Source organism: Notechis scutatus, chromosome 2 (assembly GCF_049901735.1).
Source record: "Notechis scutatus isolate UNSWTSFEM ecotype Mainland chromosome 2, rNotScu1.2, whole genome shotgun sequence".
NCBI lineage: Eukaryota > Metazoa > Chordata > Lepidosauria > Squamata > Elapidae > Notechis > Notechis scutatus.
The window spans coordinates 75124382-75196470 of record NC_142010.1 but is presented as its reverse complement, the minus strand read 5'-3'; the positions used below and the strand labels follow the sequence as shown (position 1 = coordinate 75196470).

At 40.4% G+C, this 72089-nt stretch overlaps 2 protein-coding genes and 1 long non-coding RNA gene across 13 annotated transcripts; 1 reads left to right on the top strand and 2 right to left on the bottom strand.

Annotated features, from left to right (window-relative positions):
• Window positions 1-5670: 5670 nt before the first annotated feature.
• On the bottom strand, window positions 5671-17718 carry ATOX1 (antioxidant 1 copper chaperone). Of its 2 annotated transcripts, XM_087955123.1 has the most exons (4): window positions 15084-17718; window positions 13858-13910; window positions 8611-8686; window positions 5671-5953 (listed from the first exon to the last, which is right to left on the bottom strand). In XM_087955123.1, exons 1-4 carry the CDS (start codon window positions 15421-15423, stop codon window positions 5829-5831), a joined length of 594 nt encoding a protein of 197 aa, XP_087811249.1. In that variant the 5' UTR covers window positions 15424-17718; the 3' UTR covers window positions 5671-5828. The 2 variants fall into 2 exon arrangements, with proteins under 2 accessions (XP_087811249.1, XP_026541742.1); XM_026685957.2 differs by lacking the exon at window positions 13858-13910 and having other exon boundaries at window positions 15084-15314.
• A 15264-nt stretch (window positions 17719-32982) lies between these two features.
• G3BP1 (G3BP stress granule assembly factor 1) lies at window positions 32983-60724 on the top strand. Of its 10 annotated transcripts, none has more exons than XM_026685939.2 (13): window positions 32983-33068; window positions 37139-37264; window positions 42825-42938; window positions 47176-47257; window positions 48559-48732; window positions 54134-54224; window positions 54842-54935; window positions 55468-55672; window positions 56493-56594; window positions 57974-58085; window positions 58487-58612; window positions 58736-58845; window positions 59663-60724. In XM_026685939.2, exons 2-13 carry the CDS (start codon window positions 37239-37241, stop codon window positions 59867-59869), a joined length of 1443 nt encoding a protein of 480 aa, XP_026541724.1. In that variant the 5' UTR covers window positions 32983-33068; window positions 37139-37238; the 3' UTR covers window positions 59870-60724. The 10 variants fall into 10 exon arrangements, with proteins under 10 accessions (XP_026541724.1, XP_026541707.1, XP_026541715.1 ...); XM_026685922.2 differs by having other exon boundaries at window positions 58715-58845; XM_026685930.2 differs by having other exon boundaries at window positions 55465-55672.
• On the bottom strand, window positions 59803-63028 carry LOC148132088 (uncharacterized). The gene is made up of 2 exons (XR_015747575.1): window positions 61649-63028; window positions 59803-61335 (listed from the first exon to the last, which is right to left on the bottom strand). It is a non-coding gene; the product is annotated as an uncharacterized LOC148132088 (long non-coding RNA).
• Between the last annotated feature and the right edge of the window lie 9061 nt (window positions 63029-72089).

Sequence of the window (72089 nt, the reverse complement as noted above, 5' to 3'; positions counted from 1 at the left end):
ATACAAATTGCCCTCTTAATCTTGCAATAATATCGGTAAGTTTCCAAGGAAAAAAAATGCAGCAGGAGCTTTGCTGGCCATAAGGAAAAAAACAACAAAAAAATCCATGGAGGTAATGTTAGGCTACCTGAAATTTTATAAAGTAGTATTAAATGTCCATGAATTCTTCATGTGTCAGAATGCTTTGAAGAGAGGAAGAGTAGTAGGAGAACTAAGTGGGGTACGGTATGTGGCAGATCATGACTGGATGGATATTCTCCTTTACTCCATTTCAGAATGTAACTTAGATGGAAGAACTGACTTCCTCGTACATACTTAATCTTTTCCTAAGACTGTTCAAGTAACTGATACACAAAAGATTCATCTGTAGCCAAACTGACCAGTATGGTCCTTACTAGTAGCAAGTGCTGCTTGAAGAATGGGTAACCTAGATCAGGAGTCTCCAACCTTGGCAACTTTAAGACTTGTGGGAGTTGAAGTCCACAAGTCTTAAAGTTGCCAAGGTTGGAGACCCCTGATCTAGATTATACCTTTTCTGTCTTTAGGAAAGCATTATGTGAAAATCTAAATGGTATCTAAAGCTCTGATGGGAGGTAGAGGTGAATGGACCCATCTCTTGATGACTAAGATGGAGCTCTTGGTGCTGATTGTTTGCCGACATTTCATTACCCAGGTTAGGTAATGTGATCAGCTGTTACATTACTTCATGATGTTACCTGAAATGTCTGCAAGGAAGCAAGTGCAGAGAGCACCACAGGCTCCACAGTTCAGCCCTGAGTTATATATATTCTCTTCTATGGACGACTATAATGTATGGGAGATTAAAGCTTGCAATACAACAATGGTAACTAGTGAAGGCCATGAATTGCTAAATGAATAAAAAAAAATAGATATGTTAGTTGTCTGTGAAAATAAGAGAAAGGGAAGGATGCTGCAGACCTGACAGAAGGTAGATGATCTCAGGGAGTTGATGAATATATTAATGGAAGCCAGGAGTTGTATTATTTAAATAGGGAACCTCTGGTTCTAATAAGAATTTATCCTGATTGCCTTTCAAAAGGAGAAATACTAAAATAATGAGGACATACCAAAGCATTTTTAAAAACAGTATTATTATTTCAACAGAGATTTTAGAGAAGCACAGCTAGTCATAACAACGATAAAAGAACAGGGTTTCTCACACATTGCAAGGTCACGAACTACTAATATTTCAAAGAGGATTAATCTTTCTCATAACCCTACAGTGATAAATTTAAGATTCTGCTCCAAAAAATACAAGTAAGATTAAATTAAAAACTGTCAGAAATGCAGTGAATTTGGAATGTAGTTGGAACTCCCAAGAAAAGCATTTCTTGATAATAAAGTTAGAAAATGTTATGCTTATGTTATTCTTTTGTTATGCTTCATTTGGTGAACTGATGATGGTTATCCTTCTGAGTATGGATGTTGAAAATATGAATGTTTATAGACTTCCCCCACTTCTTTAACTTAAGAAAGCCAGTTTTGTGACTTTGGGCCAGACACTCTCTCAAACTACCTCACCTCACCGGGCTGTTGTTGTAGGGAAAACAGGAGGAGGAAGGTGTTTTGGATATGTTCATTACCTTGAGTTATTTAATAAATTCCTCTCATCATTTTAACAATTGCAAAAGATTAAGAAGCATCAGCTACAACCCTGGCCACATTTCTGTGTATATCAAGGCTGGTGTTAAAATAATTTTGTGCTCAGAAAACAATTGGCTGGTTACTGAATAAAGTTAGCCTATATATAGGATACATACATACATACATACATACATACATACATTTTCTTAAATTTTCACGGGTACTTACATGTATGGTATTCAGCTTTGTTCGGGTATTTTCCCACGTCATTGTAGTTGTGCTTTTAAAGTTGTTGCAACGTTTTGGCAGAATCTCATCTGCCATCATCAGGCTTCTGTATAGTGTTCGTCTGTTCATCAGAAAATAAATATACACACACACACCCAGTTCCACACTCAGATTTTATTAAAAATGAATCAATAGAAGTTCAATTCTTCATTATGTCCTAGTATTTTCAATTCAATGAGACCTAAAAAACACAACATTTTTCATGGCTGCATCTGAAGAACCTGGTTATTCACAAAACCTTAAGCATAGTATTGTCAGGACTCCAGGTTTGCCTATATATGCAAGGGGTATTTTATAGATTTTTCTCCTCAGAAGTTCTATCCAGCTGTGGGGAAAAATCACTCAATTTTAATCTGCTATCAAACATTCATTTTCAAAAGAAAATGATTAGTATCTCTATAACTTGTTTATAAAACAGTACTTTACTGTCATCAGAGGCATAAATTCCCAATACCCAAGTCTTAGTCCCATGCAAATTAACTTCTGTTCCAGGAAATCTACCATGTCCATCAATTAGTACAAGTTCTGGTTTTAGTTGGGGATTAATATATAAAACCACTAAATTTATTTTTCTGCTGATAACTGTATATTGTTTGTAAGTCATCCAGAGGTGCTGTTGAGATGAGCAGATATATAATTTGCAGAAAAGGAGGGGAGGGAAAAACTATTTGTTATAGAAAGGGAAGTATAGTTAGAGTGAACGTAAAAACTACATGGGCTCAATTTGGCCCTGGTACATTCCTGTATATCCTTCTGCAATCAGATATTCTCCAGAATATTTGACCTTCTTCATCATCTCTAGCATCAAAGCCATTTGTTGGGCACAAGTTTGGAAAAGTCTGATTTAAAATATAGGCAAATATAAATCAAACCAACTTGCTTCTTTTAAAAGCTACTGGTTGCTCCTGAAGAAATATACGGAGTCAAGGCTATTACATGAGGAACAGCTCCTTAGTTTATTACAAGATCATAAAAGAAGAATGCATAAGCGTTGCATTTATGGAAGGAGACTTGGGCCATCTGGGGTCACATTTTCTCTTAGTCCTTTTCCCCAAGGAAAGTTGTTTTCTTCCCACCCTTTCTCTCTTTTCCAACATCTGGCCAGGCAACTGCAGTGAAAGGAACAGGATGGACGGAAGTAGAAGTAACTGCCGCCTTATTGAAGCCATGTTAAAAGCGTTGCTGGAAAACCAGAGGAAATAAAAGAATTAGACACGATCTCCACCTGCTGGTGGACTTACACAGCACATCTACTTTAAGCAAATTTGTGACACATTTATCAGAATTCAAAATACCCTAACATTCACAGTATAGGTAGTCCTTGTGACCATAACTGAGCCCAAAATTTCAGTTGCTAGGCAAGACAGTTGTTAAGTCAATTTTACCCCATTTTATGATCTTTCTTGCCACAGTTGTTAAGTGAACCATTGCAGTTGATTATGTCAGTACCACAGGTGATTATGTCAGTACCACAGTAGTTAAATAAATCTGGCTTCCCAGTTGATTTGGCTTGTCAGAAGGTTGCAAAAGGTGAGCACATGCCCCCAGTATATTGCAAATACATGAATGCATGCCAGTTGCCAAGGGTTCAAATTTTGATCACCTGACCACAGGGATGCTACAGTTGCCATGTGAAAAATGCTCATAACTCATATTTTTCGGTGCCAGTGTCACTTCAAATGGTCACTAAACAAATGGTTGTAAGTTGAGGACTACCTGTAAATAGATAAAAAATAAGCACAGTGGTTCCCCATAATAGCAGTAAGTGGTGTTAATACAATGCACTTGGATTGCCTAATATTAGCATCCTTTGGTGCTATTTGGTGGAACTACAAACTATTGTTTCTTTTACTATGTTTTGAATGTTCCTGTTTCTGACTTTACTTTTACAATTTCATCCTTTACTTTAAGCTACTCCAATATGTCCCAAAGGTGCTTTTTTTTTCAAGAGGCAATTGGACTTTCTGGTTTTTCTCTGAAGACATTTCGCTTCTCATTCAAGAAGCTTCTTCAAACCAAAGTCTAGTTGCCTCTTGGAAAAAAAAAAGCACCTTTGGGGAAACCATGACTTGGATGACTGAGAATCTCCATAGACATCTACTCCAATATGGTAGCTATCAAAACTCAGTGTAGATGGGAAGCATGTCTTACGACAAATACATTACTTCTGCCACGACCACATGCTGTCCATTTCCTGCAAAAATAAAAAATATGGCATGCTTCACAGCAGTGGATCCTACTGATCTCTCTGTAAAAAATAAACCCCACTAAGATAGAAATATAAAGCCCATTTGTTTGGACTACTAGAATGTGTTCTGCATGGGGCAGGCTTTGGAAATAACTTGGTGCAGAATGTAATAGCCAGTAGCTGGCAAGGCAACAGCACCATTACAGGGTAACATTGATTTTGAAGTTGCTGCACTGGCTACCTAAGCTTCCAGGTCCAATTCATAGTTAGTGCTAGTGATTTATCTACAAGGCCCATCATGCTGTTTTGTAATATTTGGGAACAAGCACTACTTTGTAAAAACTTACTTTGTCCATTTAGCCCAATCATTTCAAGAAGAGTTCTCCTTCCATGAAGGGGGTTCGTGGGATTTGGGCCATCTCTAGTCTAGAACATAATTTCCCAAGGAGTATGTATAGCCCCTTTCCTTCTTGCCTTCCATAAGACTGTTAAGACACTTTGTTCTATGATGCTTTTGACCCTATCTGACTGCGTGACTTCATCTTGGTTTGTATACAACCCACTGATTTCTTCTCCAATTCATGTATGGAAAAATGTTCAATCTGTAATTCTAACTTGAAGCTCAACTCATTTAAGATGAAAGTACAAGGGAGGGAGGGAGGGTGTGCTTCATTTAATTAAAAGAAGAAATTCAGTCCATGTAAGACAGGTTTGTATTTTGAAATACCAAAATTTTAGCTTTACACTTTGGCTGGATGTGGAAAGAGATCTGAGGTGGCCAGAAGAGCTGAGGTGCTACGAAAGTGTGTACAATCAGTTTTACCAAAGAGAAGGTAAGACTGAAAAAAAAGAGCTGTGCGTTAGCTGAATCTTATAGCAATGCTATCTCCAGTTCTCTGAAAGAGTACTTTTCTTTTTAGGAATAGGCTAAAAGTGTTTTAACAAATAAATTAAAATTAAATAAACAAAGGGCCTAAACACTTCTCCTTGTGGAGATGAATGGCTACTGCATACACACTTCTGCACAGAGGCTGAATTTGGATAGAAAACGGATCATGCTGTAAGATTTTAGGGGAAAGAGGACACCAGATTAAGTTGATACCTTGCTTCTTCATTTTACCAAACTGCTTGTTGGACAGATTTAACTCCTCCTAAAATGCAAGGTATGTGCAGCCCTGGCTACTTTGCTCAGCAATCTGCTGGATCAGGCTTAGTCTGGATACTTCCTGTGTATTCACAGCTCCAACACAAGTCCAGCTATAACTTATACAACTTTTTTGTCTTTTGTGTTAGGGATGGTGTGTTTATCTCTCTGGGCATGACAAGAATGTATCTGCTGAATAAAGCTCCGCACTGGCGACAGGAAGGGCATCCGGCCAGTAAACACTCAGCTCCATTCAGTTGCCCAGACTCCATCCCGCAAGAGATTATGAGGTCATTAAAAGAGGATGATGGTGTGGTAATGCAAAGTCTCTACTCTTGGGCAGAACCACATATATAAAAATGTGACATGAATTCTTTCACATCTAACATCTAATTTTATTTCTGCTAATCTGAAGCAGGAGACAGTAGAGTTAGTCTTCACAAAATTAGCATCTGATCATTATACTTTATTACCATCTGAGGCTGCTATTCCAGCACATTTCACATCATACTCAGTTCTGCTCAGAGAGTAGTTCTTAAATAATTCTGACAACTGACCTTTCTTAAAGCAAAAAAGCCCAATCAACAACATTTCTCTGAATGTTTATTTCTCTCCGAGATAGGAGGTATTTTTCCCAGTTTTCTTCAGAGTCTCCAACAATGTATCCACACTGTGCGTAGAATCAATGCTCACTTTCTTGTTGGGTAGGTCAATTTCAAACTGAACACCTGAGAAAGGAAAGAAATAACAGGCATGGTATTTCTCACTTGACAGTGAGAACAATAAACCAGTTTGCCTTCAGACGTTGTAGGTGCTTCATTATTGGAGGTTTTAAGAAGAGACCGGATAGCCACTTGTGCAAAATGATATAGGGCAATGTTGGCAAATCTTTTTGGCACCGAGTGTTGCAATGGAAACGCGGGTGCACCCACACGAGTGACAGAAACCAGAACAACTCCCCGGCAGGTGTGCCGGAAACCGGAACAGCAGCTTCCCGGTGTGCATGCGCCTGCTGGGAAACTGAACTTCCCGTTTCCAGCGCCAGCCAGCTGGTCTTCCTTTGTGCATGTGCCAGAAACCAGAAGACCAGCGCGAAACGGGAAGTTCACCTTCCTGGTGTGCTCATGTACGCCGGGGAACTGCTCTTCTGGTTTCTGGCGCTCCCATGCGCGCAAAGACCAGCTGGCTGGCACGCATGCATGCACCGTAACCTGGAAGAGCAATGGGAGACAGCTGGCTTGCCCGGAAAGATGGCTCTGTGTGCCACTTCCAACACGTGTGTCATAGGTTCGCCATCATGGGTATAGGATCTCCTCCTTGAGCCAGGGGGTTGGACCACAAAACCTCCAAGGTTCCTTCCAGCTCTGTTATTCTGTATGTATTAAGGTAGCAGTCCCAACCTTTCCAGCTCAGTGGACCAGTGGAGGCAGTGGTGACAGTGGGTGGGGTGGGGTAGAAGAGGAGATAATTTCGTGCAGCTTTCACAAATGCAGCTTCGCACCCACCACTTCCACGGCCCAATTCCCAATCCTGCAAAAAGGATTTAGAGAATGGCATGGCTTTCTTGAAATAAAACTGACCTCTAAGAATATGAATCTGTGACTGATCAAAATTATGCTTAATTTCTATGCCTTACTACAGAACAGTTTTATTTATCTACGTGGATATACGGGCATAATGTGCACAGTAATGTTGGATTATACTTAACAGGTATTGATTTATTTAAAGTTGCCCAACACTGCTTGCGAACAGAATATACTGACCTAAGAACACAGAGCTGATTTGTCAGATTACCAAAGTTACTTGGAGATCTTGCTTACTGCATGGTCAAAGTACAACCTTATCACTGGGCTTCTGCTGAAGTGTGCACATTCTCCAGTGTTTCTGGGAAAAAAACTATGCAGATTTTCCAGGGACTGTATAAAATGTTTCCAAAGGCATATATATTTTCCAAAATTTGATGGAAACCATGCATATTGCCTAGAAAAGATAAAGACAACATCTCTCTATCTAGACATAAGGTTTAAATTAATCATGTGGTCATTACGTGACTCCAGCTCCCCCACTGATTGTGTTTGTTGGAAGCCAGTTGGAAAAGTTGCAAATGGCAATCACGTGATCCCAGGATGCTACAACCATCAGAAATACATGCTGGTTTTCCTCAATCACATGACAGTGGGGATGCTCCAACTGTAGTCAGTGTGAGAACAGGTCATAAATCACTTTTTTCAATGTCGTTGCAACTTTGAAAGTCATTTAATGCAGTGGTCCCCAACCTTTTTTATGCCGCGGCCCGGTACCGGCATCAGCTGGGCGCTGCCATCTTGTTTTGATGAAAAAGTGCTTCCGGTGAGCTCACGGGCCTTTCATCAAACAGATGCAACGCTTCCGTGAGCTTTCTACTTTCTGGAAAAGCTCACCGGCTGGCGCGTCATCTTGTTTTGATGAAAAAGTGCTTCGGTGAGCTTTCTACGGCTCACGGAGCACTTTTTCATCAAAACAAGATGGCGGCCGGTAGGATTTGTTCCACGGACCGGTACCGGTCCGTGGACCGGTGGTTGGGGAGCCCTGATTTAATGAATAGTTGTAACTCAAGAACTATCTGCCCTAACTCATTCGATCCACCTTACTCATAGCATAAATATATTTACATATAAAACAGATAACACAAGGCTTCTTAGTGCATTTTACCAAACCATATTCATAAGGCCTTCATTTAGTTCTGAATATGGAAGGATATCCTGTATAGGGTATCTTTAGCAAAGGCCACATTATACCAGTTCTAATTTAGGATAGAAGGAGGATGGACCCCTATTAAGATCTGAAAGAGAGTAGTACATGTCTTCTGAAGACCAAAAGTTAGATAGAATAACTAATTTGTTAAACGAATATAGGATCAAGTCCTTGATGATGCAAAAAGAATAAAGTTTACAGGAAAGTCTGTTATAACCCAGCAGATGAAATCTGATTAAAAGAAGATGCACCTTCATTTTCTCATTAGAAATAATGAAATGCAAATTCAATGTGTCTTTCTCAACAGATATTATTTAGTTCAAGCAACTATTCCTATTAATAGAAAGGCACTCTTTCATAATAAATTCAACACATCAAAACATGAATTTACTGAGGTATACAGTGGGGAAAACATTCTTCTAGTGTGGTGGAATTATCAAAAATGTTTTAGGGGATATCATCTTATCTGTCCTTCTAGCAAAAGAGTTCTCTTCCTGTCATATGAACATGCATTTCAGAAGTCTCCACTGCTTAGATCCATGTCTCCAATGTCAGTTTTTCTACATAGGTTATAGGCAGAACTCTAGGTGTTCCAAGCAAGAACAGTTGGAAAGTCTGGTTTAAATATTAGAGTCTGCCAAGTTTCTCTCACCTCCCAATTTGTTGAGAACACGGCTAACAGCATTGAGGCATCCTTCACAGGTCATATCCACGAAGAACTCATGTTTCTGAAATCACAAGATTTAAAAGGATAAGATTACTGAAATGCATCATGGTCGAAACCAGGGGTCTCCAACCCCTGGTCCATAGCCTATCGGGCCTTGAGCTCTTCAGAAGCAGGCTGCGAAAGTGATGGGCAAGCATGTGCCAGAAAGGTTGGGGAACTCTGATCTAAACTGCAGGTACAACGCAGAGCACAATTAAATATGCTAACTATATTGTGTTAACTAATATTGTGTTAACTATATTGTGTTAACTAAGAATATTCACAAATCTTCCACCCTATAGAACAGGGCTGTCAAACTCCCAGCCCATTGGCTGGAGGCGTCACACGCTGGCCATGCCCACGCCTGGTTCAGCAAAGGGGAAGAAAGTCCAGATACATCACGTGACACCACCATGATGACATGTGACACCCCTGCTATAGAGCATAAACATGCAAACGTAATTTTATGCTCTAATTTTAAGTGTTATTTCAAATTATAAATGCATTACTTTTAAAAAATACAATGTTAAGCAAAATCACATTTCCTTTCATTCATTCTATCAATCAACCAGGATGGGTTACAAAAAAATAGAAACGAAGATGTATGCTAGTGCAGAGAAGGAAGTGTTTATATAGGGATTTACAGTGATTCTTTGTATGCTTCCTAAACAATATGCTTTGTGCTACTGGCTGATATCCAAAACTGGTCTTTACCTTCCCTATGATGAACGCAGTCTTTCTCCCTGAAAGATCCCTGAACAAACAGTGAATCCAGACAATCAAGTCTACTTTTAAAGCAACTCCAGGGTAGCCATCATGACATCTTGTATTCTAAAGTTCCAGAGAATGAAAAAGTATTTCCATTTTGTGTCTCCTTCAGTTATAGTGCCTGACCCTGAAAGTCCTCTTTATATCTGTTTTCTCCACACTATGCAACTTGTTATCCATGCTATCTCTAGGGGTCCCCAACCCCCGATCCGTGGACTGGCATCGGTCAATGGCATGCCAGAAACCAGGCAGAGCAAACAAGCCCCATCCGTAGGATGCAAACATCACATGAAACCACGCCCACTCCAGTCTGCAGAAAAACCTCTCTCCATGGAACTGGTCCCTGGTGCCTAAAAGGTTGGGGGCCACTGCTCTGTATGATTCTAAATATTTGGAGGATAGGATTTTTTATTCGTTATATATCCATTTTGTTTTTTTTGCAAATTATAGAGTTATAGGCTCTCACCCCAAGAACATTAAATCTTTACCTATACTATCTGGAATTCAAATCCAATTTATTTATACATGCATTTTCACTAGTACTTTGGTACTCAACTGCTTTGAAACCCATTGAATTTGATACTCAAAACTCATCGAATTTTGATATGAAAATTTTGTCCCAATACTCATTTGTTTTTTTTGGTATTCAAAGCATAAGCTAGAACTTGTCGGTATTGTGACTCATTATATTATTCCTCATGGGAAAAATTCATTTGGTACTCATCGCACCTTCCGGAACCAATTAAGGATGAGTACTGAGGTATCACTGTAATATACTATCACATAAAAAACTCTTGGAATCATAGAAGGATGACAATTTCAGAATATAATCTGGAAATATCCGGAAACAGACGAGTCTTTAAGTAATTTATTAGGAATAATCTTTGAGGACTGTCATAATCTGTTAATATTTTTGCCTGTGTGATATATCACAGTCCTGAAAACATGGATCTTAAATTGGCACCAGTACTACCTCCGTAGAAATGTATATTAGAAGAATGAATAAAGTGAAGCAAGAGGATCACACATTTTAATGTGTGAAGCACAGCTTGCATTCTTTGTAAACAACTCAGCCCTCGGAGAATTATCCAATTGTCTCTGGGCTTTTTGTGCACTCTTGCTAGAATTTGTTGCAGAGGGAGGTAGTCAAAGAGAGAAGTCAGAGTAATTCTGAGAAGGGCTAACCGGTTTTTTAAGTAACACTTCAAGTACATTTTGCAGAGATTGAAATTGGAGAAAAGTCTGGAATCCAAATGCGTAATCAGACCAATTTAAAGAATGTGCGGACAGAAGTGGATGCAAGTCTTAATGCCATAAGCAGGGCCAAATCTCTGAGTCTATCCTGTTTCCTCTAAGAGACAGACGAACACCAGAGATTTACTGATGTTAACACACGAAAGTTCCATTATTTTACTTTTCATTTTTTATGAGAATGAACTCTTAGTTTGCCTTTATTTATGCATTTGTACCATCTGCCAGCCTAGCAGTTTGAAAGCATGTAAGAAATGCAAGTAGAAAAATAGGGACCACTTAGGTGGGAAGGTAACAGCATTCCATGCGCCTTTGGCATTTAGTCATGCCGGCCACATGACCATGGAGACGTCTTCGGACAGTGCTGGCTGCTCGGCTTTGTAACAGAGATGAGCACTGCCCCCTAGAGCCGGAAACGACTAGCATGTATGTGCGAGGGGAACCTTTACCTTACCATCTGGCAAACCTTGCACTTCAATTTCTTTAGTTATGTTTAACCAATATTCGGCAATGTTCTTTATGGAACCCAAGGTGAATAAGAACTGTCAACATGACGTAGCTGCAAAGAGGCAAATGAAGTTAAAACTGTGGCTGAATTAGCAGGAGGATATAATTTCCAAATGACAGGCACCAACAGTCCATTCTCTTTTTTGTACTTGGCAGCTCTTTCTTGAATTGTTTCTTATAAGAGAACAAAGAGGATCTAAGATGTGGAAACTCAATCCTACACAAGAGACTAACTAAAAAGAAAGGAAAGAAATGTAAGGAAAGATTGAGCACTCTTTGTGGTTTTGAATGGCTAGCGTACAGAAGGCCATGACTCGTCATTTTTCATAACTCAATGCAAGACCCAAAGTAATGGTCTTAAATAAGGCAAATTGCTAATGGTCAAAGCAGATTGACCAAATCAGAAGATGGGCAGTCAACTGGTAGAGGTACTTTAACTGCACCCGATGGCTTCAATGGTCTCCTCCAACTCTACGAGCCTGATCAAGGAAAGTATCATATGGGAAAACTAAAAATTCTCATATTTATGGTAGTTCCATAAGTAGGATAAGCATTCATGGATATCAGCTCAATTAATCAGATGTATTTGGTTGATCTTTTCGGTGCCACAAGATTCTGTCAAGTTTCCTATTCTAGAATTTGAACTACAATGGACAGTGAGTGCTACATATGACACGTGTATAAAGCTATTTAGGGCCACATATCCCATTATTTAAAATGAGGCCCATGATGCAGCCAGTGCATCAGGAACAGCACAAGAAAGGTGCTTCTTTCACCTACCCTCTATCCAGAACAAAGAAAGCCACAGTGGTTAGCTTTTAAATTCTGATGGAGAAAAGAGTGAGAGAAAGCACATGGCGGTCCTATGCGCTCTTCCATGTCCTTTACAAAGCTGGGAAGTTGCCATAGTTGAGTAGCAGTGCAGTACGGATGAACATAGGCCTCAGTGATCCCATTCTTTTACATCCTTCTGTTGCCTCAGTACAATCTCAAACCTCAAACAAAAGCAACAAGATACTTGGATCACCCTGGATTAGCCAGAAGTGGCAGAAAGATTTGACTTGCAATTATTGGATGAACTTCCCTACCATCAATATTTTTTTCACTATTACTGCTCCTGCAACAATAAACTTCTCAGTGTGCTGATTATGGATCTGAATCAGACTTTGTGGCAGTGGGAAGATCAGAGGAAAGACTGGAAATTAGCTAGAACAGGCTCTGTTAATCTGTTGCATCAGTTAATCACCAGGATATTTCCATGTAAGTGGCTTTTGCAAAATGCAAACAGTTTACAAACAAGCAAACTGCAGCTGCAGTATTGAAGAACAAGTTCTGAAAAGGAACTATAACACTTTCTAAGATCTCAGCACTTTTGATTACATAGGTTCTGCCCTCATGGAGGAAACAACTAACGTTATTGTAACAACAGGGAAAGATCAGAGTTCCAGGCCATAATTGCACTATGAATGACCAAGAAGATGGAGATTCTTCAGATTTTACTATTTGTCAACATGTTGAAATGAAGGGCTCCTTTTACTATGAATATCTCGAAGCGTGATGAGCCACCCTTGGTCCCAGGTTTTTTTTTTTTGGCAAGCTCTGGATTAACTATTGAAAATTGGTGGGGTTTCCTGCTATTTTAAGGCAGGCAACACAAACAAGCTGAAGTCCAAAAACAGTCTCAGCATAATTAAAACAAGCAAACAAGCCAAAATCATCCCAAAGATGCTTTTTTCAAAGATACTTTCTTGTTTTTTCTTTTGAAGACATTTCACTTCTCATCCAAGAAGCTTCTTCAGCTCTGACAGGATAGTGGGGAATGGAAGGACTATCCTATCAGAGATGAAGAAGCTTCTTAGATGAGAAGCAAAATGTCTTCAAAAGAAAAACCCAAGAAAGTCCAGTTGTCTCCTGAAAAAGCACCTTTGAGACAACCATGACCTGGATAACTGAGAATTTCTACACACTTTAAACAAGCCAAAAATTACAACTTAAAATTTCCTATCCCCCAAACCAAGGGACAAAACCCAATAAATCTTGATCTGTCTTCACCTTATCCCCAAAGTGGTTCTTGCCCCTCTTTCCCAAAGTGCAGCTTCTACTTCTCAAAATTTCCTACCTCTGCTATAAGTACAAGGCTGGGTTGCAGAATGAAATAGACAAAAATGTAATTTACCCATGTTGTATCTTTGTGAATTGTACAAACCCAGTCTACGCAATCAGTTTCATGTCATGCAAATGTAGAGACCCAGTTTAACTAAGGACTAGTATCATAATAATACAAATAGTTTACTGCAATCCATCATTACTCAATTAACGCTACCAACTGAGGCCTATGTCCAGTTTATGTGCTGCTACAAATGCTCATTTTCTCTTTAAAAAAGTATTGTCAGGTTTACCAAACTGGGATGTTGTTATACTCAATACAGCATTCATGTACATTATTTTCCAAACCAAAGTTCCTGAATTATACTAAAACTCTTAATTCAATAATGTCTAGCCGGACTGACTACTAGCTAGGAATTATCATAATTTTTGTACTGTAGATGGCTAGTTAGAAATTGCTGTTTATTTTATATGCAGCAGTTGCCATCGTGAAATGGCTGTTGTAAGGGGAATATTTCTCGTGTCTAATAACTTCTATAATAAATATGTACATATACAAACTTTATGTTTATTTCGAGCATCCAGAACAGTTCTATCTGGAAGGCCACAATTATCTGCAAAAACCAATGGATAGAGATTTTATTTACTATACATCACAATGGCCTGAGATGACACTGATGATACTTCGAATTAAGTAGTTTATTGGCAGATATCTTTAATGAAGCCTAAAGTAAGCAAATTAGGTGGCTTTATAAAAAAAACATGCTCTTTTATATGGAATCGGAGCAAAAGATATACTATTAGCCCTAGATGAACACAGCCAGGAAGGGTGTATACTATATTTATATAAATTACAATGGATCCTTTATAGTCAATAATAAGAGTTATGAGAACAATTGGCAAATGTTTCTGGAAGACACTAGGTCTTCTCTCCCAATCCTGGCGACAGGTCATTTGGATCTGCCAAGTTTGTTGGCCTAAAACTCTCAGGATAGGATGAAACTCATCAGGAGAGTACCAAGTTAGAGAAAATTGTATTAAATAAGACACCACCCATGCACACATATTCAAGGATTCATTTGTCCTGCCAAGTGCATATGCATGAGAGACAGAAAAATAAAGTGCAGGATTCTGTGTGTGAAAGACGCTTGGCCAAGCACAATTTTCCAGGTTACCCTTAGTTTGTGGAGAGGGTGAGGGTAGAGAGTATTATACAACTGTGAGGTCTAAAACACATTTGCAAAATCCGTTGTCCAAAAGGACTAATTTCTGATAACAAGCCTCATATTAATTCTAATTTTGAAAAAGGAAAAGGAAAAAAAAAAAAAAGCTGCCACATCAGCCTTTCCCAAACCGATGCCCTAGCCTAGATGTAGATGTATTAAGATGGCTTGGCGGGGAATTCAACCTGGACATCAACCTGGGGAAGGGGAAGAAGCAGCCTCTTGTTATCAGTGCTTAAGTAGCCCAACCAAAGGCCACAGCAAAGGTTTGTGACAATCCCTCTCGCCCATCCTCCCACCGCGCGATCGGTCGATTTAGGAGATCTTACAGAGGTAGGAGATCAAACCAGGGAGTAAGCTAAACGGGACTCTCCCAACGAAAGGCGAAGGGCTTCTTCCCCCAAAGATAGGAAACAACAGGGGGGCACCGGAGGGCTGATGCCGCTGCACAGCAAAAAGGATCGCCGGGAAACTTCCTTTGCAGCGCCTTCCACGGGGCTCGGCCTCCTTTTTTCCTCGCCGCCCCAGCCCGAGTCTCGGATTCACGCGTGGGCAAGTACCTACCGGCATGGCTGCTGCTGCTGCTCCTCCAGAAACCGTCTCGCTCGCTCTCCTCAGCTAGCTCGATTGCTCGTCCAGCCTCAGCAAAGCGCAAGGCCACCCGATCGCACCCGAGCTCGCTCCTCCCAGCGCCACGGCTCCTCCTTTCTAAGCTGTTGCTGGCGGCCGGGCAGCCGTTGGAAGGGCGGAGAGAAAGAAGCGGGCCGCCGTGGGTTCTTCGTGCCGGTAGAGGGAGAAATTCCTTTGGAGGTGGGGAGGGCGATCGAGGGAGCCCGGCTGGGGAAGGAGATGGGCTGGGGTGTGGGACTGGTTCCTGCAGCGATAGCCAGACATGGCATGGCATTTTATGCCCTTTTCCAGAACGGCCATATTTCGGCCAGACTTCTGTAGGCAAGGAAAAATCAAAAACCCGCAGTCGGCAAATTCCCCAGCCCCAAGACTTACTTCTTTCTTCCCCCCTCACCCCCGTTTTTTTCAAGCGGTCAGCTCGGCCGTCGTCGTAAAGCGTCACGCTGGGGAGCAACGGTGCGCCCGCAGAAATATTCCTCGGTGTCTGCAACGACTACTTAATTTATAAATAGGTTTTTAATTGAAACAAAGCAAAAAACAAAAACAAAAAAAGCTGGAGGGAAAATGCTGCAGAGCAGCAACATTGCAGGTGCACTTTTTTTAATAAAAAAGGACAACTGAAGCGTAGGGTTTTGTTTTACCTTCTGGGTTATTAGTGTTTTGCAATTGGCAACCGTTTTGTGGGAGTAACCAACAACGTTAGCAATATGTCAAATGAGCTCAAAAAGCCATTTCAGGATATCAATGATTTTGAGATTGCTGTACTAATATATGGCCCAATTCAAACTGCTGGTAGTTACCTTGTAGAAATCTTTACGGGGATCCCACTTTGCCAAAACTGACCAGGCCAAATACCATGAAAGACCCTGAAGTCTTCTCAATGCGACCTAAATAGTAATAGGAAATATCTGCAGGCATATACGCTTGATGCACAATAGTAGACATCATTGAGTGGGCCAAAGTCCACCTTTTTTCAGACTGGAACTGCAGAGAGCCCTGCTCTGGAACATGCTTTCCCCAGAGTTGTGCTACTGTGTTAAAAATCTTTTGAGGACATAGTTTCCCAAAGCAGATTTATTCAAGGACAAGTCCCAATGAATAAATTTAATTTTAAATACATGTGCCTGTTTTTGGAGGTAGTAATACCGCTTTGTATCTCCATATTGCAATATGACTTCTTTATTTTTATACCAAGTATTGTTTATGTGATTGTATAAAACCATAGCATGGAATTAAAAGGCAAGCTAGAAAAACTTAAAATACTGTTAATACAACTCTATCCTGTCAAATGTTAACTGTGGGCCTGATCAGGGTTGTCACCTGTTGTATTCCTGGTGCCCCTCACTGGTTTTCTATTTTGTCTTCATCAACAATTGATCAGCTGCCTGTGCTGAAAAATAATGCATTTTGGTATCAGTAAAAGAAACATATTGCCCACAGAGGCTGATTGGAAACTTAATAGTATGAAATGTCAGAATTGGTTATATATTAACACACCCCAGTCTATTTGAAAATACTGGCCAGATCAGGGAGTACATATCAGGCTGGCTGAGTTTATCTCAAGTACAACATGTACAACATGGCTTGTTTATGGCTGAAATTGGTTATGGAGTTGGATTAACTCAAACTCATAGCTAAATAAGCCATAAATCTCTGAACTATATCAGCACAGCTTTGGTGAAGTGCAACTTGACTTGAAGGAGATAAGTATTGGTCCTATTTAATATATGTCTCTGTGGAGATACCTCATTGTGCAGCTGTGCTGACATAGCATATTAAGCCATGGTTTAACAACTAGATTAGCTAAACCAAAGTCAAATCCACACAATCCTAACATCATACAAATCAGGCCATTAGCTTAAATTAAAATGAAATTTGGGAAATTTGTATATGGCATGAACACAAGCATTGCTTTTCATTAATTAGCACATCTGAACTCTGCCTATTTGTAGTGGTATCCTCACAAAAATATTTGAATCAGGTCAATTATTTGGTTTAATATTGTACATTATCAACAATTTTAAACATAATAACATAATATGCAATAGATTTGGAATGAAGGATTGGAGAATCCTATACAGTATTACAAAACCAATGATATCAGCTTTCTGAAACATCACCTATATAATTCAACAAGATTAATTTTACTGAATTCCACTGGTTTTTATTTGTTCCACTTGTTTTTTCATACATGCTAGTTACCAGTTTGTATGATTTAATTATTTGCATTCTTTAATCTTATTTAAATTATATTTGCAAAGTGCTGTAATTTTTATTTGTTCTTTAAAAAGTTAATTAAAAAATAGGAAGGTAAAATGTCATCAAATTATTCCTGGTGACTTTATGGTCATCTCTTTAGGCATCCATAAGAAGACACAATGATATGAAAATAATGCAAATGGAATGATGCAAGAGGGCAAGTCACGTTATTTGCATGATGTGTACAATGTTACTCGTTACTAAAAAACACAAAAGTAGCACAAGACATAATGATTTCAATAAAACAATCAAGAAAAAAGCTCAGAGGAGGACAGAAAATGGAAGATTGGGTACTTGTTTCTTTGTTTATTCCCAACTTAAAAATAGCAAAAAATGCTGAAAATTAAGAGGAAAAGTAGTCATTCCAAACAGCTGTTGTTTTTAAGATATAAGTTTGCTGCTGCTTCATCATCATCTCTGACATTGCTGTTGTGAGGATGTTTAAATATAATTCCATTCCAGGAAAAGTCAGAGCATGCACGTATCACGCACCTTGACTGCATGCAATAACTTTGCAAAACAAGGGTCTGGGAGCATTTTTTCAAACCATCTTTTAATAAAATGTGTTAGTTAAAAAATATCCCACCATACTCATTTTTGTTACCATATGGGCATCTCCGCTTGCAATGTGCAAAACAGAAAAGTTGATATTTTGAAGGAATGGGAATTTTGGAACTTTATTGAAATCACCCGCAGGAGACAACTTGACTTTTGCCAGTGTTGTTAGGAATGTAAGTCACCTAATAATTGGGTTGGAAAATATATAAACCAGGATAGACATTTTAATACTGTCTCTTTAAGGGAATGCTAAAACTGTAATTGGGTGTGGTTCCTCAAATGGCCATAAGATGGAGCCAGAAACCTGGGTTGTTTAGTTCCTGTTCTGGTGTTTCTGGAGAGTGTTGCTGTTCCTCCATTTTTCCCTATTGACTGTTATTCTTGGATTTGATGTAAGTCTGTTACTGAACTGTTTTTGATACTGGACTTTGTTATTTGGATTATCCCTGGACTGAAAACTGACTGCTTTAACTGTGAATGACTTGGACTGCTTGTTTTGGACTTTGCTTAAACGTTTATTGGAAGTAAAAACCTACATTTTACTATACAGTGTATCTGTGTGCTAGTTGTGTGTTATTCTTCACCAGTCTCACTACGTCTCCTTGTGTGCGCTCATTCTCCTAACAGGGAATTACCTCAACACTGGTTATGGGCCCCAGGCCATACCTGGCTCAGATAAGTGAGAGTTGGTGTGAATGCACAGTACTGGATACAGACAGCAAGTCTATCATTGATAACCCGGTTGGATGGGACAAACTATGTTTCCTGGTCTGTGAAGTGCAGTCTACTTCTGCATAGAGAAGGGTTATGGAATGTAGTTCAAGACCCACCGGATGTAAATGCTTGGGATCCAGATAATGAGGACGATGCCAAGAAGATTGCTGACTTTAAACAGAACAACGAACGAGCTCTTTGTATAATTGGACTAATACTGAGTGACCAGCAGCTAGTCCATATTTGTGGAGAAGAGTCTGCTGCTAGGTGTTGGGAGAATTTGAAGAGGATTTATGTTTGTGACAGTGTAGGTGCACACATACATCTTACACGTAAACTGTTTATTGGAAGTAAAAACCTACATTTTACTATACAGTGTTATCTGTGTGCTAGTTGTGTGTTATTCTTTACTCAACAAGTGTTATCAAAAATAATCCTATGTGCTTAAAACTGTGGAAACTGAAATACAAGCAAAATTATAAATATTATAAATAGCTTACATAGAAGCTTGCATGCTAGCAAACTTCATTTTTTAAAAAAAACCTATAAGCTCTTTTTAAACCCCATTAACTAATAATTGGGTTCATTTATACTGTTGATTCAACTATTGGTTTAGCTGTTTTTATAATTGGTGTTTTCATTTGTACTGCAGCATAGTGGAAGCCTATAATTACATTTAATTACATCTAAAAGAAAACTGAATGCTAATATTCAAAAACATTAACTGTAATGTGTCAAAAGAGCAATACATTCAGGGCTAGTTGCTTAGTGTAAATTCTGTAAGGAATGGCATTCTCAACTTTCACATCCTTAATTGATTTGCCAGGTATAAAATTCTCCAAAATTTTTGAAGTGTAGTTTAACTACTTAGAGTATGTTAGAAACTTATATTTTACACTATACATACAAGCTGTTATATTTTACACTATACATATCTTAAATGTTTACCTTTAAGATATTTTAAAAAAGATCTTGATGTTTGATCTAAACTATTTTATTAAAAATCATTAAAGCACATTAAAGCTTTTGTGAACTTACATTAAAAGCAGAACTCGAAAATCATGTTTGAAATTCTTAAACTATTTTGAAGACAAGGCAATTTAATAACATGCACTGTAATTATTTTTTTAAAAAATATGCAAAGTTGATTTAGCTATGTATCAGTTGTAAACTCTCAGAATTATCTGAAATAGATGAGTTGTTTAGATCAGGGATCCCCAACCTTTTCGGCGTCGCGGCCCGGTTCCGGCGTCAGCTGAAGCGCCAGCGACCGGTTCAGCGTCAGCTGGCGCCGCCATCTTTTGACGAAAAATCACTTCCGGTGGCGTCACGGAAGTGATTTTCGTCAAATATTGGCGCCACGCCTCTGGTGAGCTTTTGGGTAGAAATGGCTTTCTACCGGAAAAGCTCACCAACGCTGGCGCCATCTTTTTGACAAAAAATTGCTTTTTACCAAAAAGATGGCGGCGCCCAGCAACCAGCGGCCCGGTAAGGCTTGTTCCGCGGCCGGTGCCGGTCCAGCGGACCGGCGTGATTGAGGACCCCTGGTTTAGATAACAGATCTACAGGATCATGCTACATACAGTCTTAAAGTAGTTGTAGCAGGTGACTTTTAGAACTCAATGAGACATTCAGGAAATCTCAGGACCATTGGCTTGTCTGGGAACTTGAAAGACCTCTAGAAGAAGACAGTAGGAAAGAATTCTGTTGTCAAATAAAGCGCAGGGTATAATTAAGTTCAATGTATGGGGAACCTTGTCTTTCTACACTTGAAAATGCAGAATTTAGGGTGGGAGCATCGAGCAATGCTGAGTGACCATGACAAGAGGAAGGGAATTCTTTTAATACAGGCTTCCTCCACAAAGTCTGGATTCCCAAATTCCAAAAGGCCACAAAGGTTGGAAATTCTGGAAGTTGCAATCTGTTTCTAGAAGCTACCAGATTGTGACAAAAGTCCTTTACCAAAAGAGGGAAGATTAATTTGTGATTTCAAGCTGTGACATAAATTATCTTTATACTAATTAGATGTGGTTTCAGGTTTTTTAAAAGGAATGTAGATTCTGTGATCATTTATTTCATCTGTAAATGCCTGTCCCAAGCTACTCATTTATGAATTAGCACTGTGATGTACTTTATATCTGAGAACAAATGAGGGGTTTAGAGATAACAAAATGCCAATCCAGTTTCTGCAAAGATCAAATGTAAAACAAAGCCTGTTTGAGAGCTACTCCAAGTGAAGGGATAAAGCTTCATAGATATTTACCTGATTTCCTATTTTAAATAAATGTTCTCAGATGCTCTGGAGAGAACATCGAAATAACAGGAGCTTTGGTCATAATACACACAAAATAAAGTTGTTGTTTTTTATCCAAAATTACTTCCAATAAATATACTGGTAGTAAAATTAATGGCTTTTCAGGGAGGATGTTATTTTTGACTCTACACTGAATACCCTGTTAAAACCATTTATCTGCTACTGTTGTTTCATTTTGTTGCTTTTTTTCAACCTCTACGCTATCCAATCACTTTCCCAGATTGTCAAAAGCACCTTGGTGTTCTGAGATACTGTATGCTAGTCCCCTTTTAACATTCTGATACCTTAATACTCTTGAACAATAGCTATTGAATTACAGAGTTGGAAGTGGCATTTCTTCCCATTGAAAATCCACAAAGGAAGGAAAAGATGAAATTGCTAAACAAAATATTTTGATAGCTTGCACCACTAGGAGTCTTTTGTCTGGAGGAACTCTGTGTTTTTAAGAATTTTAAAGCAAGGGAATATTCATTAAGTATCTGAAATATTATATTAAAGAACAAATTCTGATTGAATATTTATTATTTGATAGTACCTTTCTTACTCGTACATATTAATGTTCTTCTGTCCATGTTTGGTGCAAACCTAGGTTGGCAGGAATAGATTAAAAAAACAAACTTTATTAGATGATCCACACCAGACAATTTCTTTTTCAGGAAATTTGAAGATGGAACACAATTTAAAATCATAATATTGCAGCCAGTATGCTATTTATTGAATGTTTGTTATCTACACTTTGGAATATTGGGGGGCATATACTTATAATAGAAAAAGTCAGTTTGTTTTTCTAAAAAAGGTGATGAAGGTTTACATCAGTACTATGATAAATAGTGGATAAATGAAAAGTTATCTTCTCATTAACTAGAATCTAAGTAACAGCATTTAAAATTGTCAACTGTAAAACTTACCTTTGTCCTTGTGCTATTCAGTGGCATTAAATTCAGATCAGAGAAAGAAGGTGGTAGCTTGCTTTCTATTAGTGGAACTTTTTATTATTTAGTTGCAAGAATATTAAAACTAGTTTTATTCGCTTTCTGCAAAGGGCCTTACAGATCTGGTTAAAATGTACAAGAGTTGATGGGATATAAGACAGGACAGAATTTCTATATTAATTGTTTAGCAGGATTTTACTTTGTTGAAAAAGCATAATTCCTGAAACTTTTGTGTAACTTTTAGGTCAGGGGTGTAAAACTCATATCGTCACAGTGGCATCATGTGATGTATTGTGACTTTTCCTCCTTTGCTAAACCTGGCGTGGGCACGGCCAGCACATGACGCATCCAGCCTGTGAGTTTGGAGTTTGAAAGCCCTGTTTTAGGTGAACTTTCTTGCATCTAGTCATTCTCCTATGAGCTGCTCAGAGCATCCAGTAGTGGGGAGGTGCTTCAGTCTCTGCATTCATAGGTTGAGCTTGAATTGAGGAACGCTCCTCCTCCTCCATGTGACTTCTCCATAGCGTTCCCCAGTTTTTGCTCAGCCTCGTGCGAGACAGGCTGTTCTTTGCTAGCTCCTGGCCGAAGCAGAATTTCGATTCACTCACATAGAGTTCCTAACAGGTTTGATTATTCCCTTCTCTTTAGCCTCTGTGCATTGCTTGATTGGGCACTCTATCCACCTAGGGGAAGCGCAGTTGCGCCCCCAGGGAGGCGAAGGAGAGGGCCAGCAGTGGTTTTTCGCACCTCCTCCCTCAACCAAAAATAAATAAAAAAATACTCTGCCTCTTTCTCTTGCCGCTCCGTTCCGTTTCGTTTCTAGCGGCTCGTATTGCTCCGTTCCTAGTTGTACCGTTGATTCCCCCCCACCCTTGAACGCCATTTTCTTAGCAGAAGGGCTAATTTATCCTTCCCTGGCTGCCTCTGTAGGCAGAGCTTCGGCCTCGTTCCTACCAGGCGGGTAAAACGCCGCTGAGAGGCGCGACGTGCTGACGGGTGCCATTTTGGGAGTCCCCTCATGGCTGCGCACCATTTTGTTCTTTCTTCTTGCTGTGCTGTGAGTGGATTCAAAGTAACAGGTTCCCGCGTGGCTTTTCTGAGCTATTAATCCTCATCTTACTAAATTGTACTCGTGATCAATTTCATGGTGGTTGGCTCTACCCCACAGCTCAATCCCAGCGGCGCAGCAGCTGCACCCAGGCCTTGTGTCCGCCTGTGCAGAGAGGCTGCTGAAGGCCCCAACTTTAATTTACAACCGGGCCTAGGCGTTTCGAAATTTGGCTGATTGGCTTGATTTTTCTGCCTTTACTTTCTAATTGGCAACTGAGCATACAAACTACTCTATCCCAGGAGCAGGGATATAATTGCACCAGCCTTCCTAGCCATCATAGGCACAAATATTTATATCATATATTTTGACAGTATAATATTTTAAATCACAAAAATATTATCACTGAGGTACGACTCATTGGTTTATATATATATATATATATATATATATATATATATATATATATATATATAATATCTTAAGTTTTGCGGTACTTACGTATGGCCTTCAGCTTTGTTCGGGTATTTTCCCACGTCACAGTAGTGGTGCTTTTAAAGTTGTAGCAACGTTTCAGCAGAATCTCATCTGCCATCATCAGGCTTTTGTATTGTGTTCGTCTGTGAGTTAGACTTTTACAGTGGTTTCAGATTTAAATTTGGGGCAGCCTATTGCTGTGCCAGAATGGTTTTTTTCTTCATCCTGATTGGTTGAGAGTCTTGGTCTGTGTTTATTGGTCTTGGAGTTTGCTGTGTTCTGCTTGATTGGTGTTTCTAATATCTTCTGTCTGTTTTTGGCTCTTTTTGTATCTTGATTGGCTGGCAGCATTGTGTTACTTTATTGGAGGCCTTTAGTGCAGCTTGGCTCGGGTAAATGGACGACTATCATTAGTTAGGAAGCTGGGTTTCATCTGGGTGCCTGGTTGGGGTGTGTTTGAGCTGGAGGTATCAGGGGATCTGTTTGTGCCCAGGTTTGCCTGGCTTGTGGTGTGGAGATTTTTGTTTGTGAGTGCAGGCTTCCAAATGATTGACAGCCTGGTGGAATCTAGAGATTTTAAAAAGACCAGAAAGCATGAACAGAAGAGATGATTCCACCAGGCTGTCAATCATTTGGAAGCCTGCACTCACAAACAAAAAAATCTCCACACCACAAGCCAGGCAAACACCTGGGCACAAACAGATCCCCTGATACCTCCAGCTCAAACACACCCCAACCAGGCACCCAGATGAAACCCAGCTTCCTAACTAATGATAGCCGTCCATTTACCCGAAGCCAAGCTGCACTAAAGGCCTCCAATAAAGTAACACAATGTTGCCAGCCAATCAAGATACAAAAAGAGCCAAAAACCAGACAGAAGATATTAGAAGCAGAACACAGCAAACTCCAAGACCAATAAACACAGACCAAGACTCTCAACCAATCAGGATGAAGAAAAAAAAACCATTCTGGCACAGCAATAGGCTGCCCCAAATTTAAATCTGAAACCACTGTAAAAGTCTAACTCACAGGCGAACACAATACAAAAGCCTGATGATGGCAGATGAGATTCTGCTGAAACGTTGCTACAACTTTAAAAGCACCACTACTATGACGTGGGAAAATACCGAACAAAGCTGAAGGCCATACATATATATTTATAGTTATATATACATATATATATTAAAAAAATAACATAAAAGGGGGACATGAAATATTGATCAGGGCAACCGTTCTTGCCTCAGATCGGACCCTGGGCATGCCAACCACCTTATATTGATTTCTAACCTATTACTGCAATATTTATAAATAATTAAAATGGCAGATGGTAATACCTCTAGAGGATCTTCATTGAAGGCAAAAGCCAAGACCCATCATTTGCGCAAGCAGGCTAAAGAGACCTCCAAAGCTGCCCAGAGGGACGCCTTAAGGCGCCACAAGGCCCTGCAAAAGGAAATTGATAAACGAGCTAAGGAAGCACTCAAGGTGCCTCACGTTCTTCCTTCCTCCAGTCCCTCTACCTCTGCTCACTCCCCTCCTCTAGATGTTTCCCTCTCATCTAGGCGCAGCTTGCCCTCACAGGAACAACTGACTCAGGTTCCTGGAACACCAGCTAGAAGGGCTCCAGAAGCCACCTTCACTCCAACAGCAGCTGGCCTCCGTCAAGAGGAGTCTCTCATTGAGGAGGTTCCAGAAAGAATAAGATTCTGGATGGAGTTGGCTATTCGCCAAGGGATCGCAGCCGGCATCCAACAAGCTATCAGGCCCAGTCAGTATCCGGCGGTTTCTGACCAGGAGTCTCACTCAGTTGGAGTCTCACTCAGTTGGCCCAGATCGGACCAACATCAAGCTCAGGTACCCTTGCAAAGGGAGACCCCCCTTCAAGGGCAGGAGGAAGGGGGGGAGGAGGAGGAATTTGATCAGTTCATGGAACCAGACGAGCTTGAGTTGGGGTCTACGCACTACAGCGAGCCCCTATCAGAGGCAGACCCTCTAGAACAGGGGTCCCCAACCACCGGGCCGTGGACCGGTGCCGGGCCGTGGAGCACTCTGTACCGGGCCGCAAAGGAAAAAAAAAAAAAAAATGGCGGCTTTCTTCGCCTTCGGGTGAATGCTGCTGGGATCGAGGATCAAGGACACAAATGAGAGAAGGGGAGGGAGGAAGCAACGAAGCCTGTCCTGCTCTCTGGCTCAGCAGCTTCGGTTTCCTCCTGCCTCGTTCCTCTCTCAGTCGCTCTCGCTGCTCCACCAGCCCAGGAAGAAACTGCTTCAAAGAAGCCGGGGGCTTTTCCTGTCGGCGCAGCTCCTCCGAGCGCCCGTTTCACCCCCACCCCGCCGCCAATCAATCCAGGTTCAATCCAGTGCTCCGTTCTGCCTGCCTGCCTGCCTTCGTTTCTGGTAGTTTGGGCAGCAACCTCTGAGAATAATAACTATTAGCCTCTTTTTCTCAGCCAAAGCTGCTCGAAACTACAGAAACCAAGGCAGGCAACAGGCAAGCTGAACAGCACTGGATGAACTGGGCGGCGAGGCGGGGCGGGGTGAACGGGCGCTTGGAGACTGCGCTCGAAACCACCAGAAGCGAAGGCAGGCAGGCAGAGCGGGCACTGGATTGAACCGCGGGGCGGCGGGGCGGGCAGGCGGGGGTGAGCAGGCGCTTCGGAGAAGCTGCGCTCGAAACCACCAGAAGCGAAGGCAGGCAGGCAGAGCGGAGCACTGGATTGAACCGTGGGCGGCGGGGTGGGGGTGAATGGGCGCTTTGGGGAAGCTGCGCCGACAGGAAAAGCCACCCTGCAGGCTTCTTTGAAGCAGTTTCTTCCTGGGCTGGTGGAGGAGTGAGAGAGCGACTGAGAGAGGAACAAGGCAGACACCTGAGGGATGAGGCTGAGGGAGGGAGGGGAGACACCTGAGGGATGGGGCTGATGAAGGCAGGGCCGAGAGCGAGGCTTCTCAGCCGTCCTGCAGGGACTATCTGTCGCTCAGGGTTGCAATGAGGAGGCATTGGCGTTCCCTGAACTTGGTGGTTTGCTGGCAGGCGTTTTATTACCCGACTAGGTAACAACATCAGATGTTACCTGGTCAGATAATGGCGTCTGCAAATAACTCACCAAACTCGAGACTCTTCTCCCCGGTCCTTGAAAAAGTGTTTCTGAGTGAAAGTGGTCCCTGGCACAAGAAGGTTGGGGACCACTGCTCTAGAAGGCGAAATGTCCGAGGATGAGGTGCTCATCCCTGACCAGCCCGCCTTTGTGGGCCTATTCAAGCCACACCTATTTAGATCCTTATTATTCAAGGCCAAAAACATTTCAGGCCTAAGTAAGCAACCTCCAACAGACATTCCCGCTCCTTCAATGGAGGAGCCAGAGGATCTCATTTTTAACCAGCCCGTTGTAGAGGCCGAGGTTATTCCAGCTCCACCCATCTTTGCTGACCTGGTGTAAAAGCAACTGGCGTCCACAGTGGTGCCCCCAGCCCCCTCTAGCCACGACAAAAAATACTTTAATTTGGACCCGGAATTTTCAAAATTATTAAGCACCCCTGAGGTAGAGGAGCCCATAGTGGGCCTGGCATCCTCCTCAACTCCGACTGATGCGCTGGAGGCCCTAAAGCCAGAAGAAAAGCGGGCCGAGCTGGCCCTGTGCAGGGCTCATCAGTCGGATGCATGGGCCATCAGATCGGCTACGGACGCATCCTTTTTCACAAGGTCATCCATTCGATGGCTCCGTCAGCTCAGGGAACACGTCCCTACATCCAACACCAGGGCGCACCAGGACATTGCAAAGCTCACTGCAGCAGCCGAGTTTTCTGCTGATGCCACATACCAGGCGGTTAAATTTTCGGCAAGGGCAATCACGTCTCACATCACAGCCCGCCGTCTACTCTGGCTGAGACACTGGCAAGCAGACTTTAAGAACAAAGCCAAGCTGGCTTCCTCCCCCATAGTAGGAGACAAATTGTTTGGCCCTTCCCTGGACCCCTTACTGATGGAGACCCGCAGTAAGAAAAAATTTCTTCCTTCCCTTACACGAAGGTCAGACTTCAGAACTTCCCAGCCCTTTCGGAGGGGTTCCTTTCGGCCCTCCTATCAGGCCCCCTTCTCTCCCAGGTATCAGAGGCCCCCATCGTTCAGGTCAGGACAACCCCAGGATAGAGCCGATTCCGGAGACAGGAGCCGGAGGGGCAGTCAATATAAAAGGCCCTTTCGGGGAGCCAGAAGTAGGCCCTTCCAACATCCGAGATAGGTCAAGAGACACTCTCCCCATTGGCGGACGTCTTAAGTCGTTCGCGAATCAATGGGACTCTTCTACCTCTGACTCTTGGGTTAGGGACACCATTAGATTTGGGCTTGCCCTTGAGTTTCAATCCACTCCCCCAAATTTCTTTATGTCATCCCCCCTTTCCAGGGACCCGGTCAAGCGTAATCTAATGGATTCCGCTATCCAGCATCTCCTAAACATAAAAGCCATTCAACCAGTTCCGTCCGAGCAACGAGGGCGAGGCTTTTACTCTCACCTTTTTGTTCTGCCAAAACACTTGGGGGGGTGGGGGTGGAGAGCGATCTTAGATCTAAAACGACTCAACCGCTTCCTAACATACCGCAAATTCAAAATGCATACCCTGCAATCGATACTGATGGGCATCAGGCAAGGGGACGTGCTCACGTCCATAGACTTGACGGAATCGTACCTACATATTGCCATTCGGCCTTCCCATTACAAATTGTTAAGGTTCTGCTACAATAATCACCACTTTGAATACGTGGCCCTTCCCTTTGGACTGGCCTCCGCCCCCAGGACCTTTACCAAGGTCCTCGCAGCGCTAGCTGCCCATCTCAGGAACATTCCCATTCGTCTCCAATGTTACCTGGATACATTTTAATCCTGTCCCCCTCTACCCATCAAGCAGCTAGGGACACCCAGGCCACTTTAACATCTCTCCAAGAACATGGTTTTCTCATAAATTGGAAGAAGAGCCAATTATCCCCATCTACTAGAATAACTCACTTAGGGGCTGTCATTGATACGGTGGAAGGTAAGGTCTACCTGTCTTCAGATAGACTACTTAGTATTCAGAAATTGGTTAGGGAGATCAGGCGCCGTAGGAGGGTAGCCTTACTGGATTTGTCAAAATTATTGGGAAAAATGATATCATGCATTTCTATTGTTCCCTGGGCCCGTCTTCACACCAGATCCCTCCAGTGGTTCCTGCTCCCGTACCAGAGAGCCGGCAGAAGCAATTCCAAACTCACGGTCAGGGTACCTCTCAAGGTCCTCACGTCCCTTCTCTGGTGGGCCAAACCGGGCATCAACAAAGGCTGCTTCTTCAAGGAGCCTCAAAGGCTGACTATCACCACAGATGCCAGTCTATATGGATGGGGCGCCCACGTCCAGTCACTCTCATCTCAGGGCAGATGGTCTGCAATAGAACAGGCGTGCAGCATCAACTGGCTGGAGCTTCGCGCCGTGCACCTGGCCCTGTGCAGCTTCCTCCCCCAGGTACGCGGGCAGCACATTCTCATTTTAACAGACAACGTGACAGCAAAAGCCCACATCAACAAACGGGGGCGCACAATCAATACAATTAATGAGGGAAGCCGAGCGCCTGTGTCGCTGGGCGGAGAACAATCTTCTGTCCATCAAGGCAGAGCACATATCGGGCCTATCAAACACTCAAGCAGACTGGTTAAGCAGGGCCACCATAGACCAGTCAGAGTGGCGCCTCCACCCATCCCTATTCAGAGAGGCAGCAAGGATATTCGGTCAACCGATGGTAGACCTATTTGCCTCCCCCCTCAATGCCCAGCTCCTGAGATTCTTCTCAAGGTACCCATCCCAGGGAGCGGAGAATTACAATGCGCTCCGCTGCCCATGGCCCACGGGGCTCCTATACACATTTCCCCCTCTTGCCCTGGTGCCCAGGGTTATTCAGAAGCTGCTCTACGAGAAGGCGGAATTGCTCCTAGTGGCACCTCACTGGCCCAGACGGACGTGGTTTGCGGACCTCCGTACTCTCTTGGTGGCCCCCCCGGAGGATTCCACCAGACAGGATCTCTCTATCTCAGGGGCCCCTCCTACACCCGGACCCCCAATGGTTTCAACTGACCGTCTGGAGGTTGAGCGGAGCAGTTTGAGGAGCGAAATGCTCTCCAACAAGGTCATTAACACCATCCTAGCTGCCAGACAGCCCTCAACCATTCGAATTTACAACGCCACATGGGCCATTTTCTGTAGATGGTGTAGCAGGTTTCAAATTAACCCCGTTTCCCCCTCAATTGCACAGATCTTAGAATTTCTTCAGGAGGGACTTGACAAGGGGCTGTCTCCTAATACGCTGAGACGACAGGTAGCTGCTCTGACATCAGTTCTTTCCTGTGAGGGTTTCAGTTCTCTCTCTCATCACACACGTATTCGGGCTTTCCTTAGAGGGGCCACCAACTTATGCCCTCCAGCAGTGCACCGTTACCCCACCTGGGACCTTAACAAAGTCCTTCTCTCTCTCACCAAAGAACCTTTCGTACCTTTGAGGGAGTCAAGCCTCCAATTCTTAACATATAAGGTAGTTTTCCTTGTAGCCATTACATCCGCTCGGCACATATCGGAAATCTGTGTTTTTCATACCGATCGGGTGATCCTCCGTCCCGATCTCACATTTTTGCCCAAGGTCAATTCAGCCTTCCATAGAGCCCAAGAGCTCATCCTTCCGAATTTTTGTCCCAACCCATCGCAGGAAAGGGAAAGGCAATGGCACAAACTTGATGTAAGGCGCGCCTTGCGAATCTATATCAAGCGCACTGAGTCCTTCAGAAAATCGGAGGCCTTATTTCTTTCCTTTCAGCCCAAAACACAAGGTCACAGGGTGTCACCGTCAACTATAGGCCGCTGGATCAGGGAGGCCATAGCTAAGTCCTACCAGTCCCAGGCCCTGCAGGTGCCCAGAGGCATAACTGCGCACTCCAGTAGGAGTGCGGCAACTTCGGCAGCCTGGGCTACCCAGGCACCAATAATCGAAGTCTGCCGGGCGGCGACTTGGGCTTCCCCATCTCCTTTCATCAGGCACTATAAAATTGATGTCTTCGCATCCGCGAAGGCCTCATTTGGCAGACGGGTTCTGCAATGGGTTCTTAGGGACCCCGAGGAGATTCCGAACCAGACAGAGTCCCTCCTGTAGGACAGGCCAAGCTTTGGTATGTCCCACTACTGAATGCTCTGAGCAGCTCATAGGAGAAAGGGCGCTGGTGCTTACCTGATACGCCCGTTCTCTTTGAGCTGCGAAGAGCATCCAGCCCCACCCTTTTTTTCCGTCTGGTGGGACCTCGTTTCGGCCACGGAACCTTTTTTAGGTAGTAGGGATGAGAGCACCTTTTTTTCCTCTCGTCTTCGCAAAACTGGGGAACGCTATGGAGGAGTCACGTGGAGGAGGAGGAGCGCTCCTCAATTCAAGCTCAGCCTATGAATGCAGAGACTGAAGCACCTCCCCACTACTGGATGCTCTTCGCAGCTCAAAGAGAACGGGCATATCAGGTAAGCACCAACGTCCTTTCTATGCTGTATACATATAAATTTAAATTCTTTGCTGTATACATGTAAATTTAAATTATACATCTGAAATTATCATTTTTAGTTATCCTATTGATCATACATGGACAACTGATATTACAGTAGTATATAGTAATGTGTGTTGAATTTTTTATCTTCCCTAAGTCTGTGTATGGCTATGAAATATATAAAATGTTGGCAACAACAGGTACATATATGAGTCCTAACAATATTACTCTGAAGTGCAAGCAGCCTTCATTAAAGTGAGGGAACACACTTTTCAAAGGGCTGTACTTTAACTTACTAAGATTTAATGAAAAAACTGTTTTCTCCTTACAGCTGGGCTACTAATTTTTTTAAGCCCCAGGGGACTTTACAGCCTTTGCTGAAGACCCTTACACTTGTCTACAAATAGTCATTGACTCACAACCAATTGTTTATAACCTTTTGAAGTTACGACACTGAAAAAAGTGACTTATGACTTTGTCCTCACGCCTCCTCATGGTAACAAGATCAAAATTCAGGTACTTGGCAACCAGCATGCATTTATTATGGTTGCAGTATCCCAGGGTTATGTGATCAGCCTTTGCAACTTTCCCAGTCAGCTTCTGACAAGCAAAGTCAATGTGGGGAAAACTATTCCCTTAATGACCATTTGATGCAGAAAAGGTTATAAAAGCAGGCAAGACTCACTTAAAGGATAGCCTTGCTTAACTTCAGAAATTCTGGTGCCAACTGTGATTCTAAGTCAAGGACTACTTGTATATTGATCCTGTCAATACTCCATCCCAAAGATTATTTTTTCAAGAGGCCATTGGACTTTCTGGTTTTTCTTTGAAGATGTTTTGCTTCTCATCCAAAAAGCTTCTTCAGCTCTGACTGGATGGTGGAGAGTGGAAGTCAGAGCTGAAGACGCTTCTTGGGTGAGAAGTGAAGCATCCTCAAAGAACAACCAGAAAGTCCAGTGGCCTCTTGCAAAAGCATCCTTGGGACAACCATGACCTGGATGACTGAGAATAACACAACCTTACTTAGTTGTGAACCTGAAAATCAAAATGAGAAAATCCATTTGGGAGACTGGGGCAAGCCCTACCATAAAACCTAAATCTTCATTTGAAACTTGTGGGCATGCTTTGATCGGGCTTTACATTCTGTTATGACAAACATAAAAGTCCATTGGCTGCTTCTACCAGGTCTCGGGTAATCATTTCGCCTGCCCGCCCGTGGAGTTAATGAAGGTCGAGAACAGGTATTATTAGGCCCCCGTCCTGCGACCTCCGCGGGTGACTGAACTCGCGGGGGTAGCAGGACGGGGACCTAATCATATCTTGACTGAGGTCAAGGCGGATCAGAGCGAGCAATACGGGCTTGAGTTTTCAGGAACAAGGGGGCAGCGAAGGACTGGCTTGTTGGGAGGGGCGTGATGCAAGGAGCCCCCCCTCCCGTTTATTCACTCGGAACGGGACTCCTTTCACGGGTGCGGTGCTTTCCTGCCTAAAGAGGTCCGCATCGCAATTCTGTCAATCACCCATTACCGTTCGTCGTACTGTAATTGGACTCTGCGCCCGGTACTGATTAGTAGCAACGCCCTTTTTTACACGGGGTTTCCTAGTGTTGATTCTCTAGAGTTTCAACCGTGCGGCGCACCTATCCTTGGCGGGCTATCTAGCCACGCCTCCGCGGCATCTTTCTCCTAATAGTGAAGGTAGCGTCGTCTCGTTGGTCTTCGCCTGACTCTATTTCTTCTATTCCTGCCTTAATAGGCCTTTTGTCGGCAATTATTGGTTATGGGAGGCATCAATCCTGCTCCTCGTTCTCATCCTCCCCTTAACGCTATTGGACTATTTTCTTGCCATTCTGGAAGCTGTCCATACCCTTTTTGTCTTGTGACCTATCGATCTCCGAGACGGGAACTTGGCCGACAGCTGATTGGATGTGGGTATGCAATAATGTTAGGGTGCGCGACGGGTATATTTACCCGGCGGCTGAGCACGCTGTTGCGTGAGGTGCTTTCCGTCTCTCGTCGTGCGTGTCTGCCTTGTTCGGAGTAAAACCTCCTCTCGTCCAGCTCCGCCTCGCCCTCAGGTTGGTTTGGGAGGGTAGGCCGGGTCACGTCCTTCATAGGGCTGCAAACGGCTCCGTCGTCACCATCACCATAGATGCGCAGGGCCCGAGCGGCGGCAGCGGCGGCGGCAACGACGACGACGACAGCGGCGGCTGCGGTCCTCCTCCCCTTAGTTCCTCACTCCGGGTTTGGGTTCTCTCGGACTCTAGGGCCTTTTTTCGGGTCCAGAACGGGGCGGAGGAAGGAGATGCCGCAGACTGCTTCTGAAGAAAGGCGGGGGGGCATCGATCCTGTTCAACGGCCCTTGGGGCCGAAGGGCTTAGAAGTCTGCCCGTCGGCGTTGGACTTAGCGAGTGGCGGAATGAGGAGGACGCGGTGGGGGTGGGAGGACCGGCAACGAGGGAGAGAGCTTCGTCTCTCTCTGCTCCTTTGTAATACGTGCCTGCAGGAGCGAATCGGCGGCGTTAGCAGGCCCGGCCGGCCAAGGGATGTGAAGGACGGGAGGAGGGTCGGCCTAACGCACGCGCGTGGCCGGGCAGGATCGTGCTTTTAGAGTTGGCGGGGTGGGGGCACTCTTAAGCCCGCCCCGGAGATGGTAGTTACCGGTGCCAAACCTTCTCTGCCTCCCCCTCTTGTGCCCTGAGGTGGGAAGGGGGGAAAGGTGGCCCCGCGCCCTGAATAGCTCAGTGAAGGAGGTACCTGAGCGGGTCTGTAAAAAGCCGCGGGCCTGCCAAAGGGGAGGAAGCGGGACGCTAAAGGCCGCCGCGGCTCTTCTCTTTCCAATTAAAAAAAAAAAGGGACGAAAATCCGCGACACTTTGCCATCTTCGGCGATGTAGCGGCGGGAGAATGGTAAAACGAAAGAGGCGTGAGGAGGCCGATTTTTTTTTTAAGAAAAAAAAAACCGTAGCAGAAATAACTGCATGTAGAGGACAATGGTGTCCTTCAATTGCGAAGACAAAAAAGAAAAAGGCATTGGATAAAAGGGGGCAGCGCTGCAAAGTGAACCAAGGTGGCGGCGGCTTTATTGTCCATCTACGAGCTTTGTCTGTTGCCTCACGTAATTGACAATTTCATTCCACCTGCAGCAGATCTAACCTTGTGTGTGTATATATGTATATATGTATGGTATTCAGCTGTATTCAACTATAATGACGTGGAAAAATACCCGAACAAAGCTGAATACCATACATATAAATACCTGCAAAAACTTAAAACATATCTATATCTATCTACCTACCTACCTACCTTTTGCAGGGCCAAGAACCAAGTTCTCCCTTCACCAGGCCTGTTTGTGTGCAGATAGGTATGTGCAAACATGCACAAAAATCTGCATTTAAAATCATAGGCATGGATTTTTCCAATACTTTTGAGCCTTTCACATGTACTTTTAACCCCAGGTGTCTTTAACAGAAATCATTCATATGTATGTTCACTTGGCAATAGAAATCTGGGATGAACATTGTAACTAATACGTAAACTGTGTCAAGTGGGAGCTTTATAATCTAATGCTGAGTTAGGCAGGGTGTAGCCATGTTTCCAGTCAGTGCTATTTTTGTCTTAATGGCAGCATTACATTTAGGAAGTGTAGCTGGATCTAAGTTTTATGTGTATGACTCCTTTATAACTTAATATTTGGAAGCTGAAGAAGTCATGGTTTGAATGTAGTTGAACACTGAATGTAGTTCTATTAAACTCAATAACACAATTTCTTTTGGGAATGTCAGTTATGTTCCCATAAGTTAAAGACCACAATGAAATATCCTAAGTGATTCTTGGAGCCTGACATGGCAGTACTTATATACATCTTATTCCAAACAATTTTACCTTTTCAGAATTTTGAGAATATGAAAATTTTATTTTTCCCTTTCATTCTTTTTAATATTCCTCTTATAAGGAATGCTGTAGATGTGTGTCATAGAACTTCTTTCACAGAAAAAAGTTCTATGAAGCTTCAGACGTTACTATGAGAAGATTAATTTTTATATGAAATAATAGACAGCAACAGGAAAAAATGTAGCTTTGCTGGGTTTGGCAAAATATTTTTAGGGTTAAGCTTGGTAACATTCATTCTGTAGCAAAAAAAAACCATTTCCCCTTCCTAACTTAAAATAAAGGAATAATTTGTATGAAGAGAACAGAAGGAAAGTTTTCATACATCTGCTTGTGGTATAATGACTTGGTAAGTAGTTCATCTAGCTTTTCACTGATAACAAGTTTGAAAGGAGCAGTGGTGCTCTAAATTGCTCTTTTACTAACTTGCCACAAAAAGATGTTAACTTCTATCTCCAACCGGTTGAGGAATTGTTGTAAATTCACACATTTTTTCCTTGATTGGTTAAGATTGGGGCATATGTGATAGCTTCTTTATGAATAACTGTAGAAAGCTACAGTACCAAATTATAATGGAATTTATATCCCTCTTGCTGGCAAAGAGTTTTATTGTGAATTTCTAAATATTGGGAGTCTGTTGCTAAATCACATTCTTTTATTTATATTAGTATTAGAATTTATTAGTATATATAACCAAGGGAAAGCCATGGGCAGGACATTTCTATGGTACATTTCAGTGTGTAGTGGGAGAAGGGTTCATAGTGGAGGAACTGCCATTTTGTCAAGCATGTTGAGTTATTTTAGTGAGGATGAAAAGAAAAGTTTTTCCTTCCTGATATGTCTCTTCCTTTGATAGCAAACAGAAGGAGAAGCTGAATATTAGTATCCCAGTGTAGTTTCTCCTACTCTGGGATAAGATTTGCAAATTTTACTATTTGCAGTTTTACTATTAGAACAGTGGCTGCAGAGATGGGTATTTCTGCTTCTAACCTAAGGACTTCCATAGCAGGTTTTCCTCACTGATGGTTTAATCCTGTAGCTTATGTTAACTGTTAAAATGTCAGAGTAAAAATTAACTTAATAATGCATTTTAAGAATATTCCCATCTACAAAAAGGATCGTTCACAGTGATGGGGAATATATGATAACTCTTAGCACCTAGTGCTCAATGGGAAAGACTCTTAGGTGTTTGGTATCTGAAGGCCAAAGTTCCCCAATCCATAGTTAAATACAGGGTGAATATTAAGCAGTGACATAAGAGGCTCAGTACACAATATGTAAATGTTGAATAAAACAAGTACTGTTCTGATTATTTGAAAAAGCTAAAGTTTAATTGGTATTGGCTAAAATGAAAAGTGGTTAACCTTGGTATCAGATGTTACTAGTTTATAAATAACTACTTTTAATGATAAATACTAAATATCATGACACATTGTTTTTTTAAAATGCTAGAATTAGCTCATCAATGTTGCTGTCTAATTCATAGAAATCGGCATGAGCCATTGCACAGCTTCAAGTTGTGTGCCGGTTGCTCCCATTCCTGGATTGAGAGGCTCTGCTTATGATTGCTCATGTTCTGATCAGTGTACTGCAATGCACTCCACATGAAGAATATCCTGAAGCATCAATCTGGTGCAAAATGTGATGGTGTAGGCAATTATGTGTTTCTTTGGCAAAACCAAGATGCTGGTTTGGCTTTTAAACCCCTTTATGCCATGGGGCATACTGTTTGAAGGACCACCTCTCCCTGATTATCTCTGGCTGCCCAGTCAAGTCTAGCAGAAAAGGTATATTGTGAGTCCTATCTACAAAAGTGTTACATGTGGTAAGTCCCAGGAGATGAGCCTTTTATGCCTTGTGGAACCTAATTCTTCCCAAGGTGAAACTGGCCCCATCGGAAGTCCCTCAAAACATGATTGGACCAGTAGGCTACGGGGTCTCCAGGAAATGACTGCATTGTCTATAAAACATCAAATCCTCTACTACTCTGTAACATCAGTCAATGTGTTTAATTCTATATATTTTTTAAAAAAATGTTTTTATTAGATGCTGCTCATAGTCACAGTTTGTGATATTGGCAGCTCTATATATACAATGAAATAAATGAAGTTATTAGTGATAGTTATGTAAATTTCAGTTTCTATTTGTACGTCCTGCACTCTTCTTTTTGAGTTCCCTACATGCTATTGAAAATTATTACGCTAAGAAGGACTTAATCCATTTCTATCAGTTTATATTGTCTTACTCTCTGAATCCAGGTTTCACCATTTTTGGTCACCATGATTAAAATGGGATGTCTTAAAGAGTGACAACAAATGTTCCCAGATGTGAAATTGTACAGATGGATAGATGATGTAGATGAATGCAACTGAAGAAAATGCAGGGTCAGTTTAATTGAGTCTTTTATAATTTTCTCTTCTTCTGTTGGCAAATGTACTATATAGTATCCATTACATTCCTCCTTGCTGGATGGTCAAAATATCTAAGCAGCTTATGAAAACTATTTTACAGTTTTAAAAATGTGGCAACAGAAAAAAAAACACCAAACTATTGTATGCCAGACTGAAAAAAGTTCTATTAATTAAAGGTTGTGGCTTGAAGAATAATAATATTTCAAATAAACTTCTGGTGGGTATAATTCTTTTACCTGTAATATCTTACTGTAAGTTATTCCCATGCATTTGGTGATAGGAGTACCTGCAGATTATGTGTATGAAGCTGAATTCGCTGGAGTCTTCTGGAACATTTCACTCTAGATGTAAAAGGCAGATCCATTCCTTCCAGTTCGTTGACAGTTGGTGCCCAAGTATGGTCTTTTATAATTTTCTAGTTACATATATTGGAATTTCTGACTACAGTAATCCTCAATTTACAACCATAATTGAGCCCAGAATTATGATTGCAAGTCATAGTGGCCATTAATCAGGTCACCATGTGACTGCCTAATTTTATGATTTTTTTGTGCTGGTAGTTATACCCATGAGCATTTTTCACTAGAAATCAGAAATAAACATTGGAAATCAGAAAAAATGCTGAAGGACTGTTGTAAATAGCTATGAATGTGATCAATTGCCAAGTGCCCAAAATGAGACCACAAGACTGGGAGGCATATGTGGCTGTGGAAACTTTTTGGTGGTCCATCGTAACTTCAGGAAGTCACTAAGCAAGGTCGATCTATATAGGATTTTTCTGGCTGAAGGGAAATACAGAACCAGATTTTGTTGCTATGCCCATACATTACTGAAACATTGTTTAGAGTTATGAAGGGGTAAGGAAACTGCTGAAATCTAAAGACAAGATTTGTGAAAGCTACCATGTCTTATTTTCCCTCTCAGTAATGTTCTTGATTACTGAGGGAGAATGGGACAAGGTAGTTTTTAAATAATGGAAATTGGACAATTTCATATACTCCTGTCCCTTCCACAAATAGAAACAGTAGTTTGGTTCTGACCTGATTAATTATGTATCCTAATTGGTTTGGAAAGTGAGATGAAATATATCGCTTCAAATATATGAACCAAGCATGAAGAAAATCACTTTTCTCCAAAATAGCTTCAGTTACCAAAATTAAATATGCATTACTATGGCTTTTCAACATTTCTACTAAGAGCCGTTCTATGATCATTCTAATTTGACCAAGTGGGAAGCAAGTGGATGAATTCTCAGTAATATTGTTTTCTGCACTATATCAGAGACATGCAGCTCCTGGCTTCCCAACATGATCCATGTTGTCAGTCATTTTGTGAGAGTGCTCACAATGTGCTCTTCACTTTCCAGAGACACTGTCCCCCCTTAAAAAAAAATCAGCATTAATAATTATCATGAAAAGCATTTCTTTAGGGACTTGCCAACCTGGTGGTGTCCGGGTCTGTTGAGTTACATTTGATAAGTTGAAATTGATAAAGCTGGAGTATATGATGCAAATCCTCTTCTGTGGTACAGAACCAATATCCAGATGTCTTTGTACTGAATGGCATTATAGTGCCCTTATTTCTAAATTGTTTATAAATCAATTTAAAAAATTTAAGGGTGATATTTGCTTATTAAATTTAGTTGCCACTTATCTTGCCCTGGAGCTACTCCAGGTGCTATGAGACAAGGCTCTTCTGGATCCTGAAAGTCAGAATTCTGTGATTAATAGGATTCATAGTAGGTTCTCTCTGCCTACACGAATAGGACAGGCTTGATTGGGATAAGATAATTCATCAGATAGCCTGGACCTTTGCCATTAAGGGCTTTAAAGGTTATCTTGAATTTCATTCAGAAGCAGTCTGGTAGCTGATGAAATTCATGGAGTATAGATGTAGTATGAGGCCATCTTAGGAATCCCCCAAGTCCCAAAGATGATGGAATTCTGTGGCCCAGTTTAAGTCTATCTTGTAAATTTAATGAAATAGGTTAGAATCTTATTTACTATGTTGAGTATAGCATTATGTTATAGAAATTTTTAAGATGGTAATAGAACTTAATTTGATTGTAAGCCTTTCAATTACAGGAAGTCCCTCAGTTAAGAACGTCCAACTTAAGGACAAGCCCTAAATACAAATAAGCTGCCTGTTACTGAAAATGGCAGATGGCATGGTGTTTCCTCATGCCCATAGTATGATGAAGTTGCACAATGCTTTTAGGAACCACTGAAGCAATGTGATGTTTTCATCAGTTTGTGAAAGTATTGTGTAGCTTCAAGATTTTGTCACCACCCAAGAAAGGACAATATTGTCTGCCATTTTTAGTAATACATAGTCCATTTGTAAGTACAAATTCTAACTTCCAGAATTTGGGTTAAAGACAGAGTTAGGGGTGGAACTCATTCTTAACCTGGGAACTTCCTATATATGGATTCTATTCTGAGAGCACATGCTATCAGTGCTAGTTTATATACTGGATATCATGGATTTCCTTCCTACACAGGTTTAAATCCCCAAAGTGGATTTTTATGAGCCATGGTGGCACAGTGGTTAGAATGCAGTATTGCAGACTAACTCTGCCTACAGCCAGGAGTTTGATCCTGCTGGCTCAGGATTGATCTAATCTTCCATCCTTCTGAGGTTGGTAAAATGAGGCCCCAGATTGTGGGGGCAATAGGCTGACATTTGTAAACTTCTCAGAGAATTCTGTAAAGCACTATGGAACTGTATATAAGCCTACATGCTACTGTTATTTACATTAAAAAGAAGCATTACTGATGGGGTCATCACTTACTAAGTTTTGAAGTTCTGCCACCAGGTTGAATTACAGTAGATGTGGTTCTCAGTGACCACTCAAAATGGTATTGAACAAGTGGCAGTTATCATCCATCCTTATACTCCTGTTGATTGCAGCATACTTGTAATTGCATAATTGGGAGCCAGCTTCTAGTTACAACATCTGAGTGTCCAGATTATCATTTGTGACCTTTGGTGGCTTCCTACAAGCAAAGTTAATGGGGAATCCAGCAGGAGGTTACCAATGGTGACACCCTCACTTAATGATACACAGTCATTTGCTTAACAGCAGCCATGAATGGTAGAATTTATGTTGCTAATCTGTGCAGTCATACGTTGCACTTTATGACTACATCACTTAGTGATGGAAATTCTGGTCCAAATTATTGTTAAGTGAGAAATGGCACAGTTTCTTTTTTAGGGAGCTCTAGAATATTCAAGATTTAATGAACATTCTTTTCATATTAACCTGATGCTTCATAATAATTCATTCATGACATTATTGTAAAGTTATAAGATGGGTTTTTATCTTTTATATCAGAATCCAATTGCTAAGCATGTTTCTTTCTAATTTCAGTTTTCAATATCATATAACCTATTGTTTATATCTGATCCCTACAATATAATGGTATTAGTTCAAACTAAACTGTCATGCATTCAAGTGATTTTAAGTAGGCATTTAAGCTGTTTAGCTTCATTAAATATTAGTTTAACAAAGGCAGACTTTTATACATGAACTATAATTGATAACTAAAATTATTCACAAATCATTTATTTATTTTGGTCAGTGTTGCCTTGTATGGGTCTTTGATAATAGATCTGGACTTCTTTGCTTATACACAATAACAGACTACAATAGGATAGTTCAGATATAGAAGCCAGGTCAAGCACAGATCCGGATTTCAACTTGCCTAGCCAAATCTGTCCTTGTAATATTGTTACAGAAGCTAGTAACCTAGTATCAACATGGATTGACATATTTCTTTTTTCTAAAATGATAATATTTTTGTGTTTTTTCAAAAAAACATATGGATATGTAGTTCAACCAGGTTTTAGGAAGTATTACATTAAATCATTTTTTATATTGTATAATTATTTTACATTGGTTTCTGAGCAAAAGAGTAAATGGGAAACAGTTTGAAATGCACTGTCCAAAAATAAATCAATATTATTTCAGCCCTTTAGATGCTGTCGTTGACTTTAGGATTGATGCCTCCAAGCAGATAATCTAGAATTCATTCAGAATATTAATATTTTTTGTCTATTTATTTAATTTGTGTAGCCCAGATATCTCACACATGTGACCCTAGTTGCCTCACAAAGTTTTTTTTTTAAAGCATAAGAAAAAACAACAGTAACAAAAAACAACAAAAACACAATTAAAAATAATTAACCATACAATGTAAAATGCAGGAGAGTATCATCCAACAGCTTTTAAACAACACAGCCATCTTAACAGTTCCATACCTCCTGGATCCCTAGATTAGAATCACGTCTACAGGTTCACCCGAAAGGCCAGTGAGGTAAGGCCAGTCTAAACTCAGGGGCAGTGATGTTCCAGAAAGCAGGTGCCAAGGTAGAAACGGGTTTTGTCCTGAGTGCCATCAGATGAAACTCCCTAATAGGCAGTATCCATAGTATTATCTCTTCTGCTGAATCTGATAGGATAAGTAGATGTAACCAGGGAGAGATGGTCCCTCAAATAACCAGTTAGTAAGAATACAAATAACTGGTTAGTGAGAATACTATGTTTCATATAGTGCTTACCCTAATCAACATATCTGTGGATAAATAACTATAGCTGTTTACTTGTATAATAGACAATTTTCTTACATTTATTTATTTACATTCACTGCTAGTATTTCAGTACCTCTTGATGTTTGCTAGTCCTGTTTATGTGTGTGTTTGATAGGAAAAGAATCAAGATGATCTTTCTTGTGTCTTGATTGTGGTTCACAATGAGAAACATATTGGTATTGGTATTATATAGTTAATTCACATAGTTAGCCCTCTAAGATTTTATCCAGATTATTGAATGTGAAAAGTTTAATTATTTCCATGTGAGCAAATTATATTTTACAAAGAATACTTTTGTTTCAATGATAACCATTTCTATGTGATTTTGAGATTGGGTAACCTATTATGGCAGTAGTATATATTTTCAAACTTTGCTGGTAAAGACCAGCAAAGTGGTCAGATCTCTGATAGATGGCACTGTTTCACTACCTAGGCAAGATAACTTTGATCAAAATATTGATAAAAATGAAGCATCTATTTAGGTCTTTTTGTGTGATCCACAGAAAGGAGAGGAAAGTATTTTGCTGGACTTTTCCTGAAGAAGAGATTAATTAAGAATTGATCTGTTATTGTTTCTCTCAGTGTAGATGAGGTAAAATGAGACCTTTTGTCACTTTCATGTATATTCTCTTGAGTGTATTAGAAGAACCTGAATGTGTGATAACTTTCCTTTCATATGAGATCTTTCTGGAAGTTAGAGGTAACTCCTATATTTTGGGCTGAATATGCAAAGCCAGTTTATAAGACTGAGGATTCTCATGTGCTTAAGGACCCTAAAGAGTGCCTGGGAAGAAGAAAATCATTTTTTAAAAATATGCCTGAATAGTGCTTGAGTTTTAGGATAATTTAATAAAATATGAAATAAATAATACATTAACTTAGCCAAATTTAACTTGCTAAACTTTAGATGTATTCAGATTTTTATGAAGATTTTGGCCTTCAGTTTTCAGTTGACCAAAGAAATGGTGATGGAGAAGCCAAGTCCCCTGCTGGTTGGGCGGGAGTTCGTGAGACAGTATTATACTCTGCTGAATCAAGCACCAGACTATCTGCACAGGTACAGTTTTCAACTTACCTTTGAAAGCTTTTCTAACAATAAATTAACCTGTTCCTCTGTTTGATATTTGCATATATCATAAACCTTGTGCTTCATTCCTTTTTCTTACACCAGCTTCTTACCATTACTTTTATGTTTTTAGCAATTTGCCTATTGCATTAAAGAACAACCACCCCTTAAAATTTGGTATTATGCAAGCAGATTTCTTATCTACATACTTTTTCTGTGCAGCTTTCAGATATGTTCTCAACAAATTGGATAATTCTTTGATGCAGATTTTAAAACGAACATGAACTGCTCTACTCCTTTCTACTACAGTTAATCCTAGTCTTATAGAATTAGAAATGTTTATTGGCCAAGTGTGATCTTTGGTGCCAATGCTCTCAGTGTGCATAAAAAGAAAAAAATACATTCATCAAGAATCATAAAATACAATACTTAGTGATAGTCATAGGTTACTAAATAAGCAATCAAATCATACTAGGAAACAAAACAATATAAACCGTAGAGATACAAAGCAACAAGGTTATAGTCATAAGTGGGAGGAGATAGGTAATAGGAAGGATGAGAAGAAAAATAGTAATACAGTGTTAGTAAATAGTTTGACAGAGTTGTGGGAATTAGTTGTTCAGCAGAATGATGGCATTTGGGAAAAAACTTGTGTCTAGTTCTGATGTGCAGTGCCCTATAGCGTCGTTTTGAGAGAAGAAGTTGAAACAATTTATGTCCAGGATATGAGGGGTCCGTAGATATTTTCACAGCCCTCTTCGTGACTTGTGCAGTATACAGGTCCTCAATGGAAGGCAGGTTGGTAGCAATTGGTTTTTCTGCAGTTCTAATTATCAGACATGATATTCTTCTGATTAAAATCGGAATTCCGATTTTTTTGGGAATCGCCCCCCCTTCTTCTCCTCCTTCCCCTCCCCTCGGAGGCCCGAGTCAGGAGTTGCTACCGCTGGCGCGGCTCTGCGTGGCTCCAGTCCCGCGTTGCCTCAGGAAGGGAAAGGCAAAGGAAGAGCCGCGGGGCGCTTGCAACGGCAGCAGCGGCTCCTGGTTTTGCCTTTCCTTCCCGAGGCAACACGGGACTGGAGCCGCGCCGGCGGTAGCAACTCCTGACAGCCCCAGCCAGATACCTGAGCGGAGCCCGGGAGGGCGGGCGGTGCGAGCGGAGGCCGCTGAGCGGCAGGAAAAGGGAGCTGGGCAGCGATTTCTTGGCGCGCGGTCTCTTGGCCGGCCCCAATTTTTTTTTCAGAGGGGAATATCATGCCTGAATTATCCGTTGAAGTCTGTGTCTGCCTTGTTTGGTTGCAGAGCCAAACCAGACAGTTATAGAGGTGCAGATGATAGACTCAGTAATACCTCTGTAGAACTGAATCAGCAGCTCCTTGGGCAGTTTGAGCTTTCTGAGTTGCCGCAGAAAAAACATTCTTTGTTGTGCTTTTTTGATTACATTTTTAATGTTAGATGTCCATTTTAAGTCTTGAGTTATAGAATCTAGAAACTTGAAGGTCTGTATTGTTGATACCGTGTTATCTAGTATTGTAAGAATAGCCAGAATTGGGGCCAAAATGGCATGTCAATTCTGGCTATTCTTACAATACTAGACAGTTAAGTAAAGCAGTCATTAAGTGAGATGTCATGTGGCTGCTTTGCTCAAAGACCACAATCCTGGCACTTTTGATTGTGATCATTAAGCGACAATCACTGATTGTGATAATTAAGGGAGAATCATGGATGTTAAGCAGATGAGTCCCAGGTAAGGAATGCGGAGGTGTTTCAGAGGGATGGGGAATACTCTAGGAGGTCTGGTATTCAGCTGGATCCTAAAGGGAGGCAGAAAAGCAACAATTTTTTTTCCTGAATTATTCCTGGTTTTAGCATGTGTAGCAAATGGCTGCAGGAGAAGCTGGGTCCAAAAAGGAGGCAGATGAGCAATGAAAAGGGTATGAAAAGAAGGTAGCAAAGGGACTGTGCTTTGGCTGCTGTGGCTGGCTGCAAGTTTGGTGAAGGACTAGGACAGAAGGTAGCTAGATGAGCCCCACAGTTTTGGGTTAGCTTGCTGCCCTGCAAGGGTAGGGTAGCAGGGGCAAAAGAACATAGAAGGGAGGAAGTCAGGTGAGTGCGGGAAAGTTGCAGCCTCCCCTGCATTCGTAAGTGTAGGCAAGGTAAATTTTGCCCAAATTTTGATCACATGACCAGGGGATCACTGCAACAACTGTAACTGGGTATGGGTCATAATTATCTTAGTTCAGTATTGTTACTCTGAATGGTCATAAGTAGAGGATGATCTTTATCACTTTTATTAGGAAAGATGCTACATTGTATTTTAGAGGTACTGTTCTGTGAAGTAAGATGCCTTTTTTCAAAAATCTCCATATTCTAGAATTCCCCTCAGCTTCATACCAAGGTAAAAATGGGGATAAATTGTTTTGAAATTTGAATACTAACCAGCCTAATTTGCATTTTTGTAACTAATATGCAGATCAGAAGGAAGCTATCGTTCAGGGTTTTTTTAATCTCATTCTTTTGTTACACTTGATGAAAAATACATTAGGAGAAATTCATAAATAATACCAGAAGAAGAGAATATATGTAGCTCAGGGTTGAACTGTGGAGTACTTGTTCTGAGCTTGGCTGTTTGTTTGCAAGCTTTTTGCTAGCAGACTGAATACTTTCTTCACTGATAGAAAGGAGAGGGATTTACTCTCTGTTTATATACTGTACTGCTCTTTCAGTGTTGGTGGGATGCTACTTTCTTTTTGGTAATTTCTTGAGTAGGCTGTTGTTTACTGCTTGATTGTATGTCTTTAATAATCACATATGTTGGAAATACATATGTAGTCATGTAATTCATGTACATTTCTTCATGTTTGGATAAAAGCAACAATTTTGGGGGGCATTTTCAGTAGCTTATTTAGAATTCAAGTTAACAGGTACCTGGATGAAGCAAACATGCAGCTTCATATTTTAAGTTTGCTATGTTTTGACAGAGCAAAAGTTGAAATATAGGTGTTTTAGTCTAGTGGAACAAAACTCAAAAGTGATGTAAGTATACAGACAGTATGAAACAATGGGAATTTGAAAAAGTCCTTTTCTTCATTTTTTATTTCAGTCACAAAATAGGTGAAATGGTAGACCATGCTATTCACTTGACCTAATTATATATCTAAAAATAATTTTTGAAAATAATAGAATATTTCCCTATTTTAAAAAATGAGAGAAATGTAATACTGCTCTCACTTGATGATGGAAAATCAGTTCTTTAAAATTAGAATCTGTTACCAGTGTCCCTGGTTTTTTCCCCCTCCAAGCTTGTTTAAATAAGCATTGAGGCACACAGCCAACATATTAACAGGACAAACAAAGCAAACCCCACTATAACATTTATTTCAATTAGGGACTTTCTCAGTCTGAAGATTTCCCTTCCTATAAAATACGTATGCATGTATTAATTATTTTAAATTCATCACCTTATGGGCACTATTTCCCCACTGATTTCAGCAAGATTAAATTACAGATTTTGGCTCAGAATTCTGCTTTATCTTCTTGGCACAAGCCAAGGTTGTTCTGTGCTGATGCTTTAGTTTAGACTGCAAGTAGCTGTTGTATTAAAAAAAAAAGAATGGTGGGTTCTGGTGCCTCTTGATTACATGAATTCATTATAACATACAGCACTAAGATACAAGAGCTTGCAAATAATGCTTAACTAAAAACCAGGAAACAAGCAAAAACTAATCAATTGCATTATTTCCAACTACAATTCCCACAAACTACTTTCTAATAGAATTGATGGAATTTGTAAGTTTTATATTTTAAATTGTATAAGTCTGATCCAGATAAATTTCCTGCAAAGAGCTGGAGGCTTTAGATACTAAAAAACTTAAAAGAGAGCAATTAATTGAACGTACTTAGAAGAGATATGTGAGGTTAATGAACTTATTTTCCCCAATTTTTAGTTTTTAATGTTTTTATTTATTTTTAGTTTTAGTTTTTATTGTGACAAGCCTAAAATAATATCAACATTCCTGCTGCATTTCTTACACATGGGAGGTGAAAGATTGAGCCTTACCAATATTTATTTGCAGAAATTAGTTTGGTAAATTGTTGTTTATCCATAGATCCAAATTAAATGAGCCTATATCTCTTGCTTCATGCCATCAGATAAAATGTTATGAAAATGCTCTTGGTAGATTGACATTGTATATAAATACAGTGTTTATAAATTATTGTCTCACAGATTTTATGGAAAGAATTCTTCATATGTTCATGGTGGCTTGGATTCCAATGGAAAACCAGCAGATGCTGTTCACGGACAGTCTGTAAGCATTTGTAAAGTTATTATGTAAGATGTCTAAAAAAATAGCAGTTTAAACTTGCAAATTGATTTTTAGACTGGGATGTGGTGATCAGGACTTCCTATTAGATTGGGCCTGCCAATAACAAGATGACATCAATTATTCTACATTCTTAGGCTTTAAACATCAGTATAGTCCCTGAGTGTCTTTTGGTTTTTGCTATGTTACTTTAGTTACTGTATACTTTTCAGGGACTTGGTTATACTTTACCTTGCTGTAGAGAATGAATTGAATATAGTGGCACAAATATAATTTAAATAGGAAAGCTTAATCAAATTATATTTTTTTAAAAAAAGATGATTTGGTTAACAGGAATAAATTTGGTCTCTTCCTTTTTAAAAAAATACTATGCTTATATTTGAACCTAAAATGGATAGTCTTCTGTTCAGTTTAGATCATATATGGAACACAATATGGTAGAAGTGGTTGGGAGGGGTTAAGAGCAGGAAAAAGGCAAAGCTTAGAGTTGTGATGGCGAACCTATGCCATGCATGTCGGAAGTGGCACACAGAGTCATCTCTCTAGGCATGCCAGCCATCGCCCATTACACTTCTGGGTTCCACATGGGTGCAGGCCAACTGGTCTTCGCACGTGCAGGAGCGCTGGAAACCAGAAGAGCAGCTCCCCAGAGTGCATGCACACGCCGGCCAGCTGGTCTTTGTGTGTGCATGTGCATTAGAAATTGGAAGACCAGGTGGCCAGCACACTTCTGGTTTCCTGCGCTCCTGCGCACGCGCTTCAGGAGCTGCTCTTCTGGTTTCCGGCATGTGTGTACTAAAGGTTAGCCACCACTGGCTTAGAGTCTTCCTTGAAAACTAAATCTTGACAGTGGCTGAAAGAAGGAGAGAGAAGCAGTGAAGGTAGTGGAAGCTTATTTTTTAGTGCAGAGATCATTACATTAAAGAATAGGCATCCAGGACAGGCACAAGTAGTGATGCCTGAGGAGGGGGAGACAGCAGAAGATGCTAGGGAAATGTGTAGGATAAGAAAACAGGGAGGGTGATCTAGTTTTTTAAATTTTTGGTTTAGTACTTTGAGATTTCTGTTGATTTTATTTCATGTGAAATCTGGAATAGTGAAAATGTACTGCGTTTTTCTACTGGGCTCCTGGCAATCTAAATGAACTTCAGAACTCAATGATTTGTTTTGGATTTAAAACAACCAACATATTTCTTGTTATGTACACGTCCATACTTTCATTTCCGAGAATCTTTTTTTTTAAATGATCCCAGTGTATTTTTCCTTTTCTCAATTTTATTCTTTAGGATATCCACAAGAAGGTGTTGTCACTGAATTTTAAGGATTGCCGCACAAAGATCCGCCACGTGGATGCTCATGCCACTATGAACGATGGTGTTGTTGTACAGGTTATGGGTGAGCTGTCAAATAACACTCAACCAATGCGGAGATTCATGCAAACTTTTGTTCTTGCCCCTGAGGTATGTAGCCAGGGAAATACTTGTCTATATTTTTGTATTTTAAATATTGCTGGGTTATTGTAAGATTTTTTTTCGCCATAAAAAATCTCTGTCTAACAAGTTGTAGATAAGAAATCTCACTGCCTGGCTTTTACCTGCTAAACCAAAAAACTACTTTGTTGCCAGGATATGTTTTACAAGGTGAAAAAGAAGAGAGAAATAGGGAATGAAAGAAATTAAAGGGCATGATTTAGGAAAAAAGGGAAGGAAATTAATTAAAAATAGTTTATTCCACTGTTCACTATATGAATTTATACTTCTCCATCTTTGAAAAAATCTTACTTGCATTTTTTCATCTGTATATCAATTCACATTGCCTATTGTTCTTTATATTTCTAATACTTCTTTCTGAATATTTTACCAATTCATTGAATTCTAACATTCTTAATATTCTCTTTTTATTTAGATATTCTTTACAGATGTGTTTTGCATTTAATACTCATTTCAGTATTTTTTTTCCAAACAGTCATTTATTGAAACAGACTTCATACTATTGCTGGCATTTTCAAGTCTTAAAATTTCTGTTTTCCCATTTTTAAGAAACATTCTCTCAAGATATTTAAATATGTCTGCTTTTACTTTTAACCTGCATGTATAACTTGTAAGTTACCCTTTTTGTTCAGAAACACATGAAACGAATGTCACATCCCCTTATTCCAATCTTGTCATTGGGGATTGTCTGGTTGCAATTTACAGCTGGAGACAGTGAAAAAGAAATTGTCCAGCAGGTTCCTTTTGCCATACTTTAGATCAGAATTACTATACCTCTAAGCTTCAAAGACTCTGTTGGAGTTACTTTGCTCACTATTCTGATACTCCTTCCCCAACCTTCCTGCTGCACTCTTCTTTACATGCCAGTTCCACATACCTGACTTATCCATCTTGCATGCTAAGTTCCCCAAATACTAGATGTAGCTCCTCAGAGAATTGACGTACATATAACCTTCCAAGACCAACATTGGAAAGCACAGTTTTTATCTACTGTCAGGAAGAAGTTCCTTTACCTTTAAATTGCCTTTAAAGTTCCACTACCAGGAAGCGGGTGATCTTAGTGGCAGCATTCTTTGCTGGTGAACTATTTGCACTTATATAAAGTTGCTCAGTTTCTTCATGAACATAGGCCAGCCATATTTTATGATTTTTTTAGTTAACAGCATGGAGTTTAAACTTCCCCCTCCTCTTTTATGCACTATTATTTCTTGCAGGAATTTTTTAATGCATTTTAATTCATCCACTGGCCATTTCACTTTATTCCACAACACATCCTTTTTGTATTTCCCATTGTTATGAAACTTCCTATACTTCTATAGCATTCTGTAATAGTTTTGGTCTTCCAAATAGCTTCCACACATCATTTTTCCTTTTACTTCAATTCTGTTGGGAGATAAATCTGTCATCTAATACTTTTTTCATGTAACACTCATAAACTCTTCCTCTAGTCCTCTTTCCTTCACTTTCTCTTTTTTTAACTTCATTTTCTTCCATGTTCAAGTTTCTCAAGATTATTCCTGACAAAAAAGTCTCACATTTGGAATCTTCCATAGCTTTTCTGTTTTTCACTAATTATCTCTATTTTATCATAAAAGGCCAACTATTCTTTTAGATTCAAATTCCTTCACATGCTATACGAATGAACAAATAGACTTGTGTATAGCAAATAATTTATTACAATTCACTAAGGAAAAACAATATTGTCACCAACCAATTCCTATTTTCATAGGGACCAAGAACAATTACTTCGACACCAATTCATGCTTCCTAATGTATATTTAAGCCTTTTCAGTTATTGTTAAATCTGTAAATTCATATCCACGCATGTAATCTCAGTTCTACTTCACAAGGTCACACCACCTTCATTTTGATCTATTTTTTCCTTGCTCTTTCTTAGTTTTACACAATTTTTTTATTTACTTGTTGTTTTTTTTAAATAAACTTTATTACGGTCACAGACCAGCAATAGACAAATTCACTGTTTGCAATAGTGTTAAAATATTATTATCAATAACAATAACAACAATAATAATAACAATAATAATAAGCAATAATGTCCCAATAATAAAATACATGGTATCAAACTTGTTTTTTTTAATGTGGAATCTTTCTTAAGGCTCTGCTTGTTGACAGAAGACCCACAAATGTTAATTCCCATTACCATTTTGAACCTTTCCTAACATTTTTTAGGAAGAGAAGGAGAGAATAGGTTAGGTTACTAACCATAATTATATCCTTGGCACATTTTGTCCATATGTCAGAAGAAAAGTATTCACACCATTCTAAATAACATTTAGGGACTGAATTTCAACCTAACATACAGTTTCTCATATTCATCAACCAAGTATGTTCTGACCCACTCAGGATGTTTCCCTTTTAGTGCTGTCCTGTGAATCCTGAAGTAGTACTCAGCAATTTCAGTTCTTGAGATTTTATTCTTAATTTCTTATGTGTAATCTGTTTCTGTAAATCAGACCAAGTTATCTTACCTTTCTAGCTCCAGACTTTAGTTGTTAATACACAAAAATGTACTATCTTGTTGACATGTAAGGAACATTTTGGCTGACTAATAGTATATGTGGCTAAAGTCAATCTTCCTATCTAGCAAGGCAAGCATATCACTATTATCACAAGAGATCAAAAACATGTCTACCATATTAGGATAAGATTTAAGTCTATTTTTTTTTTCTGGATTGTAATTTTTTTTCTGTGATGCTTGTCCAGATTTCAGTGTTAGATTAGTATTTAATCACATTTATATCCTGGTTTTTGTCCAGAAGCCTCTTGGAACGTTCTTTCTTTTCTAAGGACTAGACAGACCACAGCATAGAAGATAACTGTAATGCTTTATTATAGTACACACTTTCTCCAACAATAGGCTGTTGCTCTGAGTTAACTCCATCCTTCTAGGCTTTACAAGGTGATGTAGCCATGTAAATAAGTCTTTATTGCTTAGTCCTTACAACAGGTAAAGTGGAAACAAGCCATGATATCCTTTGTAAACAACTTGCATAGATAGATACGTAAGATATATGTGCAACTACTTTTTGAAGAGAATCTCAAAATACCAACAGAACACAATCAAGAATTTACAAAACGTATAATCAAAATCACCAATTGCTAATGCTTAGACTTTCTGACAATGCAGTTTCAAACTATGCATTTATAATATATAAAATTTTATATATTTCAACACTTTTTTTCTCACTTTAATGCATACATTGCAGCAATATATTTCAGATTGATAATGATTGAGCATTACTTTGTTGTCATAACAATTCTTGGAAATGTATTTTGTCAATGTTTATTATTAAAAGGATTTCCCCCAATGAATGAAGTCTCTAAATGACTTTTAAAAAGGAGATGTGAGTAGAAAGTAGGTGTCAGCCCCTTCTAGTAAAAAGCAAGAGACCAACTGCCAATCTAGTTCTCTTTTGGACCCCTTTTTTATGATTTCTCTCTGACAGAGTTTGAAATTTTAATTTTTAGATTATTACTATTTGTAATACCATGATGAATAGTTGAAATAATGTAAAAGAAAACAGTAACTTCTCTGGTATTAGTTATATGAATTTCCTTGGGCAGCTTCAGCAGCGGCGTTTGCCCCAGGAAAGTGGGGGCATGCAAAATATATGGTCATGGCTTTTCTTGCAGGAATGCTGTCTAATCGAAAAGTACATAAAATACCAGCTAATACAGGGGTGGGATTCTACTGGTTCGGCCTGGTTCTATAGAACCGGTTGTTACCATTCCTGGTAGTTCGGAGATCTGGTAAATTGGGCCTCTGGCTGGCCCCGCCTGTTGCCGCCAACTTCTCTGCTCCCTGCCCACGCATGTGCAACATCGTGCACATGTGTAACAGACTGTAGACTGCTTTTGCCCGCCCGCAAGACCAGCCATTGCTGCCTGCCTTCTGCGTCCCTGCCCAATGTGATGATCTCCCTGATGATCTCCCTGGGTGAGTGCCCCCACTACTTGCCTTTTGTTTCGCCCCTTCCCTCCCCCCCCCCACTTGCATTTTGCCGCCGCTGCCGGTCGCCTTCCCCCACCACCACTTGTATTCCGCTGGGGAACATGTGGAGAGGTTCCTGTTGGCTCTGCCAGGTCAGCGACTGCTTAACTCATCTGCTGCTCCAGCTGGGAGAGCGAGGGAGCCTCTCCTGAGAGCGAAAAACTTGCAAGTCCCCCTCCCTTCGGAAGAGCTCCCGTGCAGCAGAGAAGCATCCCTCTTTGCTGCCTGAGAGCTGTTTCCTTCCAAAGTTGCCACCTTTGGCCCCTCGGCCCCATCCCAAATCAGCCGAGACCGTACCGGCCCGGAGTGAAGCTGGCCTCTTTGAGCTCTCTCACTCGCCGCCAATCCCTGCTGGAGCCTCCAGACAGGCTTGAGTGATCTCAATCCTTTTCAGGGAGCTGACAGCACGGCGCGGTGCCAACAGCTATGGCAGCAAAGAGGAGAGCAGGAGGTGGCTTGCAATACAGCCCTTCCCAGGGGGTGAGCTTGACCTGGGTAAGGAATAAATAGGCAAAGCGAAACGAGTCAGCCCGCCTGGATGTCAATTCAGCCATGCTGGCTGGGAGAAAAGAGAATGTTCTTTTCCCCCTGGTGCTCCCATGGGTGGATCCTGCTGGGGGAATGCCCCGCCATTGCCGCCCTGGTATGCTCTGCTGCCGCCAAAACCGCTCAAGAAAACTCTCTGCTACTGGTGCAGTTCCGGGACACGCCGCCACCGCTTACCTTCCCACCCCACACCGCTCACCTTTTGCAGCAAAGGCCGCTGCTGCCGTGGCTGGGCCAAGCCAGCAAACTTTCCTTGGCGCTGTTCGCTACTTCTTTCATTTCTTCTTTTTGGAATCCAGGCTAGCTGAACAATCGCCAGGTGCGGTGAAAGCGTCCCTTCAGGCGACCCACCTCCTCTTCCTCGTGTCCGGAGGCTAGGGTGTGGGGGGCACATGCGCGGGGAGACGCTCCTCAAGCAAGTGCCAAAACACAGTAAAACCGGGGGTGTAGTGGGCGGCTGCTTGCTTGAGGTAATCAGTTGATTAAGTGAATCTGGCTTCCCCATTGACTTTGCTTGTGAGAAGATTACAAAAAGTGATCACATGACCATGGGATCAATGGTCATAAGTATGAACTAGTTGCCAAGCATCTGGATTTTGATCACATGATCTTGGGGATGCTGCAAAGGTTTGTAACTATGAAAGATGGTCATAGTCCACATTTTTCAGTGCCGTTATACCTTTGAACGGTCACTATACAAACTGTTCTAAATCAAGGATTTACCTGCAGGTGATTTTGGGATGACAGAATGAAATCAAATATAGAAGGTGAGCAAACTACTGAATTTTATTTTTCACATTGTATTGTCTACAGGGATCAGTTGCAAACAAGTTTTATGTCCATAATGACATATTTCGCTACCAGGATGAAGTTTTTGGTGACTTGAATGCTGAACCTCCAGAGGGTGAGCTCCAAAACTTAATTTCATGTTTATGACAGTGATTTTTTTTTATTTTGTTAATAATTCCTTTAAATAGTGAAATGGCCAAATCATGACTTGCTTGCATAATTTAACGATGCCTTTGAATAATAAAAAGGTAGGATATCTTTCAAGTCTTAATTAATTGTCCATGCTGTTGTACATGGTAGCATTATACAAGTGGTCACTGTTAACCTTCTGGTGATTTTACTTTGTAGTCTAGTTTACAGCCCTGGGAATCCCTGTGTGACTCTGCTTAGGTATAAAGCCTAAATGCAGCACCTGTTGATATTTCCAAAGAGGAAGCAGAACTAAAGTTACAATAATACTGAAAATCAGTGAAAAGATATGAACTAGAAAAAAGGATAATACTACCAAGAACTTCTGTACCAGGATTTTGATATGGATTTTACTATGGATGAAAACCAGAGCAAACCTGAACCTCTTTCCCGTGTGTGCATCTGGCCACATTATTATCAATTAAAAATGTACATATACAATTTATACACATATTTAGTAAGTCGTGAAAGATTGAATGAACATTATGAGCTGTCCTTAATGTGTACAAAGTAGGATGCAGAGTTGTTTTTCTCCCTCACCAGAATCTGAAGAAGAGGCAGAAGAGCCTGAGGAAAGGCAACAGACTCCAGAGGCAGTTGCTGATGATTCAGCAGCTTACTATGAACAGTCTGTCAGGTAAATCAGCCGGACACTCCAGTTACCCTGTTTTTTGTTGGTCTAGCTGAAATAAAAGTTCAGTTCTCAGAAAATCCAGTATTATCTCACTTTTGTTTAAAAGTTGCCTCTCATAGCTCTGCTGACAGATAATAGAAAGTTCACTGTTAATTTTAGAGTCAAATTTTCACCATTCATTAGTAATTCATTAGTAATTAGTAATCTTGTTCTTAGAATACGTAAACACCTATCAATTCTTTTCATTTTTAGAAATAATGTATTTGGAAGTCATTTTCCATATGTAGTATAAGGAAAAGAGATTGAATGATTTAAAAAAAAATGTTTTAAATGATGGAGGTATTGCTGATTTTATCAAAGAAAACATTTTTGTGTGCCAGTATAGAATTGAATTAAATTATTATATTGAACATTTTTATAAATAACTGAACATTTTATAAATACCCCATAGTGTAGGGTTTAGAAACTGAAGATTCTGTTATTGAACTTGCATAGACAAATTGCTGACTATAATGAAAAGGTCTTTCGTCAGCAGCAATGATTTGGAGGAACAGCTTGAAGAACCAGTTGTAGAACCAGAACCGGAACCAGAAGCTGAGCCTGAACAAGAGCCTGAAGTAGAAGTTCAAGAAGAAAAACCTGACCTAGTGGTAGAGGAAGCAGCTCCTGAGGAAGCTATTGAGAAGAGTCCTTCTCCAGTTCCTGCAGATCCAACACCTGTTGTGCAAGAAGACTCTAGAGTAATACAAAAATTTTCTCTTATGTTGTCTTTCCATAAATTTGTTCTTTTACCTTTTTTTTCTGTTAAAAAATGTTCATTTGCAAGAGGATCCTGCAAATTATTTTTCTGGCTTTTAGTTCCCTAAAGTTGCACCACTAAGTTAATTAACTGTTAAATCTGTTTTTAATGCTGTGTCGCTCAATCTAATAATACCCTTAAAATAGAGTATGAACTTAAAGCACTACCAAAATCCTCACATTTTTTTCTTTATAGTTATAAGTTGTTTTACTTTCAGCTCATTGATGAAATGATAACATCTCCATAGATACCAGTGGCAAATTTATCATATTTCTGGCAACCAACCAGTGGTTGAGGAAATTTGAAACAGCTAACTGCAATCCGTTACTGTGACCTACAGTGTGATAATGAGCTTTCTCTTAAGTCCTATTTGCAGATAAGAGATTATTGTTATAGAGCACAGAACTGTGTAACGTATCATGTCTTCGTTATAGTTAGTCATTTGGCTGATGGAAAGCTCTCCATAGTGGGGAGGAACTCAGATGTAACCATCAATATTTGTATCTAAATGTAGTATAAGAACCAAATGTCTATAAATCTTCCCATTTATGATTTAGCTATGCAAGTTTTATTCTTAACTACTGAGATAATTTGAAAGAAAAATTTAAATGGTCACAAATATTAAATACTGAGTGTATTCTTGTCATGTAAATAAATGAGACTGTGTGCCAGTGGAATTAAAAAAGTAGAAGTTGAGAGGGGCATCTTTGAAGGTCATAAGTATCTTGTACAGTATTGTTAATAAAGCTCTTTTTTTCCAGACATCTTCATGGGCATCAGTGACCAGTAAGAATTTACCACCCAGTGGAGCAGTTCCAGTATCAGGCATACCACCCCATGTTGTCAAATTGCCTACATCACAGGTAGGAACCACCTACCAAATTCATGCAAGAGTAATCAACAAATTTAATGCAATCTAAAGATGCCATGAATTTACAATTAATTTGAATTTTTAGCACTAGTTGATTATTGTTTATGGAGTGTTCAGCATAGGTGGCAAATGGCATTCTCCTTCCTTAAACCAGCAAACTGCTGAAGCTGCACCATGTTTTCATGAATGCTGAAAAACACTGAAAATAGGCCGTCTATTAAAAATATGCAGCTTTAGCAGTTCATGAAAACATTGCACAACTTCAGCTGTTCATTGGCTTAAGTAAGGGGAGTGCCCTGTGCCATTTTTAGTAATCGGCATCCTTGCTAAGTTATCTGTAGGTTGGATGTTCTTAACTCGGGGATTGCCTGTACTTTTGAAACACAGTATTAAAAGGAAGCAGTAATGGATTTCACATCCATTTTATTGGCTCGCCCACTCCCAATAACATTAGTCTCTTTCTAAAAATCTTCAGGAGAAAATTTGATTAAGAAGAATAGGAATGGTCTTTTTTTGTTTTAGTTAAAAATACTAGGCTCTAGAGCAGGGGTCTCAAACTCAATTTACCTGGGGGCCGCTGGAGGCAGAGTCTGGGTGAGGCTGGGCCGCATAAGGGATTCCACAAAAATGACTTCGTTTCCGCTTCTGCGTGACATCATTTCCGCTTCTAGTCTCCTCCTCGGCCATACAGAACAAACACGCAGAGAAGGAGGAGAGCAGCTGGCCAGTTGGGGGAGGCTTCTTGTGCTGCGAAAGAGACGGCTAATGATCTCCGGCTCTGCTCTGCTTCTCCAACATCCGGCACCGCCCTGTTCTGTGTGCTGGCTGCTCGGACTTGCCGGGCCCGAATGTCAGCCACGACGAGTTACGGCGGGCGGGACTTCCTTCAGAGGTCCATTCCCCCTGCGGGTCGCACTAATATTATGCTTTCATATCACGGTGGGGGCCACAGGATATCGTCCTGCGGGCTGCGAGTTTGAGACCCCTGCTCTAGAAGGTTTTGCTTTTAGCTATATAATTGTTTCTTAGCCATACATTTGGACTTGTTTTCTATTTTTCTTCAACCCCCTCATAATTTTGAAGAGGCACTGCCACATTAAAGATTAAATGCAACTAACTATTGCTATTCTCACCAGAAATGGATGAAAAATACTGTGGAAAGGAAGCATTTGTCATCAGTGCTTCCAACTCAGTATAGCTTCTTTAGGCTTCAACGGCAAGTGTGTTAAGTGAAAGAAAGGGATTAATTTTCTTAATTCCATTTTTTAAGCTTGTTTTCCTTCTCTTCCACAGGTTCCTAATTGTTACAGTCAGAATAAATTTTAATTTTGTTTGTCTTCTGTACTCATTTTGTGCTGATACATTTTTCAGCCCCGTCCTGAATCTAAGCCTGAATCCCAAACTCCACCACAGAGACCTCAGCGGGACCAGAGGGTGAGAGAGCAACGGACAAACATCCCACTACAAAGAGGCCCTAGAACAAGTAAGAAAACCAAATTCTGTATTTGGTATATAGGAAAATTGTATGGTGGTGATATTGTATGGTTTTTAAAAGAGTTCAGTATCGAAATAAAATTATTAAAACATCCCAACTCCTGCGCTTAAGTTAAAAAAATGCAAAAATATTTCTTAAAGAGTTGGAAAGAATATAAGACCAAATTATTTATATGTAGACCTTTTATTCTACTTCAAAGGCTTTGGTAAGATGCCACTTGCATGTTAACAATAAAGCCTCTTAAATAGGAATAAATGGATCAATTGTTGTAATTTCACTTGTCTAATTAATAACCAGCATTTCTTTTACTGTAAACAAAGATTAAGATAGACGCTGTTTCATTTTCTTTAATATCATGATATTCTTACACCTCAATTCTCTTATTTAAGTACGGGAAGGAGAACAAGGTGACATGGAAACCAGACGGATTGTGAGGTACCCAGACAGTCAACAGCTCTTTGTAGGGAACCTTCCTCATGATGTTGATAAATCAGAACTAAAGGACTTCTTTCAAAGTAAGCTGTGAACATTGCTTTTCTATTGGTTGGAGCTTGCTATTGGTGGCGGTTTAAAAGTACATGCTTATTTTCACAGAACAGTCTAATGTATGATCAAAGAACTTGCAAACTCTCTTGCAGGCTATGGAAATGTTGTAGAACTGCGTATCAACAGTGGAGGAAAACTGCCTAACTTTGGATTTGTGGTATTTGATGATCCAGAACCAGTTCAGAAGATCCTTGGCAATAGGGTACATTAAATTCAAATTAATAAAACTTTCAAGTGATTTGGCCATGTTGAAATTGGCTAAATATCTATCCTTTTGAAATAAAACAGAAAATATTTGTATTAAAAACAAAAGTTAATCACCGGAATGCTTCTGCTTTTATGTTGGCAAATGATTGCTAAAGTGGAATTAACAAGAGTGGTACATAGCTACCGTAGTTAGATTTTGCTGCATTAATTTGCAGTAGTCATTTAAAATAATTATGAAATATCAATTTCATATTCTATAATTATTCTGAAGAATTTTTAAAAAAATGCTTATATATTAGGATAGTTGGGTACTTTTTGAAACCATAAATAGTAAATGTGAGGATAGTTCATCAGTTTAATGAATAATTTTGGATAGCTGGATTTCTTGGACTCCACGTACAAAATTGTTCTCTTGGATTTTCAGGAAGCCCTGAAGGACAGAATAGGAAATACAATAGCCTATCTCTCCTAAACAACACTCGATTATATGTTGAAATAGGATCAATCTGATTGGCAGGGGAGCATCCAGTGTTTTTACGTTTTTGCACAAGAGCTTCATGAGTAATCCGAACATATTAAAAAAGATACATGGACTGCAGAGTGGTTTGAATTCACAGAAACAACATATATCTATTTTGAAACATTATCTTTTAGCCTTTTGAAAGATTAAATGAATTAGGTTGCGCTCCCCAGAAAGAACCTGGTGAATCTAGTGAGTCTTACTTCTCAGTAGACTTGGATTGCAATTCTGTTGTTGACTGTTCTGAATGGCTCTCTTTGGTCTCTTGATATTTCTCTCTTTTCTCTTGCAGCCAATCATGTTCAGAGGAGAAGTGCGCTTGAATGTAGAAGAGAAAAAAACTCGAGCAGCCAGGGAGGGTGATCGTCGAGACAACCGACCCCGTGGGCCTGGTGGCACCCGTGGGGGGCTGGGAGGTGGGATTCGAGGCCCTCCACGTGGAGGAATGTCTCAAAAACCAGGATTTGGCACTGGAAGGGGCATCGGGCAACGCCAGTGATTAACGGATGATGAGAGGAGACAAACCCTTCTTCCTGCAGATTTGTGAATTTCAGCCTTGGGTATCTTGGAATGTGGTCCTACCCTGTTATAGACTGCTACGTTTGATACAATTTTGGCTCATTTTGTTTGTGTTTGGTTTTGTGATTTTTCTTCCTAGTCCTTGTCCCAGATTCCAGCTTTGTGGAACAATATTTCAGGAAAAGATGGATTTTAGAAAGAATTACCAAATCCTTGCTCGCTCGCTGCAGACATATGGACTGGATATATATATATTTTTTTGGTACCAGTGATTTTTCCTAATGGAAGTGTGGCGCTTTTCTTTTTTCCTTACTGACGTGAGGTGCGCTTTAGTCAGTGGAATTACCCTTTTTACCTGCATGTGTTCTGGAGCCTATAGGAAAATCTAGCACCTGACAAACATTTCAAGGGCAGGGAAATCCGTATACCCCTTGGGAGGTGGGGTCATAGGACCTCTTCGTTCCCAGTCTGGAGATGTTGCTGTTTGGAAATCGACGTTACCCTTTTTTTTTTTTTTTTTTTGTGGCGTTGTAAAAGTGGAATAAAGGGTATTCATAGAATATTTTCTTTTGGTACATGATCACGAAAAGGAATTCTCACTACTGTTTTACCACTTACAAGGATTGTGGGATAGGTTTTAAATGTCTAGAACTTGACTCTTTAAAACACTCTTCCTGAACTTGTAAAAAAAAATTTTTTTTATTGAAATAGGGACTTTTTCATGTTTAGTTTGTATTTGTATTAAAACCGAAACAAAATTGTTGTGCCTTCTATTTATCTCTCATTCCAGTCTTGGCAAATTGTTAAAAAAATAAAAAAGTATAGATTTGCTTTATTCAGTTTTGGAGTATGTCGAAATCTTTCACGAGATTTTTGTCCCTTTCTCATTGTCACATGTCTTTATAGTTGCACAGATATATATATATATATATATATATATATATATATATATATATATATATATATATATATATATATATATATATATATATATATATATATATATATATATATATTATATATATATATATTTGTGTAATGCTTTTGAGAAGTTTCAGAGGCCCAGCTATGTATTGACATTGTCTTTAGCTCTGAAGTTGAGTGCCTTCCACAATTACATGACTGTGGGAAATTAAATCATAAACCTTTTTAATACGCACATGTTCAATTTACAAAGTATGTTGCTATGTGTTAAGACTTAGATTGGCTTTAAAATAAGCTAAGCTAATAAGGGGGAAATGATAAACTCCAATTTCTGATAATACCCATTTTTCACTGTGATTATATTCGTGGCATTGGATAAGCTATGAAACATCTGTCTTTGCTGAATGTATAGAAAAGAAAAGAATATTGCCTACAGGCAAATGGAAAAATAACATTGTGGCTCTGGGGAGTGCCTTGATAGTCTTTTCCACTATATATTAATACCATCACACTGTGCATGGCCTCTAGAACAGGGGTCCCCAACCACCGGTCCGCGGACCGTACCGTCCATCGAACAAGTCCTACCGGGCCGCTGGTTGCTGGCGCCGCCATCTTTTTGATGAAAAAGCTTCGGTGAGCTTTTCCGGTAGAAAGCCATTTCTACCCGGAAAAGCTCATCGAGCAGCGCCGCTCTTTTTGATGAAAAAGTGCTTCTGGTGACCTCACCGGAAGCACTTTTTCATCAAAAAGATGGCGGCGCCAGCTGATGCCAGTACCGGGCGCGGCGCCCAGCTGATGCCGTACCGGGCCGTGGCATAAAAAGGTTGGGGATCACTGCTCTAGAAAATCCAACTAATACCTATTTAAAAGCAGTATGGCTGGTGTAACCATATTAATTAATTTAGAATACAGCTGAATATTGTTCATGGACCACCATACTAGAGAATTTTAAAATTATAATTTTTATTGAGATGGTGACACCTGTTGGCATGCTGCAGCTGAATTCAGTGTTTATTGGTATTCTGTGATTGATAAAGGAGACAAATTATCTTTTGATAGTTTTAAACTTAGATTTGTAATTAAAAGCTTTGGGGAACTAAGATTTAAGCATAAGAGGCTGATTTAGTAGCTATCATGAATCATGCTATAGCAGGGGTGTCAATCTTGTGGCCCACGGGCCGGATGTGTCCTGTGCTGGCCATGCCTGCCCCCATTTTAGCGAAGGGGAAAAAAGTTGTGATATGTCACATGCAGGACGATGCCAGTTTGATACCCCTGTATTCCAACATTTTGCTCTGGACCGAAATTTGTTCCTTGAATGTCCATTTTAATTTAAGTAAATTGCATTTGGTATATTGTTTAAGGACATGGCAGCAGTATAAATGAAACGTAACTTCTATCCAGTCTTTTTTTTTTTTTTTTTGCAATGAGCAATTAACATTTGGAAAGGCCATAAACAAGTGTTAAAGTATTACCTAGCGAATAGCATGTAGAAGAATAGAGTTGATGACAGTTGATGAGGGAAAAGCCTTTAGATTAATAGCTACTGATGGCTTTATTCTCCACTGATCTATTCTGTGATTGTGTGCTACATTAATATGTATGTCAAATTACATGTGAAAAGGACTCCATACTGAATTATTTTAAACAAACCTGGTGTCTTCCCCCCCTCCCCTTGCCCTGCCTTCTGCACCCAAGTAGCACCACATTCTAACATTTCCTTGTATGATATTTGTGCTTTCCTTGATCGTTTTGCTTAGTCCTTTTTGCATCTTTACTGGTTCTTGAATAATATTGTAATCTATATGCACTAGATGTGTTCAGTGTATTCAGTTGTTTCTTTCTCCCTGTAGCCACAAATTATTTTACCTTTTACTGTGCTGCCCATCACAAGACATGTTTGCCACCTATATCTCCCAGTTAATGCTGTATTAAATGTGAACAATTAGTTTTTGTTTAAATTTGGGCAATATTAGCATGCATTTCTAAAATTTGGAGATAACTTCTTGGAACTGCTGGTTATTTTCCCAACCAATGCATTAAATTGTGAGTCAACTGCTAAACTCATTGCTCAGCCTTAACTTCAGATCATTTATGAACAGTGTAAGGCATGCCTGCTCAAATTCTTTGAATTAGTTTGGTTACTTTCCTATCTTGTAAACAATCATTTTGTAAAAGACATTTTGTCAAAGAACAGCAAATATTTCAAAACTAATTGATTTGTTGCCCTTTGGATTTGTTTTTTCATTTCTTTTAAAAACCGAAACCTACATCTCAGTTCTTTATTGTTTGTAGAAGTTTCTAATAACCCTTACTTGAACCAAGCCAGTTTTAACAAAGGCATCTGCCTTACGTGGTAAGTAATGAAGAAAGACAAAAATTTTCTGCAATCTCCTTATCCAATATTCTAATTAACCACTCTAGCCAGGTTGCTGACTTCTGATGTGTTTAAAGGTCTGATTAATTGTACTCTGCTTTTTTGTATCCATTCTAAATTTCCATTTATTGGGTTAAATTTAATTTTTTGTGGTTTCAGCAAGCCTTCCAGTTTTTGAAGAAAGCCTTTAGTATCTATGCCAATAGCCTCATGGACTATGTGTTAACTGTTCTTTAAAGCTTCTAGAACTATTTGACTCTTTTGACTACATTCCCTTGAAATTTCTGTCAGGCCTGAATTTAAGGGAATCGTATGAATTCAGTTTAACGATTTCCTTTTTACTGGAACCTGAGTTTTCAGAACTTCCTTCTTGAAATAAAACGTGGTTTAGTGAACTACTATGAATACTTTTCTGTGGACAGATAAATGAAATGTGATTTTTGTTTTCTTTCCAGTAATTCAATAACTTGCATCTAATAATAGCTCAGAATTGTACTTAGAATTTAGAATTTAAACTATATTCTGAAGATTTTTATAAACCCCTTTGTTGTATACAAGGGATGTCAAACTCAAGGCTTGGGGGCCAGATCTGGCTGGTGGGGGGTGCTTAGATCTGGCCTGGGGAGGGGCCATCCTGGAAACAACAAAGGACTGGTGAAAACAGCTTACGAGGGCTGTGTGCCTCCCAAGTTCTGTTTTTGCTGGCAGAGGGTTGCAGGAGGTGGTCCCAGCTGAAAAAAGCTTGTGAGGGGCTGCATGTGCCCCTCCCCCCTGCTCCATTTTTGCTAGCAGAGGATTGCAGGAGGCTATCCCAGCCGAAAACAGCTGGCAGCCTGTTTTCAATGGCAGAGTGCTCAGGCCACCACAGGCGCTCCCCTGACATGAGTGACATGCTGGCCACCCGCACCCTGCCCCCTCAAGGTCAAAACAACCCTGATGTGGTCCTCATTGAAATCAAGTTCGACACCCCTGTTGTACATGGATGTTTATCCATGTGCTTTGTGAAGTTAATTGCAGTGACTTTCTGCAATGTTCTTTTGGTTATCTCCCTGATTTTGCTTTAGAAATAATCCTGAATATTTGGATCAGGAGAAAGGCACTATGTCCCCAGTACTAAATTATTTTGAGATTAATGATACCTCTTGCGCTAGTTCTTCAGGCTTGCATACACCTTACAGATTGGGTGTTATAGTAGGTATAGAAGAAATTCCTTTCTATAATCCGTTATTTGAATTTCTATGATTAGTTTTACTCCACTAGTTAGAGATAGTCTTCGACTTAACCATTTATTTAGTGATCATTCAAAATTAAGGTGACATGACGAGTCCTCATAGCCACTGTCACAGCACCCATACAGTCATGTGATCAACATTCAGGTGCATAAGTTTACGATGGTAGCAATATCTCAGGATCATGTGATCAACATTTGCAACTTTTCCAGCTATCTTCCAACGAACAGTTGGAACTTAATCACATGACTCACTTAACAACTATGGCAAAAAGTGATGAAATAGTTTGTGACTTAACTGCCTGCCTTAGCAAGATAAATTCTGGTCCCAGTTGTGATTAAGTAGAGGATTACCAGTATCTCCTTTCTACAGTTGGCTAGTCCAAACTTCCAGCATTGCTCATAAGTGATCCTCTACTAAACTGCTGCAGCCTTTTTCAGTCTCTGGCTTGCATTATAGCTGTGAACTGTTTCTAATAAGAAATGAGTGGATTTACCAAGTTAAATCTTGTTTATCACTGCATTTAAAAAAAAATGTCTTACGCTTCCCAAAAACTAATATTTTCCTCCCCAAATCTGCTTAAAACCCGTTCCATCTTTTCATGTGAGCCATTAGCAGTGTAACCCACCTGGCCCCAACCTTTCTGCTTTGGCAGCGGGGGAAGAGCGGGAATGATTTCTTGATGGCCTGGGGTTACTGACCCTTGATGTAAGAGCAATAGCACTTAGACTTATATACTGTTTCACAGTGCTTTACTAAAGCCCTCTGTTTTATAGAGCCAGCATGTTGCCCCCAACAATTTGCACCCTCATTTTAGCAACCTCGGAGGGATGGAAGGTTGAGTCAACCTTGGGCTGGTCAGAATCAAACTGGGGGGAGCAGTGAGTTAGTTTGCAGTATTGCATTCTAACCACTCTGCCACCATGACTAAATTCTATTTTAGTTTTATCTTGTATGTGTGTGTTTGCATAAGCCTGGCATCTCCAAAGTATTTTAAATCAACTTAAGATTGCTGAAATGTCGATATAATTCTGGTTATAGGAATGCAGAGGACTTGGTGCTGTGACTATAGGAGTGATGGGATGTTTGAAAGCATTGGACTGGAGCTTAAGATGAGGTTTGTGGTTTATTTTTTAGTTTTTTCCCATTAAGTTTGAAAGAAAACTGGAAATATCCATTGCCCCCAAATCAGCATTTGCCATGGAGTTGTAACTATATTAGCCAGTGGTATTCTGAAGCATGGCATGCTGTTCATAGATTGTAGATTGTCTTCTGTTTAAACTCTCATTTCGTGTAATAGCAGAAATACAGCCAGTCCCTCATGTATATACGATACAGCCACCGTCCATCAGCTTCTTGGTCTCAGCTTGTTAAGGCAATGGAAAGCATTTGACTGCAAAGCACCATCAGCACAAAGGATGCACTTAAAGAAGAAACGCAGTCACATCTTTGGAACTTGTGGCAGTGCTGGTGTACGTGCACATAGATGCTTGGCCAGCTTTCCAGTTGTTAGTTTTCAAGATACGGTACTTACAGTTCATCACCTGCTGCTGAGATGGATGTTGGGTTAGTACAGCTTATGGTGCACAGCTCCCAAATAAAGAATGAACATACAATATATGTGGTAGCTCGCTCAATAGTAGTACCCGTGAGAGGAATCTTGGAATCCTAGTAGACAATCACTTAAATAAGCCAGCAGTGTGCTGCAGCTGCCAAAAAAGCCAACACAGTTCTAGGCTCCATAAACTGATAAAATCGAGATCACGTGAAGTATTAATACCACTTTATAATTCCTTGGTAAGGCCACACTTGAAATATCTCATCCAGTTTTGGTTGATGTAAAAAAATGTTGAGATTCTAGAAAGTGTGCAAAGGAGCAACAAAGATGAGTAGGGGATTGGAAGCTAAAACATAAAGAATGGTTGCTGGAATTGGGTATGTTTAGTCTGATGAAAAGAACTAGGGATGACCATGATGATAGTGTTCTGATATCTCAGGGGCTGCCACAAAGAAGAGGGAGTCAAGCTATTCTCCCAAAGCACCTGAAGGCAGGATAAGAAGCAATGGGTGGAAACTAATCGAGGAGAAGAGAAGCAATTAAGAACTAAGGAGAAATTTCCTGACAGAACAATCAGTGGAACAACTTGTCTGCTCCAACTGCTCCAACACAGGAAGTTTTAAAGAAGAGATTGGATAACCATTTGTCTGAGGTGTAGGATTTCCTGCCTAGGCAGGGGGTTGGCCTGGAACAGGGGTCTCCAACCTTGGCAACTTTAAGACTTGTGGACTTCAACTCCCAGAATTCCTTAGCCAGCTAGTCCAAGCATATGTCAAGGCTAGTAAAGGGTTTTATTTTCCCTGTTACAATTCAAAGTGTGGAAAATAGGTGAAAAGTGAGTCTTGGTTGGGAGGAGGAGATACAGTATGCCATGAAATATTTTCAAAATTTTCAGTGGTTTACAATAGTAACACAAAAGTTGAAAATAATATCAAGACATCTATAATAAGAGTAGTAAGAAATACAGTCAAAAAGATGTTAAAAATCAGAATTTTTTAAAAATGAAAATTAATGCAGCAGAAACTCAAGATCGTGTCAATACATTGAGAATCTGCTCCGGAAAACAAACGCCACCTTTAGACCTCATCTCTTCCACTTTTGGGATTACTAGTGTCACTGTATATAATACAAAATGTCCTCTCTATATTGAAACTATTACACTATGAATGGGTGGATGACCTCTCTAAGCAGCTTGCTATAAAAGTTAAAAAGTAGGCCCCAGGATCAAACCCTGTGCTCTGCATGTGGGACTGACCACAACATTCATCTTCCTGACAGTCACTAACTGGAAACTTTTCCCTGAGAAAGGAGTAGGATAACTGGAACTGTTCCAATCCCCAACATCACAGATGGTCCATGAGAATATTGTGACTGTTGGTATTGTATGGTGCCAAGAGGGACTGAAGGGCCACATTCCTTCCAGGTCCTTACACAGGTTGACAAGAGAAATCACTGCTTTTTATGTCCTGTGCCTAGCATTGTTTGAATGAGTTTTGGATAGCCTACTTCTCTGGAGACACTCCTCCATAGTTGTCACAAGTAGCCAGACCTAGGGAAGACCTTGTAAGATATATTTCATGGTGACTGGTATCATCCCTTCCCAAAGTAAGGCATTATATTAACAACTTTCTGGACTCGATCACCATGTTTCCTCACAGGAGATAGGGAGATTATGGGCCCAGTCTACAAGAAGCAATGGTCATCCTATAGAATGCTACCTATTCCATGGAAGTACCACAGGCCAAAAGGATACACAGATAACATAGGCAGGTATCACCCCATTTAACCTTTCAGATTTCACATGCTGAATCAGCCTTGCCTAAATCACACCACAAAGGTAATCCCAATGTGTGCAAGTCTCCTTAGAAGATGCCAATTAAATCCCACAGGATTTACTTCCAAGAAAATGTAAGTAGGGCTGCAGGCTTAAAGGGCTTTGTCAAGAATGGAAGTGGCCTAGTTCTTCATTGGTAGGGACCAATGACTGGGTTTCCACATATCCTCAGCACATAATTGTCTTCTCCAGGTCCCATCTTCCTCCTCATGGTTCTGGCTACAGTTCTTATTTGTCTCTCGGCCAAGAACTGTGGAATGCTAGTTCCAATGCACAACTGTCCCATGGAAGCAGAACAGAGAACAGAGAGCCTATCTAGACATTAAATTCCAAAGTGACTTGCCAGGTAGATCCACCTTCACAAGTGGGAAATGAAACCACTTTAGGGAAGCTCAGCATTCAGCGCTTATCAAATTGTGGTCTCCTGAGAACTGGAAATGTGGCTCTCCCTTCCAGGAATATGTGTGGCCTCAGATAGGTCAATTCCTCCATTCTGACTTGCATTTATCAAATCATTTTTTTAAGAAATGGACATAATATCCCTTCCCTCAGAAGGTCCAATCCAGGAAGCTGGCAAGGGGCCTCTTTTCTAAGTATCATTGTATACCCATTGTTACTAGACATGACTGATTTTGTGGTTTTGTTTTTCAGTCACAAATTCTTTATAAAAAATGTGCAGTTGATTGCAGTTTCCTCAGTATAATCCCTGTTTGCTTGAGGATAATAATAGCTATTATTCTTCATTTGCTGTACAATACAGTTAAATTTCCCCAAAGGTACATGAAGCAAAGCAAGTTTTTCTCCTTCTTATAATATTGTATATACACAGTGGGTTCCCAATCAAAACATTTATCTTCTCTTCCTGCTGCTCCGGATTCAAGATATTTTATGCATAATGTAGGTTTAGTGATCTTTCAGAAAACTACCAGAGGTGGTACCAGAAGGTTCTGACCAGTTCTGGAGAACTGGTAGTGGAAATTTTGAGTAGTTCGGAGAACTGGTAGCAGAAAATTTGAGTAGTTCAGAATACCACCTCTGACTGGCTCCACCCCCATCTATTCTCTGCCTCCCGAGTCCCAGCTGATCGGCTGGGTCTTCTTTTGTTGCCCTGCACAGGAGAACAGAGCTGGAAAGCAGGTTAGTGGGGTAGGGAGAGAATGAGGATTTTGCCCTTACCCCTGGAGTGGGGTGGGAATGGAGATTTTGCAGTATCTATCCCGTCATGCCCACCAAGCCATGCCCACAGAACCGGTAGTAAAAAAAAATTGAATCCCACCACTGTACCAAATCCTTATTTTTCTGAATGGTGGCAAAAAACTTCCATCCCATTCCCATAATTGTCCAAACCTGCTCACCATGTGTTAAGGACAGTAGTTGGTTTTCCATTGCTGGTGATGGGAAGAGAAATAGTCAGGAGAATTTGCCAATCACTGCCCTTAACATTAACAGAATAAGAACAGGAGCAGCTGCAGTCTCATCAGTGAGAGAGAATAGAGCTTGGCAGTTTGGACAGTCAGAATATTCTTCTGCTGACTCAAACATTCATTTATGCTTATTAGTGAAATTGGAAAAGCCAACATTTTGGATTCAGGCTCTGGGACAAATTAGAAAATGTGTGATTCCGTCTCTAGACTAATTGTTTTACCATGTTTTATTTTTAAAACCTGAACTGGGAAAGATGACATAAGCATTAGAAATAACTTATAAATGTATGTGAAACAGATTGTCCTGTTTACTCTTATTTTATTGCTTTAGGAATGAGAAGAAGAATAGATTGTTTTCTTTTCTAAACTCCAGCACAGACAGATTCTGTATTTATACTAGGCCTATCATATGAGCTTATTCATATTTTAAAATGTAGAAAATGTTTTCAGTCTCCTTTATCATAAAAAGTTTGTTAAGTTCTCAAGAGGAACAATGATTTTTCAATTGCATTTTCATTTATTGTAGGATTTGTTTTCTGAAAAGAATCTGTTGTGCTGAAGAGAATCTAGATGAATTCTAAGGTAATAATTGTTAATTACTGTTTTGTGCATTACACGGAAATCCTAACAAAGAACATATTAGCATTTTAAATAAAGGTAGCAACACGAATGATTAAATTTTAGTATTTTAATATTCATACTTTTGAAGATGATTTTGTAATGTAATATTAATGCAGTGTAATATAATTTTTTACTGTAATTAGAATCCAGTTAATAGGATTTATTTTAAACAATCTTGAGAGGACTAAAATAATTGCAATCTTATTTAAGAAGAGCTAATTGAATCATAGGATGCTCTTGAGGAATTTGTGGAGGACTCTTGCTATTCTATATCAAATCCCAGGTCACAGATTTTATTTACGTTATTGTGACATTCAAGAGATTCTATCCCTCATATCACCCTCTGCAAGTTAAACTGAATACACTTAATTTAATTGCTTAATCACTTCTGGCTTAAGCATTTTGAAATGTCTGTATCTAATAACCTATCCAATATTCCGCATATAATCTGACTCTGCTATTATAGAAACTGCTGAAAATACATTGAGGGCTTTGTCGAACTGAAAATGGATTCTTGTATTAAAAGGAAAACACTTATTGAGATGCAAGATGCTAACCATGTTACTGCAGAAAAGCAGATACAATACATTCAACTAATGGAATGTAATTAAAATTGGTGAGAGATGCAGTTGAAGACCCTCAGGGTTTGCATGTGATGTTGATTAACATTACATCTCAGTACGTTTCAAAACAGTTCAACCCTTGTGACAGTCTGAATTTGATTACTTGGAATGAAGTACATTTAGAAGACTTCAGGAAGCTAATCTTTCAATAAGGCAGGACCATCTTCCAATGGAGCAATGCAGTAATTCAGTCTATGGGCCCTAGAACAAGGGCCGCCAACCTTTTGGACCTCAGGGACCACCAAACTCATAATTTTTAATCCCACGGACCAGAGACCCTGGGAAAATCCCCAAAAAAGTCTGCAGGAAAATTCCCCACCCCGTTTTCCTACTGATCGATCATTCTTTATTTGGGATCTCAGGATACTGTCTCCAGCTCCGTTCCCAGGGGGAGAGAGAGAGAGAGAGAGGAGAGACTTTTGGCTTCATGCAAGGAAAGCAGCAGAAGCAGCAGAAGTCTTTCTTTCTCTCTCCCAAACTCCGCCAGGAATGAGTCTTTGCCGGTGCAGCCTCTTGAAGTAGGATGCCTTGCAGGGTCCCAAAGACTCATTGCTGGTGGAGTTTGGGGGAGAGAAAGAAAGACTTTTGCTGCTTTCCTTGCGTGCAGCCAAAAGCAGAAGAAAGAAGCAGAAAGAAGCAGCCCGGTGGCCAAATGAGGCACGTGGGACAAGTGGGGCAAGTTCCCCCCTCCACCCTTTCCCCGTCCCCTCACTACCTTGTGTTGTTCACAATGCAAGCGATGCAAGCCTTGTGTTCCCATGGGGCCATGTGGGCAGCTCAGCCTTGTGTTCCTCTGCAGCCTGGATTAATTGCTTTGGGGGTGACATTTCTCTGTGGACCACCAACATTTTCTCACAGACCACCAGTGGTCCCTGGCCCACTGGTTGGCGACCACTGCCCTAGAAGGTCTGCCCATTGTCTGACCAAAGTCCGCAACTGTGTCATATCTTGACTAGATCTTTTCACTGGCAATCTGAGATGGGTGTAGGAATCTCAAACCACAGTCTTCTATGAAATATATATATATACACTGCTCAAAAAAATAAAGGGAACACAAAAATAAGACATCCTAGATCTGAATGAATGAAATATTCTTATTAAATACTTTGTTCATTACATAGTTGAATATGCTGACAACAAAATCACACAAAAATTATCAATAGAAATCAAATTTAGCAACCCATGGAGGTCTGGATTTGGAGAAAGAAACACTACAGACTGATCCAACTTTGATGTAATGTCCTTAAAACAAGTCAAAATGAGGCTCAGTAGTGTGTGTGGCCTCCACGTGCCTGTATGATCTCCCTACAACTCCTGGGCATGCTCCTAATGAGGTGGTGGATGGTCTCCTGAGGGATCTCCTCCCACACCTGGACTAAAGCATCCCCCAACTCCTGGATAGTCTGTGGTGCGATGTGACGTTGGTGGATGGAGTGAGACATGATGTCCCAGATGTGCTCAATTGGATTCAGGTCTGGGGAATGGGCGGGCCAGTCCATAAGATCAAAGCCTTCATCTTGCAGGAACTGCTGACACACTCCAGCCACATGAGGTCTAGCATTGTCTTGCATTAGGAGGAACCCAGGGCCAACCGCACCAGCATATGGTCT

What these genes read in the sequence shown, in the direction of transcription:
- ATOX1 (XM_087955123.1), bottom strand. Translation starts at nt 15,423, where the DNA reads ATGCCATGCCATGTCTGGCTATCGCTGCAGGAACCAGTCCCACACCCC. An exon ending in ATGCTCGAAATAAACATAAA is followed by an intron (nt 8,687 to 13,857) that starts GTTTGTATATGT and finishes TTGTGATTTCAG; the next exon opens with AAACATGAGTTCTTCGTGGA. An exon ending in TGTTCTCAACAAATTGGGAG is followed by an intron (nt 5,954 to 8,610) that starts GTGAGAGAAACT and finishes TTCCTTTCTCAG; the next exon opens with GTGTTCAGTTTGAAATTGAC.
- G3BP1 (XM_026685914.2), top strand. Translation starts at nt 37,239, where the DNA reads ATGAATGCAACTGAAGAAAATGCAGG. An exon ending in TTGTGCAAGAAGACTCTAGA is followed by an intron (nt 55,673 to 56,492) that starts GTAATACAAAAA and finishes CTTTTTTTCCAG; the next exon opens with ACATCTTCATGGGCATCAGT. An exon ending in ACAAAGAGGCCCTAGAACAA is followed by an intron (nt 58,086 to 58,486) that starts GTAAGAAAACCA and finishes CTCTTATTTAAG; the next exon opens with TACGGGAAGGAGAACAAGGT.